Source organism: Hemitrygon akajei, unplaced genomic scaffold, assembly GCF_048418815.1.
Source record: "Hemitrygon akajei unplaced genomic scaffold, sHemAka1.3 Scf000199, whole genome shotgun sequence".
Lineage (NCBI taxonomy): Eukaryota > Metazoa > Chordata > Chondrichthyes > Myliobatiformes > Dasyatidae > Hemitrygon > Hemitrygon akajei.
This window is the reverse complement of record NW_027332084.1, coordinates 296,146-357,093: the sequence shown is the minus strand read 5'-3', so window position 1 is coordinate 357,093 and position 60,948 is coordinate 296,146. Positions and strand designations below refer to the sequence as shown.

Genomic DNA, 60,948 nt, shown 5'->3' with positions numbered 1-60,948 from the left:
GATTTCTGCTCCTCATGTATATGAATGATATAAGTCAATTCATTTCACCCACTTCATTATCTGTTCTGGCATTCTGACTCCAATTCCCCCCTGCAAATTTAGTTTCACGACACACCCTCCCCACCACACACTAGCAACAGCAAGCCTTACCACTAGGATATTAGATCTCTGCTAGTTTTAATCCCCAAACTAACAAATCCCCTATCAACCATTTGACATTCCTCTGCCAGGTAATCCCCCCCAACAGTTTCTAAAGTGGTCTACCTGTTGTTGTATGAGATGGCCCCAAGCGTACTCTGTGATGGATATTTAACCTCATTCCCCTTCCTGACTCTCACCTAGTTTAATGTGTCCTGCACCTTGGGTGTAACTCACCTCTCTTGATGTCATAACTGTCACCCCCTCTGACTCCCAGATGATCCAGAATTCATCCATTTCCAGCTCCTTAAAGTGCAGGGTTACAGGCTGCAGCTGGATGAACATCTTGTAGATGAGGGTATCAGGGACACTGGAGGTCTCCCCTCCTTCCCACACCTTCCCACCTATGTCCCGCCTAATTTGTAATGACCAGTGTGCCGAAACACCTTGTGCTGTGCAATTTTTACCCACTGACAACAACATGCGCACACTGAATTTTAAATAGGGAGGTATTTCTTTTAACAGCTGGCAAATCACTGTCGATAAGAACTTTGATCTCCCCTGGGTTTGATCGAGTTCATCTGCACTCTCACACAAACTATGTAACAGGCCTGTTGCGAGTTATTAAGGATTTTCTCACTAGAGCTTTTGCACACCGTCCATATGTGATTTGCTTGCTAATGGTGCTTTAAAAAGTCAGATTTCCAAATATCACTCCACTTCTTCCCACTTGCAAATTCTCCAGCAACTTTTGCATCGCCACAATACACACATCAGTTTCCGTATTGTACATAAATATTCCCCCTGAACCCTCCCCCGGGTGACTGACGGTGGTGAACTCAGTGATGGTAATGCAATGAATATAAAGGGAAGGGCAGTAGTCTGTCTCACTGGAGTCTGGCACATTTGTGATGTGAAAGCTACTTGTTGCCCAGGGCAAAGGTGCTTGATATCGTTATGTACCCAGAGAGAAAGGGACAAAACATGTTCTCCCCAGTAGAAAAGTGCAGAACGAGAGGAGGTAGCTCAAGCAACACACACAAAATGCTGGAGGAACTCAGCAGGCCAGGCAGCATCTATGGAAAAGAGTACTAATGCTGAATTCCTCCGGCATTTTGTGTGTGTAGCTTGGATTTCCAGTATCTACAGATTTTCTCTCGTTAGTGATTGGAGGTAGAACAAAGGTGATTTTCTCAGCTGGTGATGTAAAAGATATTGTTCCCTTTCTCCGAGTTCCTAATCCTTGCATTTAGATAGCTGGAGCTCAGCTCTGTCTGAGAGATCCATCGGTTCCCATTCCCTCATCAGCCGGAAGCTCCCCGGGGCCCGTGTACGGATCGTGGGGCTGAGAGAGAGGGAAGAGGGCAGGACTGTCCCGGGATTGCGGGCTACGATGTCCAGAGTTCACAGCAAATGTCCCTCAGTGGGTGTTTAAGATAGCAGCCCGAAAATCATTCTTACCTTTACCGATCCTCCTGAGGCCTTTTGTGTACGGCGCGCATGCGTGCTATTCAGTGACGTCATCGACCTTGGTGCCTGCGTATTTGATCGTTGCTTCGGAGGGAGCGAAATTTTAAACGAAGGGGTTTATGGGTATTTGCGGTGCCATTAAAAGTTCCTGCAAGCACAGGTTTCATGTCCACACCTCAGAGTTTTTTCTATGTAGAAAACTTAGCAGTTGTTTTAACGTAGAAAGCGGCTCCCAAACACAATATACTCAATATCAACAGGCCTCTCGTACAAACCTCTTACAAACGCAGATATAAAATACAAGAGATTCTGCAGTTTCTGGAAGTCCAGACACACAAACAAAATGCTGGAGGAACTGTGCAGTTCAGGTAGCAACTAAGCAGAGGAGTACACAGTCCGGGCATGCTGAATGGGGCTCAGCCTAAACGTTGTCTATTTATTCCTCTCCACATTTGCTGCCCGATCTGTTGATTTCTTCCAGTATTTTGCAAAAATTAACGACCCATATTTTCAATCAAGAAGTTTCCAAATGTGTCTGATCTTTCATTCGTAGCCACATCCTGCAGGTTCGATTCCTCTTCTTCCTCCTCCTTGTAAACTCTAGGCCCCATCTCTTTCTGCAGCCCCAAAACCCTGACTGGCAACTTGGTTTCTGACTCTGCTCCATCGAAGATTTGTATTAGTCTGCTGTCTGACTTTAGAGGTGCATTGTAACAACCCAGCAGTTTGAAGCACAGTCCTTTGAAATGAGTGAAAATTACCGAAATCATTGAAAAGAGCGGAGAAGAAGGAGTTTAACCATCTTCGTCCAGAACCCTGAAGAACGTCAAAACCACAGTGACCTCGTCGTCTTATTCAGCCCGGAGAAAATTATGCAGGAAATTCATGCAGGTGTATAAGATGATGAGACGCATTGGTCGTGTGGATAGTCAGAGGCTTTTTCCCAGGGCTGAAACGGCTAACACGAGGGGGAATAGGATTAAGCTGCTTGGAAGTAGGTACAGAGGAGATGTCAGTGCCAAGTTTTTTTAAACAAAGTGTGGTGTGTGTGTGTGGAATGCTCTGCCAGCGACGGTGGTAGAGGCAGATAAAATAGGGCCTTGTAAGAGACTCTTAGATAGGTACACGGAGCTTACGAAAATAGAGGGTGATGCCGTAGGGTAATTCTAGGCAGTTTAGAGGCAAAGTTACATGGTCGGCACAACATTGTGGGCCAAAGGGTCTGTAATGTGTTGAAGATTTCAGTGATTCTATGGAATTCAAAGGAAATCTCCTATCCCACGGAGTGGTGACTAGTTGCAACCTGTCATCTCAGGGGGAGTGAGAGGGGAACGGCAGGGATAGATTTTCATATACTGATACGGAACAGAAACATGGCCAGGAATCAGATGGGCTGAGTGGCCTCTCTAGTTTGCATCGTGAGTGTGGTAGAGACAGTAAGTACCTGAGACACGGGATTTGATACAGAACTGATTTATCTTTCACAGATCCACAATATTAAACACCAGACTAGTTTAAGGCTAACATCAGCAGAACAGACTCCTCCAATGCTCAGTGACCAGGGTTCAGTCCTGGGTGCGATGAGCAGCCGCAAGAACTGCAGAATCTGACAGTAACAGTCCCTCATGAACCTGCAGCTGCCTTCAGTCACCGTGATGGTTAAACATTTAACACGGAGCTGATTTGAACTTCCTCCCTGATGTGAAGTTGCTGGTGTTGCAGCAGCTGGGATGATTGAGTAAAACTCTTTGCTCACTCCGGATAGAAATGTGGCCTCTATTTATTATGAACTCACCGGAGCATCACAAGGTGGGTTAACTGAATGAGTCTCTTCGCACACACGGAGCAGGTGAACGGCCGCTTCCTAGAGCGAAGCTGTTGGTGTATCTGCGATGGCTGACGGAATTTCTTCCAAAATGAGAGCCAGTGAATGACATCTCACTGCTATAACGTCATGGCGATGTATCCAATCAGATCACGGACATGGACACGTGTTCGGGCTCTCCTTGTAGCGAGTGGGGCGCTGTCTTCTCCAGCATCTCCGCCTCCACATTCAAGGCTCGCCGGCATTCAAGCGCTGGAGAACTGACAGATACAGCGGAACTAACGTGCTGTTGTGTTTGTGATTTCCATACACAAATCCTTTGACTTTTCTAAACTGTTAAAAGTTTACAAACCACGTCAGTGGGTGAAGGACAACATTTCAGTTCAGATAATTTTAGCTTCTATGGTGTCTTCTGAGAAAAACACTGTCACAACTCAAAATAATTTGGGGGGACAAGACTTCATCTTCTAACTGGCCACAGTTCCGGCATCAGGCACAATATCAAACTCTCTGCTTCCCTCTCTGTATCAAAATGGATCATTCCTCCCCTTCATCAGTCTGTGACTTGGCTCAGTTTGTCTGTCTCCTTCGCATTCTGAGCATGCGCCACACACCTACTGAGATCACATTTTATTTACACGGCTGTGACTAGAGACATTCTGATTATTATGTCCCTCCCGGCATTTGACGGTGGTAAACTCAGAGTCAGCAATGGTATTGAACCTCAGGAGTAGGTGATTAGGCTTTTTCGTTGGAGATGATAAACTGCCGGTAGTGTGAGGCTGGATGAGTGGGTCGTTTTCAGACTGGAAGGAGGTAGCGTTTGGAGTACCCCAGAGATCAGTCCCTGACCACAGTTGTTCACAGTTTAATGTCCTGGCGGAGGCAGCGAGATGTGAGATGTCCCAGTCTGCTGGTGACGCAGAAAGAGTGGAGTTGGGGGAGGGGAGGCTATTCACATGCAATTTCGTGGCTTTGCAATCAGTACATAGTGCACTGTGGGGCTGCAATGGCGGGTTCCAATCTGCTAATTATATTTGCTGACTACACTACACTGACTGGCCTAATCTCAGATAATAACGAGGCAGCCTACAGAGAAGAAGTCATCACCCCGACACAGTGGTGTCAAGAAAACAACCTCTCCCTCATTGTAACGAAAACAAAGGAGCTGGTTGTGGATTACAGGAGGAATGGAGACAGGGAGCACATTCAACATTTCCAAGTCTGTTATTGACACAAAATACACTTTTTAATAGTGATCATGACACAATGTATTTTATATATTGTTAATGACATAAAACATATTTATAGATTGTTACTGATAGAGAGTCGTATAACTTGTGTTCCGTGTGTTATCTGAATGTACTTGCCTGTGATGCTGCCACAAGTCAGTGTTTCTCTGTCCCTGTACCTTCCCGTACTTGTGTACTTGGCAATAAATTCAACAGGACCTGAGAAATCTCACTGAGATTTGATTAGTGATGATCATCTTGGCAGCTCGTAGGTCGAATGTATGAGACAGTACACTGTTAAATGCAAAACCCTGAACAGTGTTGTTGATCAGAGGGATCTTAGCCTCCAAGTTCATCGCTCCCTGAAAGAGACTGCACAGATTGATCGGGTGGTTAAGAAGGCAAATGGCATGGTTGTCGTTATTAGTTGATGCATTGAGTTCAAAAGTCGGGAAGTTGTGTTGCGGCTGTTACGAACCTGCGGTCGTACTGTGACTGTTTCTTTAAGAGCGCCGGCGTGAGGAGGCGGGATTATGACGTTGTGTCAGGCTGACAGTGCTGAATGTGGACTACACCATAAGAGAGAGAGAGACAGCGATCTGCAGCCCGGGGGGGGGGGTGGGGAGGGGGAAGAGAGAGAGAGAGAGAGAGAGAGAGAGAGAGAGAGAGAGAGAGAGAGAGAGAGAGAGGAGAGAGAGAGAGAGAGAGAGAGAGAGAGAGAGAGAGAGAGAGAGAGAGAGAGAGAGAGAGAGAGAGAGAGAGAGAGAGAGGAAAAGCTGATAGCTTCAGTTAGTCGCAGCTGAGGCTTGGAACTCTCCTATGCCCACAAGAGTGGGTTGATCATCGGTACACGGAACCACAACGAATGTGTGTGGCTGTCACTTCGTATAATCTTTGTTTTTGGAATATCTTGTATTAACCCTTCCCTGGGTATGTTGTGTGGTAACCCTTGGAAGACAGTATTCCTGTGACAGGTCACTTTTGCTGATAATTCGTATGTGAACGATTCAATGGATAAGAATTTCGTCGACGGTTATTTTCATGTAACGGCCTTTTCTCTACGTTTCACCCTGGATTACAAATATCTCTCTCCCATCATTTATTCCGTGGATTACTGAACTTTCCTACTTTACCATCTCAAGACTCTAAGCTTTCTTCCCTCAGGCTCGATAGTCTGGGAACTGAACACTGTTAACTTTCCTTTATTTCGTTAAGTTACTATATTATAAGTAGACACTAATAAAGAGAGTGGTTTTAACATCAAAACCAGACTCCAGTGTGAACTCTATTACTGCTGGTTCGTTTCTAAAACGTTTCAGTTCGTAACACAGTTTTATAAAACTAGTTAGACCACATCTGGAGTGTTTCATACAGTTCTGGTCGCCCCCATTCTCGGAAGGATGTCGGGGCTTTGGAGAGGGCGCAGAAGAGGTTTACCAGGACACTGCCTGGATTAGAGGGCATGAGCTATAACGAGAGGCTGGACAAACTTGTGCTGTTTTCTCCAGAGCGGCGCAGGTTGGGGTGAGACTGGATGGACGTTTATAAGATTACGAGAGGAATAGATAGATTGGACAGACGATATATTTTTCCTGGGGGTTGAAATGTTTAATACATTTAAGGTGAGAGGAGATGTGAGCGGCAAGTTTGCTTCTGTCCAGAGACTAATGAGTAGCTAGAGTCTCTGCCTGGGGGGGGGGGGGGGGAGGAGTCACCAATCATGTCACGTGATCCCGTTTGCCCCTCCCATTTAATCGCAGTTGGGCAGCACCTGCGCGTCTGTTTCCGAGGCCCCGCCTACCGATGATGTAACAATCTCTTCGCGCATGTTCACAGTCTCCGGGTGAACGGTGTTTTTCTTTCCGCTCAGAGCTGAAGTGGGTCGGCTGTGTGTTTGTGAAAGACTTTCGTCTCTTCCGTCAGGATCACTGTCTGCGGGCCGAAGATATCACTTTCCCATCGGTGAGTATTGAGACCGATCCCGAGCGGGGAGATCCGATGTTGGCCGTGAGCCCCGAACTGAGGGCCAGGAATTCATTTGTTTCCCAACTATCTGGGCTCGTCAGAAATATGTCCCCTTCGCTTAATCTGTATTGAACGATCCAAACCAGGAGCCCAGGCTGTCTGTTTCCACAGAATTGAAATGGAAGTCCCGCCGACAGGTCACGTGAGGCTGTGTGCCGCAGATTCGCCCCGCCCTCCGCTTTGTGACACAAGATCACGTGGTGTGATTTTGGCCGCTGAGTCCCGTTAACTTCCCCGAACTCGCCTCGTTTCCTGAGGCTCCTCACATTTGTCCTGGAGCTTTATGGCTGTTGTGTCTTCTCCCGGAGTGGGGTGGGTGAGAAAGGAGAACGTCCCAGGTTGTGGGGATCTTTGATTTCACTGCCTGCTTTACCGAGGACTGGGATGTGCTGATCTGGATCCAAAGGTCTGTGCAGTTCCTCGCAGTTACGGGCGGAGCAGTTACCATGCAAAGCGTGAAGTGTCCGGATGGGAAACTTTCTATGGGGTGATAAAAATTTGGTGAGGGTCAAAGTATATATGGCAAAGTTCTTGTTGTTTCTTCTAACTTTGTCATTTTTGAATCTTTTATACAGTAGTATGTATCATTAATTCAGTAGCTGTGGTGTGTTCTGACGTCTCCGGACCGGCTTTTCCGTGTTTACAACAGTAGGAATAGACCCGTGAGTCTGGTGTTCAAACTGTGTTTGGAAATTCCCCCACCCCTCACTGTCACTCGGTGGAAATCAGGCAGAATCTCAAGTTGCACTAAAAACTAAATGTTTGAAGTCATTCTGACGAAACGTCATTAACCTGAATTGTAAAGTTTGTTCCCCTCCCCGCAGCTGTTCCTTACCTGCTGAGTGTTTCTGGTAATTCCACTTTCTTTTTATTACATTTAACCTGGAAATGGAAATGACTCGATCTGTGATAGTAGAACAGTAAAGAAAGCACAACTTTTCCCTGTCAATTATCCTGGTACCAGTTTGTCTGTTATTGCTGGAAATGTGTTCAGTGCAGTTGTTGCTAACGAGGTTCACATGAATAATCTCATGATCGGCTTTATGTATGAGGAGCATTTGATGGTTCTGGACCTGTGCTGGATGGATTTCAGAGGGATGGCGAGGTTTGTGGAGGCGATGTATGGTTAAGTAAACCTACCGAATAGTGAAAAGCCTGGATACACTGGACATGCAGAGGATGTTTCCATTAGACAGAGAGTCTATGATCTGACAGCACAATCTCAGAATGAAGATGCTTCCCGTTAAAATTCAGTTGAGATTTTTTTTTGCCAAAAGGTGTCTGAAGTGTGGAATTTGTTGCCACAGAGTGTGGTTGAGGCTGCCAGTTGGGTATATTTATGACAGAGATTAATATATTCAAGATTGCTCAGTAGCTTCAGGGTTACAGGAGGAAGGCAAGAATATGGTGTTGGAATAAAAATCAGCCATGTTTGAATGGTGGAGCAGATCAGATGGATCAAATCACCTAATTCTGTTCCTTATGTCTTACCATGACTGAATGATGGCTCCTTCTTATCCCATATTCTTTTGTGTCATGTGAGGGACAATAAAAGATTGTTCACTGAGATCCTTATATCTGCCTTCAACGTTTAAATTTCAGTGAGTTTTGTTCATAGTGACATTAAGCAGAAATGTTTGGTTCTCCTTTTTATTGTTAATGTTCTTCATTATCTTTCATGTTAAAGTTAGACCTGTGGTGAGAGATTTATTGGAAGAAAAACCAGAAATGGAAGCAGAGCGTGACTGAAGACGAGGGAACAGCAACAAGTGAACCAGCCCGAGGATTGAAAGCATCAACTGGAGCGAACCCTTCTGACTCGGAGATTCCAGTGATTCAGTCAGGAGAAAGTTTGGTGAGTCTCATTTACTCAAACACTGGTCCTTTAGACATTACATACCTGTACAAAGGAAGGTAGGAAATAGTTGGAGTGAGACTGAATGTGCCCTAAAGAACCAGTTATGCCTCTGTCAGACCCAGTTGCAATCACTCCAGGTCTGGTAATGTGCTTCCAGCAGCCCAGCCCTTTAAAACCACTCCCATTTTGTGGAAGTCGAATCCGGAGAGAGCCTCTCATAGACTGTATAAGTACAAACTCTTTATTCCAAGTATCTGGGGCTTACTCAGTTAGTCGCTCAAACAGGAACAGTCAATGACTGTTCCCGCCCAATCCACTAACTGACTAACAATTCCCCTTCACCACAGATATATCCATCCAGATACTCCCCACACAAGACATGCTGGAGCCAAAGTTATTTACTACATGACAGGCTGGAGCCCCTAAAGACAAATTACAAAACAGTCATAATGGCTTACACACACAGAACAGACTAAAGCTGCCCTATCTCTGCGCATGAACACACAAGGCGATGAGCATCCTGAAACCCTAGATAGCCTGAAACCCTAGATAGCTACCCTCAAGAAGAAATATGGCTCAGCATGGCTTAGTACATCTACTGATCATCAGCAGTTTCTTTCAGAAAAACAGGCTGCTATTTTTTAACGAAGTGTTAAACCATATTTCATCATTCCCTGCTTTTTGATCATTACATGAGCAATAAAACAGTAATTTTTTTACAGAGAAAGCAACCGAGTACAGCTTTGACTTCTCAGTGGGTAAAAACGGCATACAGCAGTAACTATAACAATGATATGTACAACTATTAGGACATAATGCAATATTATGCCCCACATATTACCAAACAGGCCTTCGAAGATCACCATTTTTACCCTTCAGTGAACCCGTGTAAATCCTGCCCTACTTTCTTGATGCTGTCAATCTCCTAGGCAGTGTGCTTGGAGAGGGATGTAATGTTATTAGACTCATCAGGGATATAGGTGCAGCATTCTGTGTCAATAATAGCACAGGTTCCCCCTTCTCAGCTAGGATAAAATCTGAAGCCGTACGATTCTATACGACTGTTTGCCGCATTGCAATCATGTCAGTGGATATTTCTGTTACTTGGGCCTGTGTTTCTGTCAGGGCCCCTGCAGTATTGTGGCCAGCTCCTCAAGTGCTTGTAGCCAAATTGATTATCTCTCGTGAATTCCTGGCTACTCCATAGGAGAGAAAAACTATCATCAAAGATCGCTCAGTCTCAGTTATTCCTCTCCGCTGCTGGGCACCTGCAAGTATGGCCACGATGCATGTTTCCCAGTGTAGGAAGTTCCGTTTGGTGGGGGCCTGAGATACATCTGTCAAAACACTGTGTCTGTCAGGGCCCCTAGTTCTACCCATTTGGCATAAGTGTGACAGAGACAGAAAGATCGTAACTGGATGCTGGGGTGAGCCCTCTCAAAGACATAAACACAAACACCACTGTTACGCTCCCGTAATGGTTTAAATGAACCAGCAGCAATAGACCACACCTGGAGTCTGGTTTTGATGTTAAAAGCACTGTCTTTATTAGTATCTATATCTACTTGTATAACAACTTAAGCAAAATAATCTAAAGTTAAAGGTGTTATGAATACACATATGTGTAAATATAACTCCCAAACCACTGAGCTCAGGGAATAACAAGCTCAAAGTCTTGAGATGGTGAAGCATGAAAGTTCAGTTCAGCCATGGAATAAATGACGAGAGAGAGATATTTGTAATCCAAGGTGAATGTCGAGAGAAGGCAATTATGTTGAATTCCACAAATTCCTTGGTGGTAAAACGGGATAACAGTCGCCGTAGGTCTTATCCGTCGTTGTTCTAAATCCACATACAAATTATCACCAGAAGCAGCTTATCAGAGGAGTACTGTCTTCAGAAGGATCTACCACCCAAGCAAGGGTTAACACACAGGTTTATTCCGCAGGGTACTCCCAATCCAGATCCAACACACAAAATATTACCGACAGTGATTTCCACAGAATATCCCTTCTCACAAGTGGTTACCACATAACACACCCAAATCTGGCTAAGGGTTAACAAAAGTGGTAGCCATGAGATACTCCAACATATCCCCATATGGATTATACGAATTATCACCAACAGTGATTGGTCACAGGGGTACCTCTTCAAGTGAATTACCACCCCCAGGCAAGGGTTAGCACAAGTGGTCTTCACAGGATACTCCCAAACCAACAGATCCACTCCAATGGATCAAACAAAGTGACAATCACACATTCGGTATACAATGGATCAATAATTAACCCACCCTTGTGGGCATAGGAGAGTCCAAACAGTGACCTTTGGCCACTATGTCCTTTGATTCGAACCTTCCATCTTCTTTCTTTCTCTCCGGCTGACTGTGTGTCCTTGCTTAAACAAAACAAACTTTGAGCTATGTGAACACAAGCTGCCAGCAAGTGTAAACACGCTCCATGGTCAAATAGTTCCAGCCCTCTCTCTCTCTCTTTGTAAGAATCAAACAGGAGCCGAGAATGCTGGCGGCTGACGTCACTGAGGCACTATCTCTCAAAATGACAGTCCACAGCAAGAAACCGAGAGGTTCATCACTCTCTACTATCAACCAATACAATTTCCTTTAGTCCGAGAGAGTCCTTCTACTCAGTAACACGTTTGTAGTCTGTTCGATGTATCCACCGAGATTGCCCCTTCAGTTTCACAGCCGTCGGAGTGGTCAGTAACACTTGATATGGTCCTTTCCACCGAGGTCTGAGTTTCCCTCGATCCCAGTTCCTGATCAGGATAAATTCCCAGGTTCTATGGTGAGATAGTCACTCCTCTCTGCGGGGTAGTTCTCTTCCTTGTAAGCCTGTCATACCTATGAATGTAACGCTTGGAAAATTTTGGTTAGTTGGCATATTTATTTCCCCATCTCTTCCAATATCTAATTTTGCTGGTAGGCTTTCTGGGAGCAATGGTGCACAAGGTCTTGGTCCCCAGGATATCCTCATGGGCCATGCATAAATGTTTTAAACTGGTGACAACCCCGCTTTCCCCTATGGGGTAACCCTCGCGGAATAGGGCTAACGGTAGGACATTCAACCAAGTGAGTCCAGTCTCCGCTGCTGGTCTGGCCAGTTTACTCTTCAGAGTGCCATTGGCTCTTTCCACTCTGCCAGCGGCCCGTGGGTGGTGTACACAGTGGAATTGTTGCTTGATAGCTAGTTCGTTACATACCCCTTCGTTTACTTTCACCACAAAGTGTGGGCCATTGTCAGAGCTCAGCATCTCTGGCAGGCCGTACCTGGGAATTATATCCCATAATAATACCTTCAGAACAGTCATAGCAGTATTAATGGTAGTTGGAATAGCTTCAATCCATCTACTAAACACATCTATAATAACTAAGCAGTATCTATAGCAATGTACTCTAGGCAATTCAATAAAATCAACTTGCAGACACAAAAAGGTCCACCTGGCAAGGGAGTCGTACCCGGTGTGCAGGGTACAGGTTACCAACCACTCCCTCCTTTCCCAGGTGTGTACAATTATGTATCTAATCGGCCAATATTCGTAAAAACTGTGTAGGAACACAAACCTGTCCCACTGGGGTGATCCAAAAATCTAGGTCAGGGTCTTTCTGGCACCCCATCTGGGACCACAGTTTGTGCTCCTCCTCAGAGGCGTCCCCCTGAAAATTACGTACCTCCCATACGTCCGGCAAACCCCTTCTGCTTTAGTCGTGGAGGGTTGCTTGACGGGAACCCGAGGAGGCTACAACTACTGAGGATTGTGCCGCACTTTTCACTGTCTGATCTGCTAGAGCATTGTGTTTAGTGACACAGTCGGACATGCGTGTGTGGGCTGCACATTTAATAACAGCCAGAACTCAAGGTAGCTGTAGAGCGGTGAGTAAGTTGTTTACAAAGGTGGCATTACTAATGGGATGGCCAGAGGAAGTCAGGAATCCCGATGTTCCCAGAGAGCCCCCGAGTCATGTACAATTCCAAATGCATAATGGGAGTCTGTGTAAATGTTCCCACTTCAGTCAGTTTCTGGGATACAGACACAAGTCAGAGCAAACAGCTCAGCCTTCTGGGCGGAGACAGCGGCTTCAAAAGAAGCTTGCTGATCAATTTCACTGTCTGTCACTATCGCATAGCCAGAATATTGTTTCCCTGCTGGATCCACAAAAGAGCTTCCATCCTCATAAAATTGCTTCGGGCTAGAGGGGGATATTGCAGAATGGATGGGAGAGTCTGTCCTTCCTTCACGGTGATCCGGACAGGGGGACAGTTGGTGCGACCGACTTCATGGCCTGAATTTGCTCAGAGATGGGGTACAGCGTCTTGGGATCAGTCAATATTAAAAGTGTGTCTCACCAAATGTCCCGCCTTCACCTCAGACTCCTTCCAGTATCGGAGTTGGACCGCAGCCAAGTCTTGCCAGTCTCCCTCAGTGCTGGAGGCTTGTTTCAGCAAGGTGTAGGCAATGAACTCTGGGCTCTTTGGCTTGAACCCAGGGCAAACACTAACAGTGGTATGGGGAACCACCAATTCTGTCTGTCGCCAAAGGAAATCCGGAAATTCGGCCAGTAATGCACTGCCCACTTTTCCTTTAATCTCTCCAATCACCATGACTGGGAACTTCTGTCCCTCGAGGGGTGCATAATATTGACTTTCCTCAGCTGAGCACCCCGTAATGTCACAGCACAGAGTCACGTGGGGGTCGACCACTGGCAGAAGGGGTTCAAACGCAGTGGAGTCCAGATTAAGTGCCCACCACTGGGGGGTCGGAAATTGGGGAAGCTGTCGGTTGTTCACCTGTCACAGGGTGACACCATTGCCTGTGCAGAGAATCTCGACTTCCAACAGACAGAGCAAGTCTCTCCCTGCTGGATTACATCCCCGACTGCGGGGTGCTGACTGTAAATGAAACCTCACACTGGTTCCCGTGGAATTCCACCTCCAGTGGCTGGTTATGTGAATACGTACGTTCCGTGCCTTCGAACCCAGACAGAGTGAATGTTGCGTCTGATAACTGTAATCCCTTTTCCGATACTATTTCCCGATTGAGAGTGGTTGTAGTTGCCCCCATATCAATCATAAACGGAACTGGAATAGCAGCAACTGTCAATATTACACTGGGCTCTTCCTGAGGGGTGGTACTCACGGTAGGAAGCATCCTTGCTTGTCAATTTCTAAACGGGTTGTTGTCCCCACCTGTCCCTTGGTAGGTTGTTGTTCCCATTTCTGATCCGCAGATATAGCCCGCTCGCACTTCTTCCCACTGAACATATTCACCTTTAATATTCTTTTCATATCTATTATTATTATTATTCAAAAATAGCACAAGTGCATCAAAGTAACAACACTTACAATGCCTCATAAAAGAGGAAATTATCTTGAGGATTAAAAATTTTGTGAATTAAAAAAAAAGAAAAGTGAGGGGAAAAAAGAAGAAACCCATTGGAGGTACAACCCCAGAGCCATGCATCATACAAAAAGCTTCTAAAAATAAACATCAAACTGCCAAAAAGAAAGAAAAGATATATAAAAAAATTTACATTTAGATCTTGGAGGAAATCTATCAGTTAACTGAAATGATAATAACGAGCAGATGAGCCCCATCTCTTAAAATCAAATAAAGGTACAAAGGTTCGACTTCTAATTTTCTCCAAGACACAGCATCACCTGAGAGAGCCATTGTGACAAAGTAGGAGCTGATATATCCTTCCATTTCAACAAGATGGCCCTCCTAGCTTTCAATGTAACAAACATGTTGGTCAGACACAGAAATACCATGGATATTTTGAGGGATTATTCCAAAAAGCATAGTCAATTTATTAGGTTGTAAATTGATTCTGAGTGCTTTAGAAATTGTCAAAAAGATTGAATTCCAAAGCTGTTTTAATATAGAACATGACCAGAACACATGTGTCAGTGTGGCTATCTCATTTTTACATCTATCACAATACTTGTCAACATTGGGAAATATTTTCGAAAGTCTCTCCTTCATCAAATGGTAATAATGTACAATTTTAAATTGAATCAGTGAATGACTAGCACAGATCGAAGAAGAGTTAACAAGCTTCAGAATCCATGTCCAATCCTCCCATATAAAAGGGAAATTGAGTTCCTTCTCCCAATCCTGTTTAATCTTAAGTAAAGGACGCTTATCCCTTTGTAATAATAAATTATAAATTCTTCCAATAGAACCTTTCAACGAGGGGTTCATATTCATAATAGAATCTAACAAATCAGCCTCCAATATGTAAGGAAAATTACTTAAATATTTTTGTAAAAAATGTCTAACTTGCAGATATGGTAAAAAATGTGAATATAAGAGAGAATACTTATTGACAAATTTTTCAAAAGACATTAGTCTGCCTTCTTTAAATAAATCCAAAAAAGAATTAATACCTTTATTTTTCCAAAGTAAAAAAAATTTGGAACACTCCAAGAAGGTTTAAAAAAAGTAATTATGATAAATTATACTACAAAGTTTAACTTTTTTAAGATTAAAAAAATTGCGGAACTGGATCCAAATTTGTAAAGAGTGCTTAACCACAGGATATAGGTTTAAATTAGCAACTTTAGCTAATTGTATAGGTAGAGTAACTCCTAATAACGAAGTTAAATAAAACTGTTTCACAGCTCTCAGTTCCTGGTCTACCCAGATTGGCTGTTCATTCCTATTAACCCAATATAACCAGAAGGACATACGCCGCGTTAACAGCCCAATAATACATTCATAGAGTAGGCAAAGTGAGACCACCATCCTTTTTCAACTTTTGCAAATGACATTTACCAATTCTTGGTCTTTTATTATCCCAAATAAAAGATAGAATAATAGAATCAATCTGATCAAAAAACTTCTTAGTAAACAATAACAGGAATATTTTGAAATAAATATAAAAATTTTGTTGGGCGGAAGCAGACATTTTGCATGCTTCTTCTGGAATAATCCCATAAATTGCTGTAAGTGGATTAGGTTGAACATCCACATCTATAACTTTAGATAATATTCCAAACACATCCCTCCAAAAATTGTTTAAACTTACACATGACCAAAACATATGAGTTAGAGTAGCCACTTCTGCGTTACATCTGTCACAAATAGGGCTTATATTAGAAAAAATATGCACCAATTTATCTTTGGACATGTGGGCCCTGTGTACTATCTTAAACTGAATTTAGATATGGCATGTGCAGATAGGTGAATTATTGACTAAATAATAAATTTTACTCCACTGATTATCTGAAAGTGAATGTTGAAGTTGTACTTCCCAGGTGCGTTGAACCCTATCATTAGGTGACATGCGAGCATTCATTAACTGTTTATAAAGGATTGCTATTAATTGTTTTTGAAAAGGTTTAAACTGAAAAATAGCATAAGCCAAATTTAAAGAGCAGGCCGAGGGGTAAATTGGTAAAAAAAAATCACGTAAAAAATTCCCAACCTGTAAATAGCTGAAAAATGTGTATTAGAGATATCATATTTGTCCATTAACTGTGAAAAAGACATTAAACAGTCTTGTAAAAACAAATCTAAAAAAGTCCACTAAAGGAGGAAAATTGGCTTTATAAAGATCCTGATATTTTTTAGTAATTATTATGCCTAAATATCTAAAAGAATCCATAACTTTAAAAGGAATATTATCATATATAGAGACAGATTCATTTAAAGGAAGTAATTCACTTTTACTAAAATTTATTTTATATCCTGAAAGGTCTCCAAATTTGTCATATAATTTTAGCAAAGCAGGAATAGATTATTCAGGCTTGGATATATATACCAATAAATCATCAGTGTAAAGAGAGATCTTGTGCATGGTCTCATTCACAAAAATCCCATGAATATTTTCGGCTTCACAAAGCAATAGCAAGGGGCTCTAATCTTAAGTTACATAACAAAGGACTTAATGGACAACCTTGGCTTGTCCCCCGTGATAGCTGAAAAAAGGAGACCTACAGTTATTAGTGACAACAGTAGCAATAGGAGCTTTCTATATCATTTTAATCCAATTATTAAAATTAATACCAAAACCAAATTTTTCTAAAGTATTAAATAAATATTTCCATTCGATTCAATCAAATGCTTTTTCAGCATCCAAAGATATAAGGCATTGTGGAGTTTTAGAAGAAGGTGAATATATAATGGTAAATAATCTCCGAACATTTGAGAAAGAATAATGAGCCTTTATAAAGCCTGTTTGATCTTTAAAAATGATTTTTCCCAAAATACTCTCCAGCAGATTGGCCATTATTTTTAAGTGAATCTTAGCATCAACATTCAATAATGAAATAGGTCTGTATGAGGCACAATCAGAAGGATCTTTATCCTTTTTGAGAATTAAAGAAATAGAAGCTTCATAAAAAGTAGAGGGTAAATCACTTTTCACAAAAGATTCTTTAAACATCTCCAACATATATGGAGAAAGCAATTTTCCAAATTTTTTATAAAATTCTACAGGATAACCGGCAAGTCCGGGGGCCTTACCAGATTGCATTGAGAAAATAGCTTTATGAATTTTGGATTCAGTAATTTAGGCATCCAGAATTTTTTTATCCTCAACAGAAATTTTAGGAAAAGCAATCGTTCGTAAAAAAAAAAACAACAACAACAACAGTCATTTCAGAAGAGTCCACTGGACATTGAGATTTATAAAGTTCAGTATAAAAGTCTTGAAAAATCTTATTAATTTCTTCATAATCCCGAGCCAGGGTACCATCTTTTCTACGAATTTTCAAAATTTGCATCTTGGCTCCAGCTGATTTTAATTGAGATGCAAGTAGTTTATTATTTTTATCTCCAAACATATAAAATTGGGTCTTTATCTTAAGTAGATAACCTTCAATTGAATGAGTTAATAATAGGTTATATTATGATTTAAGTTCCACCCTTTTTTAAATGTCAATATTAGGGGAAGTCACATAGACATTATCTAAATCTTTAATTTGTTTAAAAATTTTATCTAATTTTGCTTTAGTCTGTTTTTTAAGTTTAGTTGAATAAGAAATAATCTGACCACATAAAAATGCTTTGAATGTATCCAATATAATTAATTCAGACATACCTCCTATATCATTAAAAAGTAAAAAATTATTTTATCTGGCTTTCGATAAAACTAATAAAGTCAGAGCTTTGCAATAAAGTCTGAGACATGTGCCATGGTGGACGGCCAAAAATGTCATCGTCAAATTCAAAGGACAAACTCAAAGGCGCATGATCAGGTATAGCAATAGCGTCATATTCACAGATTTTAACAATAGGCAAAAGACAGGGATCAACTATAATATAATCAATCCTTGAATATATTTTATAAACATGGAAAGAAAAAGAATATTCTCTGTTATCAAGGTGTAAATGCCTCCATAATTCGATCAACCCAAAATTGGTCAAAAAAGAGTTAATAACTGACGCAAAATGATTTGTAAGTCGTTGATTAGTTGAGCTCTTATCAATCATAGGATTTAAGCAACAGTTTAAAAACCCCACCCATTAACAACATATACTCATTTAAATCTGGCAGTAAAGCAATTTTTTTTTTTAAAAAGCAGGATCATCTAAATTAGGACCATACAAATTAACCAAAACAACCTTTCGATTACAAATGACTCCTTTAACAATTAAAAATCTACCATTAGAATCTGACTCAATATCCTCTTGAGTAAATATATTAGATTTAATAAAGATAGACACACCCTTAGTTTTGCTCTGAGAAGTAGCATGGAGTTGTTTTCCATCCCACCAGCAAAAAAATCTATTTTGATCTTCTGCCTTGATATGCGTCTCCTAAGCAAAAATTATATCAGGTTGGAATCGATTAATAATTTTAAGTCTTTTTTGTTTAATAGGATAATTCCAACCACGTATATTCCAAATTATTACATTAATCCATTTAACTGCCATACTATAATTTTATTCTAATTTACTTTATACATGCGCAGAACACATACCAATACGGGATTATCAAAGATGGCAGTGATGAAGAATAAAGCCATATAGAAAACACACATATAGAAAACCACCCAATGGGAAAAAACTCCTAACTCTAAACCCACCCACCCTCCCAAAAGCCTGAAAAAAAGGCAAGTGAACTAAGATAGATGCGAAGACATGGGCCACTCTGTTGGTCTCGTCTCTGCCTCCCCCCAGCCAGTACATAAAATAAATAAAATGACCTTGCAAGAAAGACAGTAAAGTCTCTACAAAGGAGAGTGTTTACATTCTATCATGTGTTAAACAGAAAAAGAACCAAAATAATATAATCTCTTAGAGAGAAAAACCAGCCCCATCTTAAGTTTAGCTTTAAATCCCTAAGAAAATTTTAAATTCAGTTATAGGGTGCTATAATAAAACAGATTAAAATAAGTTAATAGTATACTTAACTGAACTAAATTGATGGAAATATTAATTAGTAAAATCATAGTAACTTAACCCTCCCAGATAAATATATAAAAAGAAACCCTGTTGGTAGAAAAAAAACTACCAGTTAGTAATTTAAGAAACAACAAAAAAAATCAAACCAAATATTAGATAAAAGGAACAAATCCTTTTATCCTCTTTTCTCAGTCAAATATGTAATTAACCATTTAAACAGTCAAACTTGATCCGTAAATCTTCTTTCCAAAAAAAATCCAATAGGATGTAATGATGAGCAGGTTTTCTTTTCTTCTTTTATTAATCTGTCAATGAAATATCCAAATAGCCTTCATATATCTTCTTTTTGTAGTGTGAGTAATATACAGATAATCAAACAGCTTTTCAGATAGTTCATTCAGTAGTAACGTCAGTGGTGGTGACAGGTATAGCCTGGACAAAATCCAGCTCGACTTTTGTGTCAAAGAAAGTACATGGGGAAGAATTAGGAGGAAAAACTTTCATTCTTGTCGGGTAACTCAAAGAGGGAAATCGTTTCTTATCATATGCTTGTTTCATTACCAAAGCAAATCTTGCTCTTTGTTCCATTACTTCTCTTGGATAATCTTCATAAAAACGGAGCTCAGACTCATTGAATCTGAAAACTCTGTTTTCTTGCCTGTCGCATTATTTGATCTTTAATTTTAAAGTGATGAAAACAAACCAAAATAAATCTTGGTCTGGTTGAGTCTTTAAATTTCAAAGTGGACAGCCTGTGTGCTCTTTCAATAGCAAGTAGCTGTGATGAAATAGTCAGAAATAGATCATGAAAGAGCTTACCAAAGTAAACCATTAAGTCTCCAATTTCAGCTCCTTACTGCAATCCAATGATTCGGATATTGTTTCTGCGTGACTTAGTTTCCTAATCAATAATCTTATTAACGATATTTTTCCAAATGGGTTGTAGTTTCAGACAGTTTTTGCTTAGTTGACTTCAATTCCTCTTCATGATTAGTAACTTGAGTTTCCATATCTTTAAGTTTTCCCAGAAATAAGTTCCTTTCATTATATTCTTTTCCAGTTGATCTTTAATTGCCTCATTCTGATCTTGAATTGATTTCAGTGACTGAACGATATCTTCAGCCCATGATGGCATTTCATCAGATCTTTCCTTCAGCGTCTTTCCTTTTTCATTACCTTTGTCAGTAGGTTCATGCAGATTCTTCCCACTTCTCGTAGACACAGACATATCACTCCCGTTCAAGAATCAGCAATTAAAAATTTGAAATACAAAATTTAAGCTGTGGGCGGGAGAGAAAACTAAGAGCAGCACAGAATTAGTGCTACTCTATCGACAGACAGAGGCAGTCTCCATTCACCTGTAATATTAGTTCCCTTCGGGGTTGATTGGCATTCGAAAGCCCTGTTCCAATGATATGTCAAAGCTCGTTGCATTCGATTTTGGTCATTGTCAGGCCAATCCATATTATTTGTTAATGATGTTGGTTAACTTAGTTGGTAAGCATTGGAGCAGTAGGGCATTAAATTGGGGGGACAGATTCCCATCATTAAAGGCTTGGTCTCCTGCGAAAGTGCTGTAGCAGGCCACAAAACTCATACAGGGTCGATATGCCAGACACGGGTTCGGGATCCCGTGTTTCCCTATCAGTTCTAACTTTAGACTGACATTCCTGCCCTTCTCTCCAATGTAGGCCGGCTTTGGTTTGCTTACGTTGTTTTTCCTGCTGTCGTTTTGGGCGCCCATCCATCCATTCACGCTCTGTTTTTAACATCTCCCAACCTTTGGTGTTCCTTCTGCAGTACTTACCTCTATCCTAGTGGTCGCCAACCTGTCAATTGCGATCGACTCGTCTACCTTTGAGACTTTCCCAGTAGATCCCAAAAAAAAAGAAAAATAAATACACAAATACTGTTGAAAGATTATTTCCGGGTTGTGGGGTTTTAGTTCCCTTCTTTCTACATGCGTGTAACTACACAGTGTCCCCAACCACTGGGCCGCGAGGAAACAACATGAGTCAGCTGCACCTTTCCTCATTCCCTGTCAGCCCACTGTTGAACTTGAGTGCACGCGAGGTCATCAGTCGCCTAACCGCAGTGACACCCTCATGCCAGAGATCACCAGTTGGCCTCAGCGGCTGGTGGGAAGTGCCGTCACTACTGGCCTGGAGTGCTGCCTCTAAACCGGTTTAGCACACCGAATGTTCGTGGGGAATCCGGCACTAAAATATTCGCAGACGACCTAATTCGGGCTCAGCGTTTCATAGGTATCAGAGCAGCTACCGTGCTGTGATCTACTGAAACAAACTTTTGTCGGCTGATAGGTCCTACTGGGGGGGCGGGCTCGTGCCCTGTCACACTCCTTGCTCGGTTGGTCACTCTCTCCGGACTGTGACTGCCGCGGCTCCGGCACAGGGACCTCCGGCCCTGACATTGTCCTCTCACCCGACCCACGACCAACCAAACCAAGCCAAGGCATCTGGCGGCGGGCGGGCAGGAGGCTGTCCAATGAGGCAATGAAGCCCTCAAAACTGCTTCGGTACCCCGAGTCCAAGCACCCTGCACTTAAACGAAAACGTGTTGAGTTTTTTCAGCGGAGAAAACGTGAGCAGCGCGGGACAGAAGCTAAGTGCCGAGCGCCACAAAAACTGAATTACGGAATAGACTGGACATAAGGAACTTATGAGTATCACTGTATTCCTATTGTGTTTAGCACCCCCACCCACCCCATCCCCCGTTGGCCGGTCCACAAGAATATTGTCAATATTAAACCGGTCTGCGGTGCAAAAAAAAGGGCGGGTGCCCCAGTGTTTATACAGTATTTCTACTTCCAGGTTGTGGGGTTTTACTTCCGGTCTTTTCTGCCCTGGTGCGCATGCGTGTAACTAATTGATCTGGGTCGATCTTGCATTTGACTAAGACCAAGGTAGGGGATCTTGGGCTTAAAATGGTTGGTGACCACTACTCTATCCCTTTATCACATGCATTATTCCTCCAACTTGCTGATAATATACTGTTCCACTTTAAAGGTATGTCACATCCGGAATTTTTTCCAGTTAGCCGAGGATTTCCTTCCACGCCGCTGTGTGGTGTTGGGAAATCATGTACAAGGCAAGTTACAGCAGTAGTTTGCCATTGCCTTCTGCTGGGTGAGTTGTTTTGTTCACCAGCTCTAACCCAGCACAGATGAAAATGTGCAAGTGAGTCGGCTGGATTCGAACTCGGGACCTCTCGCCTCGAAGTCCAATGCTGAAGCCATTATGCCACCAGTGGCATAGCCAGCAAAGTTCTGCTTTACATCTGCCTTTTCCTTCCATTCCCTTTTCAACAATTTCCACTTATTTCCTCAGTTCTTTTTCCAAATCAAATTTACTGCTTGTTCTCATGAGGTAATAACCCAGGCTCCTGCACCCTCCCCCATCCGTGGCCACATTTTGTTCCCCAATTTCTTATTCAGCACTGCACTCAACATTCACAAATATTTTTCCTTGTCTGGAGAACTCTCACACAAATTGTATCGGGCTGCTGCTGGCCCACTCGTATCAATTGACTGCAATTGACCAATGGTCTCTAAGTAATTTATCGGGCACAAAGCCTCCTGCTCAATTAACAATGAGATAAATTTACCCGGCTGGCACCTCCTGCTTAATTGATGAATTTACCTGGCACGTCTGCCTCCTGGCCATTTAGTAAAATTTTGCCTACCTTATACAAATCTGCCAACAATTTCTTTCCCGATCCTGTCAACGTATGTGATCAGCCTTGGGTGAGGCACTGTACGTCCAAAGGAACTAACAGTGAGTTACAAATTTAAAATACCTATTGGGCTCCCATTCGGTCTCCACAGTCCCCAGAGTGGTCCAGCTGCTTACTCAGCCTGTCTGCTTGGCACTCCCTATATTGGGATCCTGTCCGTGATGCCAAATGTTAAAGTTGAATCTGAATAAAACTCAGGAGACCAGCTTCTTATCGACACCACGGTTTATTGTGCATTCAAATGCCTGCAGGAGTTTGAGACCCATTTGTCAAAGTGAAGGCACGTAAGCACTGCCACCTTCTGACAAGTCGAATGACTTAGGTTACAGCCGTATATTTATACATAGTACATCCCATACATTAATATTGCAAGTTGTTATTTGAACTGGCACGCCCACTAAGTGTGTTGGTGCAAAACTTAATTACTTAGATAACAGAGTTTGCTAAATGGTTTTAATTATAGATGGAAGTACTGTCCAGTCCTTATCAGTTATTCCCTTTGCAAGGCCCTGACTTAATTACAAACAAATGTTCATTCCTGTCCTTATCAGTGAGTCCTTCTCCCTTTACTCAAAAGAGGATACAATGTATAATGTTATCAGCTCTCAATGTGTCTCTCTGCAAGCCGCAGAGAACTGGTAATGAGTCTGTCTTAGCTAAACGCTGAAGACTGAGTTCACTTCAGTTAAAATTCCTATTCACTCCCAATTATTCTTTTAGCCAGAGGTTACACAGGTTCAAAATGAATTTTTTCATATACCCTCAATTCGTCAGGAGGGTTCAGGGGAAATATTTATGCCCAATATAGAAACTGGTGTTACCTGTGTGTATTGTGGCAATGCAAGAGGTGCTGGAGAATTTCTAAGTGGGAAGAAGTGGAGTAATATTTGCAAATCTGACTTTTTAAAGCATAATTTAGCAAGCAAACCACATATGGAGAATATGCAAAAGCTTTGGTGAGAAAATCCTTCATTACCAGTTACAGGCCTGCTACATAGGTTGTGTGAGAGTACAGATGAACTCGATCAAACCCAGAGGAGATCAAAGTACTTATCAACAGTGATTTGCTAGCTGTGAAAACGATTACCTCTCTGTATAAAATTCACTGTGCACATGTCACTGAGTTAAAAAAAGTGCACAGTACATGATTTATGTGCACACTGGTCATTACAAATTAGACGGAACATTGGTGGGAAGGTGGTGATACCTCCAGTGTCCCTGATGTCCTCACCTATAAGATGTGCACCCTGCACGTTAAGGAGTTGGAACCTGAAATGGATGAATTCCGGATCATCCGGGAGTTGGAGGGGGTGATAGATATGACATGAAGAGAGGTGAGTTACACCCAAGGTGCAGGACACAGGAAACTGGGAGAGAGTCAGGATGGGGAATGAGGTTAAATAGCCATTGCAGAGTACTCTTGTGCCCATCAAACACAACAAAAGGTAGACCACTTTAGAAACTGGTGGTGAAGGGGATTACCTGACAGAGAAAAGTCAAAGGGGTGATAGGGGATTCATTAGTTAGGGGAACAGAACAAGAGGGGACTGATATCCAAGTGGTAAGGCATGCTAGTGCTAGTGTGGGTGGAACGGGTGATGTGGTTAAAATAAGCTGTAAGGGGAATGGGAGCCAAACAGATAATGGAGAGGGTGAATTGAATTGAATTGACTTTATTAGATACATACTTCATAAACATGAGGAGTAGAAATCTTTATGTTATGTCTCCATCTAAATGTGCAATGTGTAACTTATAATAGATAGTTTGTACATAGGACAGTCAATATAACATCGAAATGCAATTGTATCAGTATGAATTAATCAGTCTGATGGCCTGGTGGAAGATGATGCCCCGGAGCCTGTTGGTCCTTTTGCTGTGGTACCATTTCCTGGATGGTGACAGCAGGAACAGTTTGTGGTTGTGGTGAATTTGGTCCCTGATATCCTTTGGGCCCTTTTTATACACCTGTCTGTGTAAATGTACTGAATAGTGGAAAGTTCACCACTACGGATGTGCTGGGCTGTCCGCAACACTCTCTGCAGTTTCCTGCAATGAAGGGAAGTACAATTCCCATACCAGGCAGTGATGCAGCCTGTCAGGATGCTCTCAATTGTGTCCCTGTAAAAAGTCCTCAGTATTTTGGTCCCCATCCCCAACTTTTTCAACTATCTGAGGTGAAGGAGGTACTGCTGTGCTCTTTTCACAACACAGCCGGTATGTACAGACAATGTAAGGTGCTTGGTGATGTTTATGCCGAGGAACTTAAAGCTGTTCACCTTCTTAACCCCAGATCCAGTGATGTCAATAGGGTTATCCTGTCTCCATTCCTCCTGTCGTCCACAATCAGCTCCTTTGTGTTTGTGACAATGACGGAGGGTTTGTTTCCTTGACACCAGTCAGATGTTCAGATCATAGATAGATTCAGCAGTTAGATGGTTGAGCTTGGTGCGATGAATGTGCTGAGCTGTGTATATCACAATGCAAGAAGTATCAGAGGAAAGCCAGATGAGCTCAGGACAGGGAATTATGATATTCTAGCCAATATTGGGACTTGTTTACACCCAACAGTCTGAGGGATTTAGAGGAACAAATTTGTAGAGAGATTGCAGACCATGCCAATAAACAAAAAGGTTGATTCAGTAAGTGATTTTAACTTTCCATATATTGACTAGGACTCCCATACTATAAAAGGACTAGATGGGGTAGAGTTTGTCAAATGTGCCCTTAATCAGTATGTAGAATCTCTAATATAGAAGTGAACAATAAGCTGTTAGGAAATGATCCAGGGCTGGTGACAGAATTTGTGATCATAATGCCATGAGATTCAAAGTAAATATGGAAAAAGAGAGGTCTGGACCACGGGTTGAGATTCTAAATTGGAGAAAGGTCAATTTTGATGGTATCAGAAAGGATCTGACAAGTGTGGTTTGGGACAGGTTGTCTCCTGGCAAAGGAGTACCTGTAAGTGGGAGGCCTTCAGATGTGAATTTTTGAGGATGCAGAGTTTGTATGTGGCTGCCAAAATGAAAGTTGAAAGGTAACTGGTCCAGGGAACCTTGCTTTTGAAGAGAAATTGAAGCCTCGTATATTTTGTTCCTCTAAATGCCTCAGACTGTTAGGTGCTACCGAGACCCATTAATGACTACAAATCATGATTCCACGCACTGAGCTCATCTGAATTTTTTTGTTGTCTTCTTTTGGTTTCTCAAAGCTTCCGAATAGTTTTTGTTCTTTTGTTTGCCCTCTCTTTGACATTTACGTTGGCTTTGGCTTCTCATTTTAGCCACAGTTGTGTCCTCCTGTCTTTCTAATGCTTCCACTTCTGTGGAATCACTCAGCTCCCGAATTGCTCCAGAAACTCCAGCCACTGCTGCTCAATTGTCACTCCTACCCTTTCCCTTCCAAACAAGTTTGGCCAGCTTCTCTGCCATAGAAACATGGAGAAGTTCAGTAAAGAAACAGGCTGTTTGGCCCATCTAGTCAATGCCAAAAAATGCATTTAAACTTGCAGTGCAATCTGGACCAGCTGGCAAAATGGTTTGAGAAATGAAAAAGGAATTTAATGCAGACAAGTGTGAGTTGTTGCTCTTTGGTCTGACCTACCAAGGGAGGTCTTTCACAGTGACTGGTCAGGCATGCAAGAGTGTTGTAGAAGAAAGGGACCTCTTGTAGAAGAAAGTCCTTAATTCACTGAAAGTGGTATCACAGTTAGATAGAGACGGAAGGGAAGATTTTAGCCCAATGGCCTTCATGAACAAAAGTACTGACAACAATAGATGGATGTTATGTTGACTTGTAGAAGACATTGGTGAGGCCTAATTTGGAGTACTGAGTGCAGTTTTGGTCACCAACCTACAGGAAAGATGTAAGGACTTTGAAAGAGTTCAGAGAAAATTCACAAGGATGTTGCCAGGTCTGGAGTACTTGGGTTATAAGGAAAGATTGAACAGGTCAGGACTTTATTCCTTGGACTGTAGGAGATTGAGGGGAGATTTGATTGTGATAGAGGGGCATAGATAGTGTAAATGCAAGCTGGCTTTTACCACTGAGATGGGGTGGGAGTAAACCAGAGGCCATGGGTTAAGGGTGAAAGGTGAAATGTTAAGGGGAACATGAGGGGAAACTTCTTCACACAGACAGTCATCCGGCTGTGGAATGAACAGCCAGCACAAGTGGTGCATGCAAGCTCGATTTCAACATTTCAGAGGTTCATGTAGGTACCTGCATGGTAGGGGTATGGGAGTGGGCAGATTAAGTAGTTCTGCACAGACTAGATGGCCCAAAGGGCATGTTTCTGTGTTGTAATTTTCTACAAGAAAGTGAAATATTACAAAAATTCACTCTGTCTTTTTAACGGCTGTGCGGACCAACCATTCACCTCAACAGGAATTTTTTATATGGCATTAAAACTGGCACTTTAAGTTAATAATACATAAAAGAAAATCCCAGATGCACATCAAGAAAGACGAATTGCGTGAGACTGTTTCAGTTACTGTGGGGCCAGGCACCCATGCAGCTCAGCAGGAACAGGGAATAATACCAATGGAGAGAGTCCAACTCAGCCAAGGTACAAACTGGAGATGGCAGAAATGCCCCATTCTTATAGAAACAGGAAAAGCATCAGGGAATTGATGGTCATTCCAGATACCAGCACTCTGCCCAGTCAGGAGATGATTTCTCTGTCCAACTTGGGTAGAACCTCACTGTAACAGTGTTATACCAGATCAAACCTTGGCAACTCATGTAATCTCATCTGAAATGTTGTCCTAAACCCACTGATCGATCTTGTAAATCTTTTTACAGGTTAAAAACAAGAAGGAATTTGTCTCCAGGAAGTTCAAACATGGCACACCAGTTTGGTTGTCTCTGTCCAGATATTTAAGAAGTGGAGCAAGGGATTCAATTGACCATCCTTCCTGCTCAAACTGTGGGGAGGGATTCACTCGGTCATTTGACCAACTGGCAACCCGTCATTTTACACAGGAGAAAGGCTGTTCACCTGCTCAAACAGTGGGAATGAATTCACTCGGTTATCACAATTGAAGGTACATCAGCAAGTTCACACTGGGCAATGCCATTCATCTGTTCTGTGTGTGAGAAAGGATTCAGTCAGTCTTCCCACTTGTGGAAACTACAGTCAGTTCACTCTGGGCAAAGGCTGGTGATCTGCTGAATATCTGGGAAAGGATTCACTCAGTCATCTGACCTAATGGCAGACCAGCGGGTTCACACTGAGGAGAAGCCATTCAGCTGCTCAGTCTGTGGGAAGGGATTCACTCAGTCATCCCACCTATACAGTCACCAGCGAGTTCACACTGGGGAGAGGCTGTTCACCTGCTCAGAGTGTGGGAAGGGATTCACTCAGTATTCCTACCTACATAGACACCAGCGAGTTCACACTGGGGAGAGGCCATTCACCTGCTCAGTCTGTGGGAAGAGATTCACTCAGTCATCCCACCTACATAGTCATCAGCGAGTTCACACTGGAGAGAGGCCATTCACCTGCTCAAAGTGTGGGAAGGGATTCACTCAGTCATCTCAACTACTGTCACACCAGCAAGTTCACACTGGGGAGTGGCCTTTCACCTGCTCAGAATGTGGGAAAGGATTCACTGAGTCATACACCTTACTGGTACATCAGCGAGTTCACACTGGGGAGAAGCCGTTCACCTGCTCAGAATGTGGGAAGAGATTCACTCAGTCATCCAGTCTACAGAGACATCATCGAGTTCACATTGGGGAGAAGCCATTCACCTGCTCAGTCTGTGGGAAGAGATTCACTCGGTCATCCAACCTACATAGTCATCAGCAAGTTCACACTGGGGAGAAGCCGTTCACCTGCTCAGTCTGTGGGAAAGGATTCACTCGGTCATCTCAACTACTGGCACACCAGCAAGTTCACACTGGGGAGTGGCTTTTCACCTGCTCAGAATGTGGGAAAGGATTCACTGAGTCACACACCTTACTGGTACATCAGCGAGTTCACACTGGGGAGAAGCCGTTCACCTGCTCAGAATGTGGGAAGAGATTCACTCAGTTATCCAATCTACAGAGACATCATCGAGTTCACATTGGGGAGAAGCCGTTCACCTGCTCAGTCTCTGGGAAGAGATCCACTCGGTCATCCAACCTACAGAGACATCAGCAAGTTCACACTGGGGAGAAGCCGTTCACCTGCCCAGTCTGTGGGAAAGGATTCACTCAGTCATCCCAAATACTGGAACACAAGTCAGTTCATAGTGGGGCGTGGCCATTGTTATGAATCCCTAGGTTTCGTTTGATATGGACTGTCATTTTAAGAGAGATTAAGAAGGTGAATCAGTCTGACTTGCAGCTTGTTTACATCGCTCGCAGCTTGTTTAGTTTTAACTGAGGACACAGACACTCAGAGTCAGACGGAGACGGATGAAAAATGGAAGGATTGAAAGCAGGGAACTAGTGGCCAAAGGTCACTGTTTAGAACTTTCCTTTGCCCACAAGGGTGGGTTAATTATCCATTCACCGTACATCGAATGTGTGGTTGTCACCTCGTTTGATCCATAGGAGTGGATCTGATTTGGCACATCCTGTGGAGACCACTTATGTGTTAACCCTTGACTGGGTGTGATGTGGTCATTCATTTGAAGATGATACCCCTCATGGCAAGTCACTTTCGGTGATAATTCATATGTAGATTTGTAAAGATCACAGATAAAATCTACAGCAACTGTTCTCTCATTTTAACACTATGGAACCTGGAGAACAGATAGACAGACAGATGTACTTTATTGATCCTGAGGGAAATTGAGTTTCATTACAGTCGCACCAACCAAGAATATTGTAGAAATATAGCAATATAAAACCATCAATAATTAAATAATAATAAGTTAATCTTTGCAAGTGGAAATAAGTCCAGGACCAGCCTATTGGCTCAGGGTGTCTGACACTCTGAGGGAAGATTAGAAAAGTTTGATGGCCACAGGCAGGAATGACTTCCTGTGATGCTCAGTGTTAGATCTCGGTGGAATGAGTCTCTGGCTGAATGTACTCCTGTGCCTAACTAGTACATTATGGATTGGATGGGATTCATTGTCCAAGATGGCATGCAACTTGGACAGCATTATCTTTTCCGACACCACCGTCAGAGAGTCCAGTTCCACCCCCACAACATCACTGGCCTTACGAATGAGTTTGTTGATTCTGTTGGTGTCTGCTACTCTCAGCCTGCTGCCCCAGCACACAACAGCAAACATGATAGCACTGGTCACCACAGCCTCGTAGAACATCCTCAGCATCGTCTGGTAGATGTCAAAGGACCTAAGTCTCCTCAGGAAATAGAGACGGCTCTAACCCTTCTTGTAAACAGCCTGAGTGTTCTTTGAGCAGTCCAGTTTATTGTCAATTCGTATCCCCAGGTATTTGTAATCTTCCACCATGTCCACACTGACCCCTTGGATGGAAACAGGGGTCACTGGTGCCTTAGCCCTCCTCAGGTCCACCACCAGCTCCTTAGTCTTTTTCACATTAAGCTGCAGATGATTCTGCTCGTACCATGTGACAAGATTTCCACCATAGCTCTGTACTCAGCCTCATCTACCTTGCTGTTCGACATAACTGCCTTCTCTCGACATTTACCCTGAATTACAAATATCTCTCTCATCACCTATTTTGTGGATGAACTGAACTTTCATACTTTACCATCTGAAGACTCCGAGCCTTATTTTCCCCGAGCTCAATAGTTTGGGAGTTATATTTACACACATATATACACATAACACTGTTAATCTTTGTTTAACTTGTTTAAGTAAACCTAGTGAGCTTGAGCTCCAGTACAAGTGAGAAAAATTAAAGCTGGAGTCTGCGGAAAGGCAGAGGCAGTTTGAGGCTAGAGAAGCAGAAAAACAGACAGAAAATTGTCTCAAAGTGTAATAAAGGGGGAGGCTTAGCATGCCTATTCTGCTTTGACAGTTGCTGAAGCAGCTGATTATTTATTTATTTATGCTGACCCAATCATCGCCACTGGGCTATAAACGTGCAGGAGCAGTGTGTGGTTCAGTGCTTTGCTCAAGGACACACACACTGCCTTGGCTGAGGCTCAAAATCATGACCTTCAGATCACTAGTTCAACACTTTAACCAGCTGGCCACGCACCACACATTATGACCTAGTGAAGCAGGCTGTGCTCAAAGCTTATGAGTTGGTCCCAGAAGCATACAGGCAAAAGTTTAGAAATTTGAAGACATCTGTGAACCAGACTTATATGGAATTTGCTTATGAGAAATTTGTGTGTATTGCCCACTGGTGCACATATAAAAATGTAAATGATGTTTTTAACAGCTTGAAAGAGTTGGTTTTAATTGAAGAATTCAAAAAGTGCGTCCCTGATTACATAAAGACGTATTTAGATGGAAATGATGCTGCCACTATGCAGGAGTCTGCTAGATTAGCAGATCAGTTTGCTTTAACTCATAAGGTTATGTTTACCCTGAATAAGAGTTTCGAAAAGAGTAGCAGGGATAACCAGGGTAAACCAGAAATTAATGCTGGGATTTGTCACACTTGTCAAGTTTTGACTAAACCTAATCAGGTCATCCCAGTGGTCCCACTCCAGCCTATACCTGCATTCGGTGAACCCTTTTCCAAAGTTATAGTGGATTGTGTTGGCCCATTGCCAAAGACTAAAGCTGGCCATCAGTATCTGCTAACTATTATGTGTACTGCATCCAGATTCCCAGAGGCAATGCCTCTTAGAAATATTAACTCTTACCGAGTTTTTTTTTTACTTTATTCGATTTGCCTCAAGAAATCCAGTCTGATCAAGGAAGTAATTTTACATCTGGGTTATTCCAGCAGGTAGTTTATGAACTGGGAGCAAAACAAATTACATCGTCTACATACCATCCGGAATCACAAGGGGCTTTAGAAAGATTTCACTCTAGCCCCAAAACAATGATTAAGACATACTGTGTTGAAAATGGAAACGACAAGGATGAAGGAATACATTTGCTTTTGTTCGCAGTAAGAGAGTCGGTTCAGGAATCATTGGGCTTTACTCCATTTGAACTCGTATTTGGTCGCAGAGTGAGGTGAGCTTTGACCTTGTAAAAGGAGCGGTGGATTGATGGCGATGTACATGTTAACTTGTTAGACTATGTTTTAAAGTTCAAAAATAAACTACACCAATTCTGTAGCCCAGCAAGACAAAACTTAAAGATTTCTCAAAACAAAATGAAGTGTTGGTTTGATAAGCAGGGTTGCGAAAGAAAATACCGGGTGGGGGATAAGGTGCTTGCCTTATGTTGACGAATTCACTTCAGGTGAAATTCAATAGACCGTATGAAATAGTCTCTCAATTTAATGATGTGAATTATGTTATTACAACACACGACCGAAGTAAACTAACACAGCTGGTACACATGAATATGATAAAGCCTTATTTTGACAATCAGGCACCATCTGTATGTGTTGTTGTCAAAATATATGAATCTGGCAACCCTGAGAATGAAACAATTGACTCGTCTGAGACTTTTCACAAGCCAAACATGGTCCCAGTTAGACTAATGAACTCCATTGTTCCAGAAAATATTGATCTGCAGCCAAAGCAACAACAACAGCTGAAGAAATTAATTCTGAAGTTTAAAGATTTATTTCCCGGTGTTCCCAAGCAAACCACGGTCTCAGTACATGACGCAGATATTGGTCAAGCCAAACTGATTAAACAACACCCATATCGCATGAACGTAGAAAATGTAAATTGGCTGAGCAATTGTTGAAAGTGTTGAAACAAAATCAGTAGGTCTTAGAGGAACTGATTATGGGAAGGTAAATGCAGTAACAAAAACAGATGCCTATTCGATCGCTAGGATAGATGATTGCATCGATAAGGTTGGAATAGCTAATTTCTTACAAAGATTAATCTGTTGACGGGGTATTGGTGTGTTCCATTGACGGACAGAGGTAGAGAAATTTCTGCATTTGTGACATCATCTGGGTTGTATGAATACAATGTTTTGCCTTTTGGAAAGAAAAATGCTCCAGGAACATTCCAGAGAAAGATTGATTTTGAAATTCGAGGGTTAGAACACACAGATGTCTATATTGATGACTTAGTCACAGGGAGTGACACTTGGGAAGAGCATATCTCTGCAGTAGAAAAGTTGTTTGGCAGGCTTTCCAAGGCCAGCCTTACAGTTAACTTGGCTAAGAGTGAATTTGGCCATGCCACTGTGACCTGTCTTGGCTATGTTGTAGGTCAATGCAAGTTGGCTCCTGTTCGGGCAAAAGTTCAGGCAATTTCTCAAGTTCCTATTCTGACTGCTAAGAAGGCTCTTAGAAGGTTTCTGGGAATGAATGGATATTACCGTAAGTTCTGTAAGAAATTTGCTGCTGTCGCTCTTCCTCTGACTAATCTCCTGAAGAAGGGTGAAATGTTTGTTTGGACTGAACCTTGTCAGGAGGCATTTGATCGATTGAAAGTTATTATTTGAGATTAGGCCAATCAATGTAGTATTCTCAGCAAATTTAATTAGCAGATTGGTGCTGTGGGTGGCAACACGAGTCACGGGTGCACAGAAAGTAAATGACAGGGCAAAACAGACAAACCTATGGGTTGTGTGTCCTGAGGGTCAGTGAGACAGAGGAGATGGAGCCCACTGTTACCACCTGCCGGCGATCTGACAGGAAGTCCAGGATCCAGCTGCACAAAGCAGGGTGAAGGCCGAGGTCTCAGAGCTCCTTGTCGATACTTCATGCCTTTGTATGGCTACTGCTCTGCCCATGACTGCAAGGAACTGCAGAGAACTTTGGAGAGCAGAGAACATCAGAGAAACAAGCCTCCACTCCATGGACTCTCCCTACACTTCCCCTCCCTCGGAAAAGCAGGCCATGTACACAAAGAACCTCATAACCTGGACATTCTTGCTGCAAATCCGCTCCCACATTGGCAGAGAGATACAAAAGCCTTAAAGGTGTACCTGATGTACCACCAGGCTGAAGAATGACTTCCTGTCTGTGGTTATAAGCCAAATGAATGATAAAATGGACTCGGCCTCACAATGTAACTTGATGTGACCCTGCACCATATGTCTATCTGCACTGCACTTTCTCTGCAGCATAATGCTTTGTTACAGTTATTTTTCTGTTGTATATCAGCTCAATGTACTGTTGTAATGGATCGATCTTTGTGGATGGTACATCAGGCAAGATTTTCACTGTAGCTCAGTACGTGATGATAATAAACAAATTCCCCATTTTAACTGTGTGGAAATATTAGATAGACTGAGCTTCTGCTCCGGAACCACAGAAGGAAACTGAACTGTTGTCATTTCTGTGGAAAGCAAATATATGGAAAATGCTTCAATCTCACTTTACGATCTGCAGTAACTGGGATCAGGTGACCGGTGGTGGGTCGCCCATATCAATATCAGAATCAGGTTTAGTAGCACCGGAATATGCCATGAAATTCGTTGTCTCTGCGGTAGCAGTAGAACCTAATTCTTAACAAAAGATTTTAACAATTGTGATTTTAAATAAGTATATATAGTACAAAAATAGAAAAAATAAAAATGTAATAAAGTATTCTAATTGTGTAAAAGTAATAAACTATTTTGATTGTGTGGAACTATTTGTTCCGGATCCACTGCATTGTCTGAAGGGGACAAAGGTGAAGCTACACGTACACGTCGAGCAGTGACCCACAAATGCTGCAGATCTGCAGAAAAAAGTGAACAGGAAACGGGATCAGGTGACGGGTGGAGGGACTCCCTCCTGAACCGGTGACTCTGCTCCTCACCCCTCACACACTGCCCGACCCATCCGCCGCATTCCCCACATTATTCCATATTTACTCCAGATACATGTCTACTTTTCCACACCATATCTACACCGATCCCTTTCCCTCCACCCCCAGGTCACAGAGTCACGGGCTTGATTCCCATCCCCTTTTTTAGAGACTGGGATCCCTGATTCAAACGGTAAAGATGCTTTGCATTTCGATGTGTTCACCTCTCAGTCCTCGATTCTCCAAATGACATTTAGAGTTATCACATTTGATCTTTCTTCAGGTTATGACCCCACCTCTCCAGGGATCAGTCAGGTGAATCTTCATTGCACTCTCTATAACAAATACTCTCTAACCTCTTTGTTCATCCTCTATGAAATTAATTTCCATCTTCTGCAGCCCCGTGTTGCCCCAACCACTCACCTCCCACCCCTGTCACTATTTCCACCTTCCCACCTCCCCCCTCACCTGGATCCACCACTCACTCCCCAGCTCTTGCCCCATCCCCACCCCTCACCTCTTTTCTGACTATTTCCCGTCCACTCTCAGTCCAGACGGAGGGTCTCGGCCCGAAATGTTGAAGATCCATTTCCCTCCACAGATGCTGTCCGACCCATTGAGTTCCTCCGGCAGTTTGTTATTTGGTCTGAAAAACCCGTGTTAGTATGGGGAGCGGGATTTTACACCATATTGCAGGGTTAGGGTTAGGGTTAATGTACTTTTCGGTGAGACAAGAACATTAATCACGGGTTTCATCACTGAATCCAGTGTTGTGGGATGTAAAGTCCCCTGTTATGTGTCTGGCTGTACCGTGTTGTTGGTGGAGTGGGTAGCGTGGTGTTTGTCTCGATTCGGGTCTCAACACCAGAATTGCCAGTGGGGTCCACACACAGTGTATTAGTCAACAGAAAACCTCCCGTCCCTGCAGTCTTTGACTCCTGGTAAACTCAACACCCTGACAATGTAGATCATAGATACACCTTCCTCTCAGAGTCAGGGGATCACTCAGACAGCTAATCGCTGTGAGGAATTATATTTATTGATCATTAAAGTTCACGCAGATTCGTTTGGACGGATTTGATGTGGAGTTCGGGGTGTCCCAGTGAAAGGGCCGGACGGCCGAATTCTCTCTGTTGTCCAATCATCGTTCCAGGTGAGGCGACACTTCACCTGTGAATCTTCCGGGGTCGCCTATTGTGTCGGCTGCTCCCGATGCGGCCGCCTCCACACTAGTGATACCGGCTCCTCCGTAGTTGTATCGGGTAGGAATGTTTTTAACGGGTGTCGATATTTTTCTACCCTTTTGTGCGGGAGGGGTGGGTTTTGGAGGTTGATGATCGGGATGCCGTCTTTTTGATGCGGAGGGGGGAGGGAGTTTTTTTTTTCTCTCTGAACGATGTTCATGCTTTCTTTGTTTCGTGGTTCTCTGGAGAAGAAAAAATGGCATTATTTATGAATACCTGTTTTGATAATAAATTAACTTTTGAACTATACACTCCGAGCGGGACTTCCCGGTGTCCAAACATTTCAATTCCGATTCCCATTCCCGTTCCGACGTGTCATCCCATCCCTTGCCAAGATGAGGCCACCCTCAGGGTGCAGGATCAGCAACTTATATTCCGTCTGGGTGCCCCCACCCAACCTGATGGTATGAATATCGATTTCCCCTTCCGGTGAACAAATTTACCTCACACCCCTCCCTCCCACTCCCTCTCATCCTCTCTGTCTTTGTGTGTCCTCTCACCTGCTTATCACTTCACTCTGGGTCCACTGCTCCATCCCTTTCTCAATATATTGAAGTGTACCTGTGAGTGTCGATACTCAAAATATCCTCACACGTCAGGTGTTACATGGTTCGACCTTTATACATGCTCTTTAGTGTTTAAATATATAAAAAGTTAAAGAAGCTTGAATCTTTACATAAATTATTATCGCAACTATACGAATAGAAAATATTGTATTTTGGAAGTGACAAATGTTAACGGGAGGAGAGCAACCATCTGGGAGATTTGGAAATGCATTTCATCTCGTTCATTGCCTCACTAAAGTACTCTTTTTCCTATCAACACAAAGAGAAAAAGAGCCTCTTTTCAATCAACTGCAGTTGGTGGAGCGAGGCCAAGGATTTAATCAGCCACTAATTATATGAAATGACGTAAAACTAGCTTGTAGCCTAGAATTTTTTTTTCCATTTGGCTTCCAAAACAAAACTAAATTTATCCAGGTGTAGAAGAGGATTTTGGATGATTACCTTGAATATTTCATCAAAATCAGGCCGAAGATGAGCGAGCAGTGAATTTTTCTTTCATTATTTTCGACGCTTAAACGTAGGTTTCGATGTTCATTCCGTGCTTAATATAGCTCCTTCCTGGTATCCAATGGTACAAATTGGAAAGAGCGGAAGAATGCTCACATTTGTGTACAGGTATTTCCCAGCTTCCTTGGACAACGGGTCGAGTGAGAAGGAATTTCACAAATACCTAAATTAAAAACAGTCACAGCTCCAGGATTTCACCAAAAACGATCAAATATCCTAATGTTATGAGTGGTATTTTTCCCCACCAGCCAACACCCCCGCTTCCGTAAAATTCCCTCTATTTAATATCCGGGGTTGTTAAATTCCGTGCTTGTTTATTTTGACTTTTTTACAGAGGTGTCGGAGCGGCGCTCCGGTGAGCTCTGGTAGCACTGCACCCCTGAATGTATGAGACAGTACAGTGTTAAATGCAAAACCCTGAACAGTGTCGATGATCAGAGGGATCTTAGACTCCAAGTTCATCGCTCCCTGAAAGAGACTGCACAGATTGATCGGGTGGTTAAGAAGGCAAATGGCATGGTTGTCTTTATTAGTTGAAGGACTGAGTTCAAAACTCATGAAGTTGTGTTGCAGCTTTGAAAAACTAGTTAGATCACATCTGGAGTGTTTCATACAGTTCTGGTCGCCCCCATTCTCGGAAGGATCTCGGGGCTTTGGAGAGGGCGCAGAAGAGGTTTACCAGGACACTGCCTGGATTAGAGAGCATGAGCTATAACGGGAGGCAGGACAAACTTGTGTTGTTTTCTCCAGAGCGGCACAGGCTGGGGTGAGACTGGATGGACGTTGATCAGATTACGAGAGGAATAGATAGAGTGGACAGAGGGTATGTTTTTTCCTGGGGGTTTGAAATGTCTGACACATTTAAGGTGAGAGGAGATGTGAGGCGCATCTGTTTATTTCCACAGAATGCTGGGAAGCTGGAGTCTATGCCTGGGGTGTTATACCCCACCGGTCACGTGATCCCATTTGCCCCTCCCATTTAACCGCAGATGTAACGATCTCTTTGTGCATGTTCACAATCTCCAGGTGGGTGGTCACGCATCCTCCATGTTGTTTTGGGAAATCTGATGTCGGCCACTGAGTCCCGTTAACTTCCCCCGAACTCGCCTCGCTTCCTGAGGCTCCTCACATTTGTCCTGGAGCTTTATGGCGGTTGTGTCTTCTCCCGGACTGGGGTGGGTGAGAAAGGAGAACGTCCCAGGTTGTGGGGATCTTTGATTTCACTGCCTGCTTTACCGATGGACTGGGAAGTCTAGGGGGGAGAGTGGTTTCTGTGATGTGCTGATCTGGATCTAAAGGTCTTACCAGTTCCTCGCAGTCACGGGCAGAGTAGTTACCATGCAAAGCGTGAAGTGTCCGGATGGGAAACTTTCTATGGTGTGTTGATAAAAATCTGGTGAGGGTCAAAGTATATATGGCAAAGTTCTTGTTGTTTTTGCTAATTCTGACATTCTAGAATTTTTTTGTACAGTAGTATGTACTATTCATTCAGTACCTATGTGTTGCTGGAGGACCATCAGTGATTGTCCTTGATCCCTTCTCCCACCTGGTTCCATCTTCTCATCTTGTTCAACCTCTGTCCAGTCTCCTCACACCCCCCCCCCCCAACCCCGCTTCAGTGATTTACATCAACCATCTGGGTCATCCTCAGTCCGCCTTGTATCTCACCTCCTCAATGTTATATATCAGCAAACTTTCCTCCAACCCTTGTCTTCATTGTGACGTGTTCTTTTGTACCTTTGGCCTCGCTGAGTCATTTCCAGGATCGGTTATTGTTAGCTGGAATGCTGAAGGGTCATCAGGTACCAGTTCTGTTGTGCATTGGTGTGGAGGTGCTAGTTTATGAACAGTGACGGGCTGACACACTGCAGCATTTTACTGGCAGCAAAGAGTACTGGGAGAGTTGGTGCTTGGGCTCTAATCCTGTGATCGGCATTCCAGGCAAATGGAACTGTTGGTGGTTTGGCTTTGACTTTGGTTAGTGCTTCTACAGCTGGACATTGGTTGTGGTGAAATCCTAGATTGCACTACCCAGTATGAGATGTGGGGACGATGCGTGAGACTCTCAGGGTCGGTGAGTGGCAGATTCAGCTGTGTGAGTCTGTGAGGTTGGGTCCTGGGAGATCACGGTTTTTGATCCAGGTAAAGTGGACCCAGGGATTGAGCTGTTTGGGCTTGTGAGGTGTTGATCGGGTATTTCTGGTTTGGGATCAGATGTTTGTTTCTGGAGTTCCTTTGGAAGCAATGACTGCCAATCTGAGGAGAGGATGAGTTCCCATTCCATCCTCACAGGGAGAGGCTGTGAATAAATGGGCTGTTCCGTGTTTACAACAGTAGAAATAGACCCTGAGTTTGGTGTTCAAACTGTGTTTGGAAATCCCCCCCCCCCCCCCCACTGTCACACAGTGGAAATCAGGCAGCTGTGCTGGAGATCTGCACTAAAAACTGAAAATGTTTGAAGTCATTCTGATGAAATGTTATTAATTGAATTGTATTGTAAGCTGTTCCTTACCTGCTGAGTGTTTCTGGTAATTCCAGTTTCTTTTTATTTCTAGGTTTATATTTCATGAAATGGACCTGTTTTAACCTGGAAATGAAAATGGCTGTGATAGTTTGTAGGCCTCCGTTAGAGTCTCTGCAAGTCTCCCCTCTCCACGCCACCGATGTTGTCCAAGGGAAGGGCATTAGGACCCATACAGCTTGGCACCGGTGTCGTCGCTCATGGACACACACGCAGCCTCAGCCAAGGCTCGAACTAGCAACCTTCAGATCACTAGACCAACACCTTAACCACTTGGCCACACGCCAGCACCTGTGATAGTAGAACAGTAAAGAAAGCACAACATTTCCCTTTAAATTATCCTGGTACCAATTTGTCTGTTATTCCTGGAAATGTGTTCAGTACAGTTGTTGCTAACAAGGTTTACATGAATAATCTCAGGAATGATCGGCGTTATGTATGAGGAGCATTTGATGGTTCTGGACCTGTGGTCAATGGAGTTCAGAGGGACGGTGGGGATGGTGGAGGGATGTATCGTTAAGTAAACTTACCGAATGCTGAAAAGCCTGGATACAGTGGACATGGAGAGGATGTTTCCATTAGACAGAGAGTCTGTGATCTGACAGCACGGTCTCAGAATAAAGATGCTTCCTGTTAAAATTCAGTTGAGAAATTTTTTTTTGCCAAAAGATGTCTGATCTATGGAATTTGTTGCCACAGAGTCTGATTGAGGCTGCCATTTGGGTATATTTATGACAGAGATTAATATATTCATGATTGCTAAGTAGCTTCAGGGTTACAGGAGGAAGGCAGGAATATGGTGTTGGAATAAAAATCAGCCGTGATTGAGTGGTGTGGCAGCCCAGATGGATCGAATCATCTAATTCTGTTCCTTTGTCTTATGTCTTACCATGACTGAATGATGGCTCCTTCTTATCCCATATCATTTTGTGACATATGAGGGACAATAAAAGATTGTTCACTGAGATCATTATATTTGCCTTCAACGTTTAAATTTCAGTGAGTTTTGTTCCTAGTAACATTAAGCAGAAATGTTTGGTCCTCCTTTGTATTGTTAATGTGCTTCATTATCTTTCATGTTAAAGTTAGACCTGCAGTGAGAGATTTATTGGAAGAAAAACCACGACTGAAGACAAGGGAACAGCAACAAGTGAACCAGCCCGAGGACTGAGAGCACCAACTGGAGAGGACCCATCTGACTCAGGGTTTCCATTGATTCAGTCAGGAGAAAGTCTGGTGAGTCTCATTTACTCAAACACTGGTCCTTTAGACATTACGTATCTGCACAAAGGAAGGTAGGAAATAGTTGGGAGTGAGACAGAATGTGCCCAGAAGAACCGGTTATGTCTCTGTCAGAACCAGTTGTGAAGAAGCCCCCCCCCCTAATGTACCCTTTAAACTTTTTGCCCTTCACCCTTAACCCATGTCCTCTGGTTTTTTTTCTCCCCTAGCCTCAGTGGATAAAGCCTGCTTGCATTCACTCTATCTATACCCATCATAATTTTATATACCTCTATGAAGTCTCCGCTCATTCTTCTACACTCCAAGAAATAAAGTCCTAAACTATTCAACCTTTCTCTGTAACTCAGTTTCTCAAGTCCCGGCAACATCCTTGTAAACCTTCTCTGCATTCTTTCAGCCTTATTAGTATCCTTCCTGTAATTCGGTGACCAGAGCTGCACACGATACTCCAAATTCAGCCTCACCAATGCCTTATACAACCTCACCATAACATTCCAATTCTTATACTCAAATGATTCATAAAGGCCAATGTATCGAAAGCTCTCTTTACTACCCTATCTACCCGTGACTCCACTTTTAGGGAATTTTGTATCAGTATTCCTAGATCCCTCTGTTCTACTGCACTCCTCAGTGCCCCACCATTTACCTTATCTGTTCTACATTGGTTTTACCTTCTGAAGTGCAACACCTCACACTGGTCTGTATTAAACTCCATTTGCCATTTTTCAGCCCATTTTTCTAGCTGGTCCAGATCCCTTTGCAAGCTTTGAAAACCTTCCTCACTGTCCACTACACCTCCAATCTTTGTATCATCAGCATCTCTGGCAGGCCGTACCTGGGAATTATTTCCCATAATAATACCTTCACAACAGTCAGCAGTATTAATGGTAGTTGGAAAAGCTTCAACCCATCTACTAAACACATCTATAATAACTAAGCAGTATCTATAGCAATGTACTCTAGGCAATTCAATGAAATCAACTTGTAGACACGAAAAAGTTTCACCCGTCAAGTGAGTTGTACCCGGTGTGCAGGGTACAGGTTACCAACCATTCCCTCCTTTCCCAGATGTGTACAGTTATGTACATAATTGACCAATATTGGTAAAAACTGTGTAGGAACACAAACCTGTCCCACTGGGTGATCCAAAAACCTAGATCGGGGTCTTTCTGGCACCCCATCTGGGACCACAGTTTGCGCTCCTCCACAGAGACGTCCCCCTGAAAAGTACGTACCTCCCGCATGTCTGGCAAACCCGTTCTGCTTGAATCATGGAGGATTGCTTGACGGGAACGCGAGCAGACTACAACTACCAAGGATTGTGCCGCACTTTTCGCTGTCTAATCTGCTAAAGCATTGCCCTTAGTGACCAAGTTAGACATGTGAGTGTGGGCTGTACATTTAATAATAGCCAAAACTCGAGGTAGCTGTAGAGCGGTGAGTAAGTTGTTTACAAAGGTGGCATTACTAATGGGGTGGCCAGAGGAAGTCAGGAATCCCCATGTTCCCAGAGAGCCCCGTAGTCATGTACAATTCCAAACGCATAATGGGAGTCTGTGTAAACGTTCCCACTTTAGTCTGTTGCTGGGATACAGGCACGGGTCAGAGCAAACAGCTCAGCCTTCTGGGCAGAGACAGCTGCTTCAAAAGAGGCCTGCTCAATTACTTCACTGTCCGACACTATCGCATCGTTCTCCTGCTGGATCCACAAAAGAGCTTCCATCCTCATAAAATTGCTTCGGGCTAGAGGGGGATATTGCAGAATGGATGGGAGAGTCTGTCCTTCCTTCACGGTGATCCGGACAGGGGGACAGCTGGGGCGACCGACTTCATGGCCTGAATTTGCTCAGAGATGGGGTACAGCGTCTTGGGATTGGACAATATTAAAAGTGTGTCTCACCAAATGACCCGCCTTCACCTCAGACTCCTTCCAGTATCGGAGTTGGACCGCAGCCAAGTCTTGCCCGTCTCCCTCGGTGCTGGAGGCTTGTTTCAGCAAGGTGTAGGCAATGAACTCTGGGCTCTTTGGCTTGAACCCAGGGCAAACACTAACAGTGGTATGGGGAACCACCAGTTCTGTCTGTCGCCAAAGGAAATCCGGAAATTCGGCCAGTAATGCACTGCCCACTTTTCCTTTAACTTCTCCAATCACCATGACTGGGAAATTCTGTCCCTCGAGGGGTGCATAATATTGACTTTCCTAAGCTTGAGCACCCCGTAATGTCACAGCACAGAGTCACGTGGGAGTCGACCACTGGCAGAAGGGGTTCAAACGCAGTGGAGTCCAGATTAAGTGCCCACCACTGGGGGGTCGGAAATTGGGGAGCTATCAGTTGTTCACCTGTCACAGGGTGACACCATTGCCTGTGCAGAGAATCTCAACTTCCAACAGACAGAGCAAGTCTCTCCCTGCTGGATTACACCCCCGACTGCGGGGTGCTGACTGTAAATGAAACCTCACGCTGGTTCCCGTGGAATTCCACCTCCAGTGGCTGGTTATGTGAATACGTACGTTCCGTGCCTTCGAACCCAGACAGAGTGAATGTTGCGTCTGATAACTGCAATCCCTTTTCCGATACTGTTTCCCAATTGAGAGTGGTTGTAGTTGCCCCCATATCAATCATAAATGGAACTGGAATAGCAGCAACTGTCAATATTACATTGGGCTCTTCCTGAGGGGTGGTACTCATGGTAGGAAGCATCCTTGCTTGTCAATTTCTAAACGGGTTGTTGTCCCCACCTGTCCCTTGGTAGGTTGTTGTTCCCATTTCTGATCCGCAGATATAGCCCGCTCGCATCCTTCTTCCCACTGAACATATTCACCTTTAATATTCTTTTCATATCTTTTTATTATTATTATTCAAAAATAGCACAAGTGCATCGAAGTAACAACACTTACAATGCCTCATAAAAGAGGAAATTATCTTGAGGATTGAAAATTTTGTGAATTAAACAAAAAAGAAAAGTGAGGGGAAAAAAGAAGAAACCCATTGGAGGTACAACCCCAGAGCCATGCGTCATACAAAAAGCTTCTAAAAATAAACATCAAACTGCCAAAAAGAGAGAAAAGACGTATAAACAAAATTTACATTTAGATTGTGGAGGAAATCTATCAGTTAACTGAAATGATAATAACGAGCAGATGAGCCCCATCTCTTCTCAAAATCAAATAAAGGTACAAAGGTACAAAAATTATGTACCTCCCACATGTCCGGCAAACCTGTTCTGCTTTAGTCATGGAGGGTTGCTTGAAGGGAATGATGGATACCATGGATATTTTGAGGAATTATTCCAAAAAGCATAGTCAATTTATTAGGTTGTAAATTGATTCTGTGCTTTAGAAATTGTCGAAAAGACTGACTTCCAAAACTGTTTTAATATAGAACATGACCAGAACATATGTGTCAGTGTGGCTATCTCATTTTTACATCTATCACAATACTTGTCAGCATTGGGAAATATTTTCGCAAGTCTCTCCTTCGTCAAATGGTAATAATGTACAATTTTAAATTGAATCAGTGAATGACGAGCACAGATCGAAGAAGAGTTAACCAGCTTCAGAATCCATGTCCAATCCTCCCATATAAAAGGGAAATTGAGTTCCTTCTCCCAATTCTGTTTAATCTTAAGTTAAGGATGCTTTTCCCTTTGTAATAATAAATTATAAATTCTTCCAATAGAACCTTTCTACGAGAGGTTCATATTCATAATAGTATCTAACAAATCAGCCTCCAATATGTAAGGAAAATTACTTAAATATTTTTGTAAAAAAATGTCTAACTTGAAGATATTGTAAAAAATGTGAATATAAGAGAGAATACTTATCGACAAATTGTTCAAAAGACAACTATCTGCCTTCTTTAAATAAATCCAAAAAAGAATTAATACCTTTATTTTTCCAAAGTAAAAAAAAATTAGAACACTCCAAAAAGGTTTAAAAAAGTAATTATGATCAATTATACTACAAAGTTTAACTTTTTTAAGATTAAAAAAATTGCGGAACTGGATCCAAATTTATAAAGAGTGCTTAACCACAGGATATAGGTTTAAATTAGCAACTTTAGATAATTGTATAGGTAGAGTAACTCCTAATAACGAAGTTAAATAAAACTGTTTCACAGCTCTCAGTTCCTGGTCTACCCAGATTGGCTGTTCATTCCTATCAACTCAATATAACCAGAAGGACATACGCTGCGTTAACAGCCCAATAATACATTCATAGATTAGGCAAAGTGAGACCACCATCCTTTTTCAACTTTTGCAAATGACATTTTCCAATTCTTGGTCTTTTATTATCCCAAATAAAAGATAGAATAATAGAATCAATCTGATCAAAAAACTTCTTAGTAAACAATAACAGGAATATTTTGAAATAAATATAAAAATTTTGTTGGGCGGAAGCAGACATTTTGCTTGCTTCTTCTGGAATAATCCCAAAAATTACTGTAAGTGGATTAGGTTGAACATCCACATCGATAACTTTAGATAATATTCCAAACACATCCCTCCAAAAATTGTTTAAACTTACACATGACCAAAACATATGAGTTAGAGTAGCCACTTCTGCATTACATATGTCACAAATAGGGCTTATATTAGAAAAAAGATGCGCCAATTTATCTTTGGACATATGGGCCCTGTGTACTATCTTAAACTGAATTTAGATATGGCGTGTGCAGGTAGGTGAATTATTGACTAAATAATAAATTTTACTCCACTGATTATCTGAAAGTGAATGTTGAAGTTGTACTTCCCAGGTGCGTTGAACCCTATCATTAGGCGACATGCCAGCATTCATTAACTGTTTATAAAGGATTGCTATTAATTGTTTTTGAAAAGGTTTAAACTGAAAAATAGCATAAGCCAAATTTAAAGAGCAGGCCGAGGGGTAAATTGGTAAAAAAATCACGTAAAAAATTCCCAACCTGTAAATATCTGAAAAATGTGTATTAGAGATATCATATTTGTCCATTAACTGTGAAAAAGACATTAAACAGTCTTGTAAAAACAAATCTAAAAAAGTCCACTAAAGGAGGAAAATTGGCTTTATAAAGATCCTGATAGTTTTTAGTAATTATTATGCCTAAATATCTAAAAGAATCCATAACTTTAAAAGGAATATTATCATATATAGAGACAGATTCATTTAAAGGAAGTAATTCACTTTTACTAAAATTTATTTTATATCCTGAAAGGTCTCCAAATTTGTCATATAATTTTAGCAAAGCAGGAATAGATTATTCAGGCTTGGATAAATCAATAAATCATCAGTGTAAAGAGAGATCTTGTGCATGGTCTCATTCACAAAAATCCCATGAATATTTTCAGCTTCACAAAGAGCAATAGCAAGGGGCTCTAATCTTAAGTTACACAACAAAGGACGTAATGGACAACCTTGGTTTGTCCCCCATCATAGCTGCAAAAAGGAGACCTACAGTTATTAGTGACAACAGTAGCAATAGGAGCTTTATATATCATTTTAATCCAATTATTAAAATTAATACCAAAACCAAATTTTTCTAAAGTATTAAATAAATATTTCCATTCGATTCAATCAAATGCTTTTTCAGCATCCAAAGATATAAGGCATTGTGGAGTTTTAGAAGAAGGTGAATATATAATGTTAAATAATCTCTGAACATTTGAGAAAGAATAATGACCCTTTATAAAGCCTGTTTGATCTTTAAAAATGATTTTACCCAAAATACTCTCCAACAGATTGGCCATTATCTTTAAGTGATTCTTAGCTTCGACATTCAATAATGAAATAGGTCTGTATGAGGCACAATCAGAAGGATCTTTATCCTTTTTGACAATTAAAGAAACAGAAGCTTCATAAAAAGTAGAGGGTAAATCACTTTTCACTAAAGATTCTTTAAACATCTCCAACATATATAGAGGAAGCAATTTTCTGAATTTTTTATAAAATGCTACAGGATAACCAGCAAGTCCCAGGGCCTTCACAGATTGCATTGAGAAAATAGCTTTATGAATTTTGGATTCAGTAATTTTTGCATGCAGAGTTTTTTGATCCTCAACAGAAATTTTAGGAAAAGCAATCGTTCATAAAAAAAAAAACACATTCATTTCAGAAGAGTCTACTGGACATTGAGATTTATAAAGTTCAGTATAAAAGTCTTGAAAAATCTTATTAATTTCTTCATAATCCCGAGCCAGGGTACCATCTTTTCTACGAATTTTCAAAATTTGCCTCTTGGCTCCAGCTGATTTTAATTGAGCTGCAAGTAGTTTATTATTTTTACCTCCAAACATATAAAATTGGGTCTTTAACTTAAGTAGATAACCTTCAATTGAATGAGTTAATAATAGGTTATATTATGATTGAAGTTCCACCCTTTTTTTAAATGTCAATATTAGGGGAAGTCACATAGATGTTATCTAAATCTTTAATTTGTTTTGAAATTTTATCTAATTTTGCTTTAGTCTGTTTTTTAAGTTTAGTTGAATAAGAAATAATCTGACCACATAAAAATGCTTTGAATGTATCCAATATAATTAATTTAGACATACCTCCTATATCATTAAAAAGTAAAAAATTCTTTTATCTGGCTTTCGATAAAACTGATAAAGTCAGAGCTTTGCAATAAAGTCTGAGACATGTGCCATGGTGGACGGCCAAAAATGTCATCGTCAAATTCAAAGGACAAACTCAGGCGCTTGATCAGGTATAGCAATAGCGTCATATTCACAGTTTTTAACATTAGGCAAAAGACAGGGATCAACTATAATATAATCAATCCTTGAATATATTTTATAAACATGGAAAGAAAAAGAATATTCTCTGTTATCAGGGTGTAAATGCCTCCATAATTCGATCAACCCAAAATTGGTCTAAAAAGAGTTAATAACTGACGCAAAATGATTTGTAAGTTGTTGATTAGTTGAGCTCTTATCAATCATAGGATTTAAGCAACAGTTAAAATCCCCACCTATTAACAACATATACTCATTTAAATCTGGCAGTAAAGCAAATATTTTTTTTTGAAAAGCAGGATCTCTAAATTAGGAACATACAAATTAACCAAAACAACCTTTCTATTACAAATCACTCCTTTAACAATTAAAAATCTACCATTAGAATCTGACTCAATATCCTCTTGAGTAAATATATTAGATTTAATAAAGATAGACTCACCCTTAGTTTTGCTCTGAGAAGTAGCATGGAGTTGTTTTCCATTCCACCAGTGAAAAAATCTATTCTGATCTCCTGCCTTGATATGCGTCTCCTGAGCAAAAATTATATCATGTTGGAATCGATTAATAATTTGAAGTCTTTTTTGTTTAATAGGATAATTCCAACCACGTATATTCCAAATTATTACATTAATCCATTTAACTGCCATACTATAATTTTATTCTAATTTACTTTATACATGCGCAGAACACATACCAATACGGGATTATCAAAGATGGCAGTGATGAAGAATAAATCATATAGAAAACACGCATGCTCTGGAACCACCCAATGGGAAAAAACTCCTAACTCTAAACCCACACACCCTCCCAAAAGCCTGAAAAAACGGCAAGTGAACTAAGATAGATGCGAAGACATGGGCCACTCTGTTGGTCTCGTCTCTGCCTCCCCCCAGCCAGTACATAAACTAAATAAAATGACCTTGCAAGAAAGACAGTAAAGTCTCAACAAAGAAGAGTGTTTACACTCCATCATGTGTTAAACAGAAAAAGAACCAAAATAATATAATCTCTTGGAGAGAAAAACCAGCCCCATCTTAAGTTTAGCTTTAAATCCCTAAGAAAACTTTAAATTCAGTTATAGGGCACTATAATAAAACAGATAAAAAAAAGTTAATAGTATACTTAACTGAACTAAATTGATGAAAATATTAATTAGTAAAATCATAGTAACTTAACCCTACCAGATAAATATATAAAAAGAAACCCTGTTGGTAGAAAAAAAACTACCAGTTAGTAATTTAAGAAACAACAATAAAATCAAACCAAATATTAGATAAAAGGAACAAATCCTTTTATCCTCTTTTCTCAGTCAAATATGTAATTAACCATTTAAACATCAAACTTGATCCGTAAATCTTCTTTCCAAAAAAAAATCCAATAGGATGTAATGATGAACAGGCTTTCTTTTCTTCTTTTATTAATCTGTCAATGAAATATCCAAATAGCCTTCATATATCTTCTTTTCGTAGTGTGAGTAATATACAGATAATCAAACAGCTTTTCAGATAGTTCATTCAGTAGTAACGTCAGTGGCGGTGACAGGTATAGCCTGGACAAAATCCAGCTCGACTTTTGAGTCAAAGAAAGTACATGGGGAAGAATTAGGAGGAAAAACTTTCATTCTTGTCATGTAACTCAAAGAGGGAAATCTTTTCTTATCATATGCTTGTTTCATTACCAAAGCAAATCTTGCTCTTTGTTCCATTACTTCTTTTGGATAATCTTCATAAAAACGGAGCTCAGACTCATTGAATCTGAAAACTCTGTTTTCTTGCCTGTCGCATTATTTGATCTTTAATTTTAAAGTGATGAAAACAAGCCAAAATAAATCTGGTCCGGTTGAGTCTTTAAATTTCGAAGTGGACAGCCTGTGTGCTCTTTCAATAGCAGGTAGCTGTGATGAAATAGTCAGAAATAGATCATGAAAGAGCTTACCAAAGTAAACCATTAAGTCTCCATTTTCAGCTCCTTACTGCAATCCAACGATTTGTATGTTGTTTCTGCGTGACTTAGTTTCCAAATCAATAATCTTATTAACGATATTTTTCCAAACGGGTTGTAGTTGCAGACAGTTTTTGCTTAGTTGACTTCAATTCCTCTTCATGATTAGTAACTTGAGTTTCCATATCTTTAAGGTTTCCCAGAAATAAGTTCATTTCATTATATTCTTTTCCAGTTGATCTTTAATTGCTTTATTCTGATCTTGAATTGATTTCATTGTCGGAACGATATCTTCAGCCCATGATGGCATTTCATCAGATCTTTCCTTCGGCGTCTTTCCTTTTTCATTACCTTTGTCAGTAGGTTCATGCAGATTCTTCCCACTTCTCGTAGACATAGTGTTACGTAACCCCGTAACCAGGTAACTTAGCAGCAAAGATAGATGGATCAGCTGAGTCGGATGCTAATATTTTCAAACGTTTTATTCAAAAAGGGCACAAACGTATGGTTAATACAAAACATTCAGATCATATACATCATCAAAACTCAATCTAAACACCGGTGTAACCATAATCAATCAGAAATAAGCTCTACAGTTGTCTAGGGGGTAATACTGAGTCCAATTGAAATATAAAGAGTTACTCAGAAGTTTGCAGGCTTTTCCCTTTTGGGAACCGCTAGGGTTTTTCACGTTGTAGAGAGAGAGAGAGATGATTTAGAAAAGATAAGCACTTGCCCGTCGTCTTGGCAGAGCAAATCCTTGGAATCAGGGGAGCAGACTTCCCCGTTGTTAGTTAAAAACAGTCTTTCCTTGGTTCTAGCCACAGATTCGAAATTCGGAATCTAACGCACGTGGCTTCCTTCAAAATGCCTTCCCGCTCCCACGGGAATCGATATCGTGCTTCCTTGGTGTCTCCTGGGTGCGTCTGAGGGTTCCCCCCCTCAGACCCTCCTTTATACTTCTTCACGGGATCGCAGGTGTCAATCAAGTTGCAGGTAATGCGATCTCTCTCTCAACCAGCCCACTTTGCCCGAGGGCTTTTCACGTGGTCTCCATGAGACAATAGTCAATGTCACCTTTATTCTGCTTCTTGGGAGAACGTGGTCTCTCTCTCTCTCTCCCATTTTCCTGTGTCTATTCAGCACGTCTCTTCCTCTTTTGGGTCAGCTGACCCCCCCTTGACTAGGGTTCTTGAGATTCTCACAAAGGAGGGGGCCGACGGCATAACACCTCCCCCCATAACGGGTTTTTAACCAGCGGTTAAAAACAGGTTGGTACAGGATTTTTTTTTTGAATCTACATACCACACAAGCTTTTCTCTTCAGAGTACTACTGTTATACATTCAAGTCAGTATCTAAACAGGTAACAAGTACAGTGCCCCTTTTCTTTAATACCTTAACCTCACGTGCCATGCTAACGCCTGGTAGCATCAGACTTCAGCTCAATGAGTCTTAGCTTACATACATCTACAAAGGTTCATGCAAAATACTAATTTTTAGGTTACTTTCAAACTTAACAGTCAAACTTCCAGGGGTGTTGTCTTTATTATTCACATACTTTGTCAAAATCCCTTAAAACCGGCTTCCACTATTTAAAAATCGCGTCCCCATTAACCCTGGCCTCTTTTCCGGTTAATTCCCTCGTGGTGATCTTGGGCACCCTGGCGAAATAGGCTTTCGCCCGCTCCTTTCATAGGAGTTATTTTATCAACAATGTGTTCCAGTTTAAACTCTTTGTTCAAACTGCATTTCAAATTCTGCCTTTTCACACCACACTTTGGAATAACAATAGCGTGTGGGGCCCCTTTACCTTCCAACTCAACCTGTAATTGATTCACAGGCTTTGTGGTACCAAGCCATTGTCTCTGTAGCCTGGTCGCTGCTTCTGATATCAGTCCAGCCTTTAAATTTTCTTCATTCAATTTGGGAACTACACATTCCCCTTTTCCTTCAATATTAATATTCACCTCACCAACTTGTAACCCACCTTCGAGCATAAACACCTGGGAACTCGCACTTCCCAAGGGTAACCCTTTTTTTCCCGAACCAAGTCTATCTGATCCAAAAGGACGGCTGTCTCGTCCAGCTGAGTCAAGTACCTCCACTTTTTTCTGAGCTTCGTGACTAGGTTCAGCACCACGTGCATCCCCGTCTTGGACACACTCAAGCGGGACATTGGCCTCTTCCAGGCTTTCAACACCCGTACCTTTTTCAAATTCTAACGTCCCCCGATCCTTCCAGCTACTCTCCAGGCAGCCCCCCATTGGGGAAGGCGCAACCCTGCGGGCTGACACAACCTCCTCGGCCATTTCAGCTGACTTCTCCACAGCAAGGATACCCTTCCTCTCTAAGACTGCCCTCATTTCACTCTCGGGACCATCAAGAACATCTTTAGAACTCTCAACTTCTCCAAACAATTCTGCCAAACCAGACAGATCAACCACGTCCAACTCTGGACGTTTTAACAGCTTTATCCGTTTCTCATCTTTATTTCCTACCTCTAGGACCTTTCTCTTCACTAAGCGGGGGGGCTATCTCCTTTCACTTTACTCCTTTCTGTTTTACCACCCTCTGAACCCTCGTGGTATAGGGTCGGTAAAAACGTCATGGCCAATTCACTACTGGCCCAATTTAAACTGCTCTGGTTCTCAGCTGCTTTTCTCGACAGGCTGCGAGTGACCGCGCATGCGCGATAGCTCGGGGACTCCATGAGTGGGGCCTCAACTATCAGGGCGGTTCCCATCTTCCCACCCGCGAGGTCATTACCCAAAAGGAGGTCCACACCCTCCCCCGGTAACTCCGGCAGGACTCCTAGTTCCACAGGTCCCGACACCAACTCGCAATCGAGAAGGACCCTATGCAAAGGCACGACCTCGGTCCGGTTCCCTATGCCTCTCAGGGCTACCTCCCCCGTGCGAGGTCCGAATTTTAACACATTACGGCTAATTAACAATAGTTCTGCCCCCGTGTCTCTCCAAATTCGTACGGGAATTGGGGGGTCCCCTTCCCTCAAAGACACGGTTCCTTCGGAACTAAATGTCTCCCGCCCCTCCGGTACTCCATCACCTGGGGCCCTCTTGTCCATTTCCTGATTACCACTGCACGCCCGATAGGGATCGCTGCTCTCTCCCTCTCTGGCTCCTTTCTCGGAGCAAAGCAGTTCGATGCGATATGACCCACCTTCCCACAATTAAAGCAGGTTAAACCAGAGGGTCTCCAGGTTTCCTGTCTGTTATCCTCACTTTTTCTGCTAGCTCCCGGCGGGATCTCCGCCTCAGCCGGCGGGCTTTCCCTACCATTCTGACGGTCTCTCGGGTAACTTTTTGGCGAGGAAAACTTTGTCTTGTGGGTTAGGGCATATTCATCTGTGACCCTAGCCATCTCCGAGCTGGACTGATTCGTCCTCTCATTTAAATACATTCGGATCTCTTCCAGAACGCAACCTTTAAATTCCTCAATCAAAAATAACTCCCTGAGACGCCCATAGTTCTCGGCCACCTTTTCAGCTGTGCACCAACGGTCCAAGAGCACACCCTTCTCATGGGCTAGCTCGGTATATGTTTGATTCCACCCTTTTCTTAAATTTCGGAACCTTTGTCTATACGCCTCAGGTACTAACTCGTAACCTCGGAGAATGGCCTCCTTTACTTGATCATAATTCCCGTCCCTTTCTGGGGGCAGCGCGGCATATACCCGCTGTGCTTTCCCTCGTAACACACTTTGTAACAACGCCACCCACTGCTCTCTGGGCCACTTCTGATTCACTGCCACCTTTTCAAAAATCAAGAAATAACTATCAACATCCGTCTCCTCGAACGGGGGGACCAACCTCAACGCCCGACTAACATCAAACCCCTCCTCTCTCTCTTCCCCTTGAGCTCTTCGCTCCTGCCTTCGCCTGTTCAGCTCCAATTCATGGTTCCTTTGTCTCTCTTTCTCTTCTGCTTCTAGCTGCTTTAGTTTGAACACATGCTCTCTTTCCGCAGCCTTTTCAGCTCTCTCTGCATCCTTTTCCCTCGCAGCTCTCTCCGCAGCCTTCTCAGCTGCTTCTACTTCTAGCTGCTTTACTTTAAGCTCATGGGCCAGCCTTGCTTTCTCCAACTCTGCCTGATCTGTCCCACTCGCTAATCTCCTTTCGGGAATATTTTCCAAATCCTCAGCTGCAAACACCTTCTTCCCAACGTAATGCTGTTGTATGACCCTTCGCACTTCCTGCTTTTTCATTGCTGGCTTCACCGCTGTGAGGTCTAACGCCTGCGCCAAATTTACCAAGTCTGATTTTGTAGCCTTCCCTAGCGCCTCTACCGTCGGGTTTCTCATAAATTCATCCACATCCATCTTTGCTGGTTTCCCGTCTGGCTACCTGCGTAACCAGATTTAAGTTTGGACTTACAGCCCGATTCACTGACCCTCCCGTTTCGTTTCAGATCCCGGACGAGCCCCCACTTGTTACGTAACCCCGTAACCAGGTAACTTACCAGCAAAGATAGATGGATCAGCTGAGTCGGATGCTACTATTTTCAAACGTTTTATTCGAAAAGGGCACAAACGTATGGTTAATACAAAACATTCAGATCATATACATCGTCAAACTCAATCTAAAACACCGGTGTAACCATGATCAATCAGAAATAAGCTCTACAGTTGTCTAGGGGTTAATACAGAGTCCAATTGAAATATAAAGTGTCACTCAGAAGTTTGCAGGCTTTTCCCATTTGGGGACCGCTGGGGTATTCACGTTGTAGAGAGAAAGAGATGATTTGGAAAAGATTTGCCCGTCGTCTTGGCAGAGCAAATCCTTGGAATCAGGGGAGCAGACTTCCCCGTTGTTAGCTAAAAGCAGTCTTTCGTTGGTTCTAGCCACAGATTCAAAAGTTGGAATCTAACGCACGTGGCTTTCTTCAGAATGGCTTCCCGCTCCCACGGGAATCGATATCGTGCTTCCTTCGTCTCCTGGGTGCGTCTGAGGGTTTACCCCCCTCAGACCCGCCTTTATACTTCTTCACGGGATCGCAGGTGTCAATCAGGTTGCAGGTGATGCGATCTCTCTCTCAACCAGACCACTTTGCCCGAGGGCTTTTCACGTGGTCTCCATGAGACAATAGTCAAGGTCACCTTTATTCTGCTTCTTGGGAGAACGTGGTCTCTCTCTCTCTCTCTCTCTCTCTTCCATTTCCCTGGGTCTATTCAGCACGTCCTTTCCTCTTTTGGGTCAGCTGACCCCCCTCTTGACTCGGGTTCTTGAGATTCTCACAAAGGAGGGGGCCGATGGCATAACACTACTCTCTCCACCTCTCTGCCAACTCGATCCTTCTCCCCACCCTATCGTCCTCTCTCCAACTTCCCCAAACTATCCTCCTCTCTCCACTCCTCTCCCCACCCCTCTCCCCACCCTATCCTCCTCTCTCCACCTTCCCCACCCTATGCTCCTATCTCCACCCCTCTCCCCACCCATCCTCCTCCTTCCACCTTCCCCACCCTATCCTCCTCTCTCGAACCCCTCTCCGCACGCTATCCTCCTCTCTCCATCCCTCTCCCCACCCTATCTTCTCCCAACCTCTCTCCCCACCCTATCCTCCACTCTCCACCCCTTTCCCCACCCTATCCTCCTCTCCCCATCACTCTCTTCACCCTAACCTCCTCTCCCCACCCTATCCTCCTCTCTCCACCCCTCTCCCCACGCTATCCTCCTCTCTCCACCCCTCTCCTACCATATCATCCTCTCTCCACCCCTTTCCCCACCCTATCCTCCTCTCCCCATCACTCTCCCCACCCTATCCTCCTCTCTCCACCCCTCTCCCCACCCTATCCTCCTCTCCCCACCTCTCTCCCCACCCTATCCTCCTCTCTCCACCCCTCTCCCCACCCTATCCTCCTCTCCCCACCTCTCTCCCCACCCTATCCTCCTCTCTCCACCCCTCTTCCCACCCTATCCTCCTCTCTCCACCTCTCCGCACCCTATCCCCCCTCTCCACACCTCTCCCCACCCTATCCTCCTATCTCCACCCCTCCCCACCCTATCCTCTCTCCTCCCCTCTCCCCACCCTATCCTCCTCTCCCCACCTCTCTCCCCACCCTATCCTCCTCTCCCCACCACTCTCCCCACCCTATCCTCCGCTCTCCACTCTTCTCCCCACCCTATCCTCCTCTCTCTACTCCTCTCCCCACTATATCCTCCTCTCTGCACCCCTCTCCGCACTCTATCCCCCTCTCTCCACACCTCTCCCCACCCTATCCTCCTCTCTCCACCCCTCTCCGCACCCTATCATCCCCTCTCCACCCCTCTCCCCACCCTTGTATTTCTTTTCTGCCCCATCTCTCGGAACTGTCTAGTCCATCAGCAATAACAGGAACGGTTCTCTAATTCCCTATAAAGTATGAAATTATAAGTATTATCTCGGATAAATTCCCCCCTGGAAAAGACAGTGATGTGCGAGATTGCATTTGAACAATCGTTGTCAGGCGAAAAATACAGATACTGGCAACAAATTATTCCTTTTTAGCGGCAGCACTCAGAATGAATCCCGTCTGTTATGATATAGACTATATCGATTATGTCGATTAGGTCGGGACCGGGCGTTTTATTCTTTTCTGGCGTTCCCGGCGATGTGAACTTAGGCTATGTGGAGAATTACATGAACGTTCCCCCCCCCCCCCCTGTCTTTCCGGGCGAGATGAAATTGGGTTATTTGCAGAATTATGAGGATGCCAGCATGATTTAGTGTCATTTAGTGAATCTCGATGTGTGCGGAAATTCATGGCAATTACAAAAAAAAAAATAACGTGGATAAATGTAATGCATGAGCAAAATTAAAAGCGAAGTGCGACCAAAATAGCGATTTGCATAATATATTGGAAATGTTTCGTGTGCTGATTCGCAGGTCACCTGGAACACTGTTCACGTGTAAATATGGCAACCAGTTAGATTCAGAGACGGTCAGTTGATATTCTCAGCAAGTAACTTTTATCCCCCAATCATAGTCATGTTTTCCTACTCCAACTTCGTCTCGACATTATGAGGCAAAAGTTGTTGTATCGCGTGCAACTTGTGCTCCTTGCTTAAGAAATACCTACTCGCAATAGAGGAATGTTCACTATCTTGGCTTCTGACGTGTCTGTACTGTGGCGGGGATTGGATCACGTGGACTGGACGCTCCGTCACGAAGCTGCTTCATTCAAACAATGACCTGTGTATTCATTCACACTGAGCAAGATGAATGATTGGAAAATATTGCATATAATCTCTGTCTGAGATTACATGGTCGGGACAACATTGTGGGCCGAAGGGCCTGTAATGCGCTGATTTCTGTGATTCTATGATTGACAGTCTGGGTGCGTTGAATATGTATCCTGTACCGTGCAGTCGAGGCAAAGGAGGCAAAATTTCAGAAGAATGAATACACTGTTCACGACGGATATCAGATGAAATTCTTTACCGCTCGTGAGTGGTGAATCATTAGAATCCGATAGCAGTGAATCTGAGGTTAACAGTAACTCAACCTTACCCGTGATAGATAGTGGAGTGCGATTAGGTTGGAGGTGCCTGATTGCGAATCATATTTTTAAAATGTCATTCCATTCACCTTCTCCAGTGAATTTAGTGGCGATTGTCATCCTGTCCCGGGGAAAGTGCGGCCTCTCCTTCTGGACCACTCGCTACCTGGTGGCCATGGCAGCGGCGGATCTACTGGTCATTATCACTGAGGTCGGTTTATATCAACTCAATTTTCATTATTTTCCTGTTTGTTTCCTGAACGTCCCCTCTGTGTGCACTGTTCTCCGTGTCCTGTCCCGCATTACCGTGAACTGTTCCGTCTGGTTCACCGTCACTTTCACCTTCGATCGGTTTGTTGCCATTTGCTGTCAGAAACTGAAAACAAAGTACTGCACGGGGAGAACGGCGGCCATGGTTCTAGCGCCATCTAGCGGTCTGTTCTGTCTGAAAAACGGCCCACTCTACTTCACTTACAGAGAGATCATTAACAATGTACCATGGTTCTGTTATCCGAAGCCAAGTTACTTAATTGAACCGGCGTGTGTGGTGTATGACTGGTTTGTCATCGTTTTGACTCCGTTCCTCCCATTCGGCGTTATTCTGCTGCTCAACGCTCTGACAGTCAAGCACATATTAGTGGCCAGTCGGGTCCATAGGGGACTGAGGGGTCAGAGCAAGGGGGACAACAGCAGTGACCCGGAGATGGAGAGCCGGAAGAGGGTCTATGGTTTTGTTCTTCACCCTCTCCGGCAGCTTCATCCTCCTGCGACTGACGAATGTTGCAGAATTTATCTACTATCACATCACCGGGATAGGAACACAGGGGAATGACTCGGAAATTATTTCCGCCTGTGCCGGATATTTGCTAAGGAATTTCAGCTGCTGCACGAACACATTCATTTACCCCTCCACTCAATCCAGATTCCGAGAGCAGGTGAAAAGCGCGGTGAGATATCCGTTCATTTCAGTACTCCGGTTCATTAACAGAGCAACCCACCAAACGAAGCACAAACCTGCTCACAGTCAGCCCCGCTGCTCCCGACTTCTACCCTCTCTTCCCTAAGGTCAGTAAGTCTTGGTCAAGCGAACTGGAGAAGAACAAAGGACGCCCCCATGAACGACGCCCGGCCGATCCGAACACGAAGGCCTCAGTGAATAAGGACACGGAGAGGAAAATTGCAAAATACAAGAACACAGAACAATTATTGCGCGACACGTTAATTCCTCCGGGTACGTCCGGCTATAAGGTTTGATTGAAAACAGGGAACAACAGGTACTCCGCTACCTTTTCTAGTGATTTATGTGTTGGATCAGCCCCATGGAGTCTTCTTCGGTTTGGTAAAAATCGGATATCAGAAGGGAGAATCTGAGAACGGATGTGGGGATCCTAATTGGGAACTGACTTGCATGTTTTACTGAATGGGAAGAGGTGGGAAAGCGGCAGCAGCGCTCTAAGGTAAAGGCCAAGAAATGGGAGAATAACAGTTCAATGGCAGATTCTAGCGTCAGTCCGAAGCCCCATTGGGAGGTTTGTAGCCTCAGCCGGCGCCTCCGCCGCCCTAGTACTCCCCATGAATGATATCGAGATTATAGAAATGGCAGCAGGGTTGCAACAATAAAGACCCCAGAACGGGCAGCCAGCCCAGGTTGTGACCGAACCAGATGTTCGCTCGCCTGGTACCGAACCCTGCCCCTTTGCCCGATTCTCCCGGAGCCCGCGGGCGGGAACGGGCGTTCTGTTCACGGAGGGTCGAGTTTCCATCAGACAGTGGAGAGCGACCCTTCAAATCCCCCGGATAATAGTGGACGATATCCCTATTTAAAAAACCAGGACCCCGGCTGACGTACGCAGTCCGATCAGCGACGCCCCGGATCCACTAAGCAAACCTATAGCTTTTCATAATTACGAAATGGGTTGTTTAAGATCACGGGAGAAAGGGGGCAGTTCACACAGAAAGGTGAGTGGAAGGCAGGAGTTCGGCCAAGGCCCCGGGACGGGAGGCAGAACGGATGTCGGAAATGTGGGCGAAAGCGGCATTAGGCCAGAGAGAGCCGAGGCGGAGCGGAGAGAAGGGTTAGGAGAGGGCAATTGGAAAGAATCACCCACGAAGCCCCGGGAAGTGAGAAGTTTCACTCTGCATAACCCCTTTGGTCCCAGTAGGGAGGCCACGAGGGGGAGACGATAAAACCGGCTCTGATCGGGCTCCATGAGAAGCCGCAGGAGGAGCCATTCCTGGATGTAGAAATAGCTGAGAAACGAGTTCGTGTCCTGGTCGAATCCGGCGCCACTATACCGTCTGTAAGCCCCTCTGTGGCACTGCCTGAGAGTAATATTAGTATGGAGACCGTGTGGATAACCGAACTACCCAGGACCGACCCATTTTCCCAGCCCGTAGAGATTAGTGTAGAAGGTAGAGGGATTGAAGAAACATTAGTCATAGCCAATAACTCACCCGTTAATCTACTCGGACGCAAGGCTTTGTGCAAACTAAAGTCGTAATTCATTGCACTCCCCTGGGATAGTACCTTCTTCCCTTGAATATCCTCCAACCCGGACCCGCTCTATCATGATGGAAAGGGGCGTGGGAGTGACGAGAGCGCGAATAAAACGTCGGATGAGAGTGATAATTGGTAGAACGTGGAGATGGTGGGATGCGTGAGCCGAATGGTGCTGAGTCTCTCTGGGCTTCTAAACGAGTTTAACTCTCCCGGTTGTCGCGGTCTCCGCTGACGACAGTTCTGTAGTGTCTCGGTGAGAACACAGCGATCGCCTGTAAGAATAGGCTAGATATTTAGTTGTCTAACTGAGCAGAGCGGATATGTCTTTCTTTATTAAACTTTTTAGTGATTTGAAAAGAGCATGTATACAAACAAGAGAATTATCTCAAATATACATATCAAAAACAATACAAACAGAAAGTGAAATAAACATGATCAAAATCATACAAATATATGTAAATAGATGTGAATATGTGTAATCATAATATGTAGTATATAGTAAAAACAGAAAACAGCTAATTCTGCTCTTATCAGTTAATAAAGAGAGAAAAAATTAATTTAAAAAAAACCAAAAAACCGATTACACTATATGAAAAAGGGGTGGGGGGGGGGGGAATGGGCTGGGCAGTTCGTTCTGAGGATACAACCAAAATAAGAGTAAAGACTTTCTGATCAAATCTAAAATTTGGAAAATAAATAATTGGAAGAGTAATAAAAGAAATCAAATGAAAATATCGTGAGTGGATATTTCGCTGCGCTGATGAACTGCTCCCTGAACTTGGACTGAGTCACGCCATAAATAAACGTGTTGGTGCAGCAACTTAATATCATCAGCATGTATCCAGAATGTTGAAATATGTATTCCGAATCGTTGTAATTATTTGGATCCAGTCCGGCGATGGTGTAATAAAGAAATTCGGCAATATACACCGACCACAGGATGAGGAAGCTTCCGGAGATGGAGAGAAGTAAGATCACAGACCTCCTCCTGCTCTCCATCTCCGGGTCACTGCGGTTCTCCGCCTTGCTCTGACCCCTCAGCCCCTTACGGACGCGACTGGTCACTAAAATGTGTCGGACTGTCACAGCGTTGAACAGTAATATTAACACGAACGGGAGTAATGGCACCAGAACGGTAGAAAGCCAATCATATCCCACGCACCCGGGATCCGTATAGTAGCCCGGCTTTGTAATACAGTCCCAGGGTATATTGTCAATCACTTTCACTGGGTGATATATAAAGAGGAAGGGCACATTTATAAAACAGAACAGAACTCCAGTTGTTGTCAGAACCACAGACGCAGTTTTCCCGGTGCAATACTTCGCTTTCCGCTTCTGGCAACAGATGGCGACAAACCGATCAAATGTAAACATGACGGTGAACCAGACAGAACAGTCTGTGACTGCCTGTCCCAGAGCATAAATCACACTGCATACGGGGGTGATGTCCAGGAAAGTCCCGGGGAAGTAATAATAACTGATCCGCCACAATATGACCCGAAATATGATGGTTAATAGATCCGCCGTTGCCATGGCCACCAGGTAGCGAGTGGTGCAGGTAGAGAGGCCGCACTTTCCCCGGGACAGGATCACAATCGCCACTAAGTTCACTGGGGGAACAGAGAAAAAAAAGTGAATTACTGTCTCGCCACTCCGTGAGTCTCCAGAGAGAGATAAGCTGGAAATTCAGAACAATCAAACTTTGCTGACAACAATTTCAGTCAGTTAAAAACGTGTAAACCCGCAGTCGCAGCCATCACACGTGTGCGTGGGGTGAACGTGTACGG

General features: G+C 43.0%; 1 protein-coding gene across 4 annotated transcripts; it reads left to right on the top strand.

Annotated features, from left to right (window-relative positions):
- Window positions 1–6,443: 6,443 nt before the first annotated feature.
- Window positions 6,444–40,486, top strand: LOC140724381 (uncharacterized). 4 transcript variants are annotated; one of them, XR_012098115.1, is made up of 3 exons: window positions 6,444–6,627; window positions 8,378–8,545; window positions 40,352–40,486. XR_012098115.1 is itself a non-coding variant. In XM_073038829.1 (3 exons), the coding sequence occupies exon 3, from the start codon at window positions 27,880–27,882 to the stop codon at window positions 28,930–28,932; it is 1,053 nt and encodes a 350-aa protein (XP_072894930.1). In that variant the 5' UTR covers window positions 6,444–6,627; window positions 8,382–8,545; window positions 27,474–27,879; the 3' UTR covers window positions 28,933–31,399. The 4 variants fall into 4 exon arrangements, 3 of the variants coding, with proteins under 3 accessions (XP_072894930.1, XP_072894929.1, XP_072894932.1); XM_073038829.1 differs by lacking the exon at window positions 40,352–40,486 and adding an exon at window positions 27,474–31,399 and having other exon boundaries at window positions 8,382–8,545; XM_073038828.1 differs by lacking the exon at window positions 40,352–40,486 and adding an exon at window positions 27,474–31,399.
- Window positions 40,487–60,948: the final 20,462 nt, after the last annotated feature.

What these genes read in the sequence shown, in the direction of transcription:
- LOC140724381 (XM_073038829.1), top strand. Translation starts at nt 27,880, where the DNA reads ATGGCAGACCAGCGGGTTCACACTGAGGAGAAGCCATTCAGCTGCTCA.